Consider the following 72,089-nt stretch of genomic DNA (forward strand, 5'->3'; position numbering starts at 1 on the left):
AATTAGACAGACTTTTCTAATTAAATCTCTTACTGTACACTCTCAGCATGCCTAATCTTCTCTAGGACATGACCATTGACTGGGGCAGAGTATTCTTCCTTCGTTTTATTGTTCTTTAAATTTTCACATACGATGGCTGTTTCAGGAGGTGCTAGTTCCATAAACTGCTCTACATTCCATTTAATTCACACCCAAAATTTAATCCATATTAACCTTGGGAACTGCCTTCTCCAAAGAGGACTCAAATTCTGCGGCTACTGCTGGGTTGGCCAGAAGACTCCAAGCAGTAAGTCAAGTCGCTTTTCCACACCCAACAGTAATGCATTATTTACACGGGATGCAAAATGTAATAGCATGTGAAAAGACCTGCAGGATCACCTTTGCAGAAGCGTTAGGAGGCACTGCTCAACAATTTTTCTGTTTCTGGAGCACGTAAAAGGAGTTTCTTAGCTCCAGCTGAAATGCTTATCCCAGTGCTTAACTCGCATTCGCCGAGTATGGGAAAGCAGCGCTGGAACGGCAATGGCAAACGCGGGGCTGCCACCGCGGCCGTGCGCGCCGCTGCAGCGCTGGGAGCACCGGGCACCGGCCGGGAGCCGCGCCAGCCCCGAGCCCGCTGCCCGCCCCGCCGCGGGCCGAGGCGGCGCCCGGCGGCGGGTTCAGCCGGGGGGCATCCCCCTGTGCACCAGCGTGGGTGCGGGACCCAACCCAAGGGCTTGGCTCGGCGCCCGCATCCTGCCTGACCTCAAATGCCGGGGCGGCGCGCGGCTTCCCCGATGGCTGCCAGAGCCCACCCGGGCAGGGCCGGACACCCCCGCCCCGCTCCCGGGGCTCGGCCGGGATCGCCCGTCCCGGCCACCGGCAGAGTCGCGGCTCCGGGCGGGAGGAGCCCCGTGCCCGCAGCCCCCCGGGGCCGGCACCCAGCGCCCCCCGCCCCGCTGCCCACACCCCTGCGTCTGCTCATCCCCGCCCGCCCGCGGCCCCGCTCCCCTCCGGCTCTGGCGAGGGGCAGGCTCGGCTTGTTCCTGCCTCCAACTTGCCCCAAGTTAACTCGGGTTTCCCCCGCCCCGCAGGGTCTGCCTGGGCTCCCGGTCCTCCGGGAGGGCGGGAGGGAGGAGAAAGGCGTGTCCTGCCTGGGCTGCCGCCGCCGCCGCTGCTGGAGGCAGATCGGAGATATAAAAGACCTGGCCGGGGGCCGGCGGTGGCTTCAGAGAGCGCGGACGCTCAGGCCGTGGGGCGGGGGCGCAGCGGGCGCGCGGAGCGGCGGCGGGACGGGCGGAGGCAGCGCGGGGCTCGCCGTGGGCAACCCCAATGCGTGGACTATCGGCTGCTGCATTATGCTGGAGCTACAGTTCCGCTGAAGGGAGTTTGCACACGGCCGGCTGGGCTGGACTGCAGCGCTGCCGTTCCTTATGAAGAAGGCACAAGTGAGTGCGGCCGGGCGGCGGCGGGGGGCACCCACCTGCCCGCGGGCGGCGCTGCCCCGCGGCTGCCGGCGGAGCGGGGCCGGGCCGGGGCGGCCGCCGGGCGGGGAGTGCGCGGCCGCGGCTCCCGGGCTGTCCGACGGGCGGGGGGTCCCCGCCGGGGGTGGGAGCCGCTGCCGCCGGGGAACGGGTTGGGGAAGAGAGGTGAAGGGGAGAAAAAAAAATTATCGCCCGGTCTTGCCCTCGGCGTTCGGCAGCCCGTGGAAAAGTTGCAGCGAGCGGCCGGACCGGCGGCCGAGCCGTGGGAGATCTCAGAAGGCAGTGGGAAAAATTGCCGTAGTAAATCAGTTGTCTGCGTTGCCCTGATGGGTGCGAGAACATGAAATACTCGGGGGCAGCAGCGCAGTGGCTGCGGTTCCCGCTGTCTCCCCGCACGCCGTTCCAGCCGGGCGGTGCTGTGGGAACCCGGCATTTCGCCCTTCGTCCTCCCGCATCCCGCCGGGGAGTGCCGCTCAGTGCCGCTGCGGGGAATGCCATTATTTCTGCAGGTTCTGTAGGGGTTGCGGCCACTATGCCGTGCGTTTTTTAGAAGGAAGCGAGGGACAGACATGAGTGGAAAACTGTAACAAGAAGCGGTTCAAGGAAGCTCTAACGGGAGAAAGTTTAAGGCTGGACTTCGCAACGTGCCGATACCCTCTGTCCTGGCAGACCCCAGCGAGTGCCCGGACTGCTCCGGGAGAGAACAATGCATGGACACGCACACCGCTGCCTCTGCGCTGGGGGCTTTTCCCTTCTCCTACATTTCTGGGTTAGAAGCGAGATACTTTTTGCCTTGTCTGTTTCTTGGCAATTGCTGGGTCACCTACACACTGGTGAAGACACTTCAGAATACAGTCACTGGAAAAGACATAAAACATATCAAAAAAATTAATTAAAAGACCTTACCAAAATATTTTGGGTAGTTAAACAATTTTTCAAGGGATGAGAGGAATTAGAAATACTCACTTCCCAAAATATTTAAATTTCACCTGGCTAAAGCACTGGAGAATGTACCCATGCTTAAGAACTTAAAACCTGGAGACTTAATTTTTGTGATGCTGAAATACACTGGGGTTTTATCTTAAATTATCAGCTCTGAATTTTAGCAATGTATATCCATTGCTGTTATTCACATTAGATTACTGTAGATGCCTGAACAAAGATGTCTCAGACCCTGTATAGACAATTATTTAAATGTGCTGGACAGATTATTAATTGTGAAGGGTCTCTTGAAGTCTGAGTGCCGTGTTTATGCGTTTACGAATGAGGATTTATGAGTGGAAGCAGTCAAGCATTTTATTACATTTGAACTGTAAACTTGCAAAAATCAACAGACTACTTTTGCGAATTCAGAGCAAAGCAGGAACAATCCTTCTCTACCAGTAAACTGGGAAAGACAGGCAGTCTTGGCATTCAGGACCATATGGCTTGACTCAGGGACTCACAAGCTGTAGCCTGTGGAACAGCTTCTTGTCATGGTGGTGAAGCATCTGTCAGCCTTCAAGCAGTTATGCTTCCTGCTCTTTGGAGGCACTGACAGACTCCTAGTTCTCCAAAGGATTGTTTCCTATATTTTAAGGAGTAGCAAACAAATGTGATACCAAGCCATTAATCATTTCAAGGGGAGCAGAGCAGGAGATACTTTCAAGAGGACTTGTTATTAAAACCCTGAAGACCCTGTGCAAAGAGAGAGAGAGCAAAAGTGGGTACAAGAAAGAGGACTTAAGCACATGGGGGCACTCGACACATTAAAGTAAATCTATATGCTCTCCTGTGGCTACTTCTGTCATGATCTAGGCTGGTAACTGTCATGGGGAAAAGAACAAGATTGGAAAGCCAGGAAAGAAGTTAATATTTCTTAAAATAAAATATTCTGCTATAGGCATAGTACAGAAAGCAAGAACCACACATTCACTGAGCCTTGCAAACACTTGGTAATGCCTGGATAGTGTTTAAAATAAATCAGGGATTTTGGTTTTTGAGGTGATGTTGCACAGTGGTAATACATAACTAGTGCAGCTGAAGGAGTAGCTGAGTCATACGTCAGTACAACGAAAGTGCTGAAAGAAGAGTTGTGCTGAGCACTAGACTCAGCGTGATCAAGTTGGTCTGTTTATTTAAATCAGTCTTAACCTGAGAGACCACAGGAACTGCAGAAGCACATTCCCCAACTGTGTCAGTCCTAGGAGTGATGTTTATGAAACTCTATGGTTTGATGGGTATATAACCCCCCTTTTCTAAACATACCAACACCTGGATTTTTCTTTTTAAACCATGATTTCTTTAAAGAAGTGATTAAGCATTTAGGGTTCAGTCATACAAATCCTTTTTCAATGGGGCTATTTCCATGGATTAATCTTATTGAAGGATTACTTGGATGAGAGGATTTGTAGGCTTATATACTTAGTAATTAAAACTATTATCAGAAGTGAGTTTATGGCCTTTTGCATACTAACATGACAACAAATAAAATATCATTGATTCCTGGACAGCCTTTTACAATTTGAATAAAACAGGGTGAGTGATGGCAGTGTGATATGATCTTGAAAAAACATATAGCAGTTTTCTGATTTGCTTGTTCTTGGCGTGATTTGAAGACAATCTAAATAGGATTAAGTTACTAAGAAATATGTGGCAAAGAGGGGTCACCTATGGGGTAGCTCCAAAGGCTGATAAATTAAGGTATCACAGATACATGGTTCAGGCACTTGATCTCCTGTGGTGAGTTAGATGCACATCCTCTTAGACACTTCAGTATTAAAAGTGTCGTAGATTTCAGCACAGCTTTCTACCTCTGAACACGTGCATTACTGTTGGAGGTTAAATTAGGATGTTGTCCTATCTGCATGTGTGTGTCACTAAAGTGGAAGCCTCTGTAGAAATTATTTTGGACCAGTATTGGAAAAAGAATTAGTACTCACATTGGCACTTCTAGTCTCATATCAGCAGGCTAAATCAGAAATGCAAATCAGATACCTGATACCTTGGTGTGAGCTTGCTTTTAGGGGAAATAGTGACTTCTGATCATCACTCTTTCTTGCTTAATAGCCAAAAAAATGAATGCTAGGCACTGGAAGACTTTTGGTAGATATAGATCTGCTGCTCATTAAATAGAAAGAATTTGCTGTAGCCAGAAAGATGCTGTGCTAGTAATGTTGAGTAATGGACTAAGGTCTCCTTTGCTCCCCTGGTTTTGACTCTGCTCAAGATTGCAAGTACTGCAGCTGGCAAGAACATCCTGGACTGAAGAGTTGCATGGAGAATAAACAGCAGATGACCTGAAAGATTCAAGGGTCGGGGAGCATTTTGTAAAGCATGTTTAGTGATCTTTTTAGTAATTTCTTTTATTCACCTGCTTTTATTATGCGCCTGCAAGTTTTTATCTCTGTGAACTATTTGGCACTTGGCTTTGTCGTTTAAAGTGAAGCCAGTAACTCAGTCTTCTCCTGACCCAGTTCTGCCATTGCACTGAAATCTAGTTTTTCCCTTTAAGCACTACATGTCAGTCCTTCAGGTACAGTTCTGCAAACTGACAGTGCCATTCTCCAAGTTTTGTTATGTGATTTAATGGTATGCTGGCTCATGTAATCACCATATTGTGTGAAAGTTAAGAGTTGGCAAGATGCAGCCCTTGGCTTCGGATGGGCAATGCTCGGTATGCAGTATGTAAACACAACACCCATTTATTAGAAGCAAGGGAAAGAAAAATCACCCTACGCAATTCCATTTGAGTGTTGTGGGAGCTGACATGAAAACGAAAGTGCTTGTTCTTGCCCTGGTCTTTGGTGTGCCAAACCTGAGATTAGTCAGCCTTATAAACACAGTGTAAAACCGCTTTTTTTTGTTGGTTGTGTTTTTCTCCATGTGTTTGTGGGAAAAGGAGATGGATGAATGTTAAGATGAGTGGCAAGGGGTAGCCTTTCTCTTTAATATTGTTATTTGACCCATGTTTGCAGTGCCTACCCAGTCATATGTAAACTTGCAAAACTGACTTTCCATAAATATTACTGATGCTGAAATAACTGGCTACAGGGAGCACAAGAAATACAGATTTCTTTGCTGTATGGTTTTACTTATTGACAAATGTAAATAGTATCAGATATCTATTATTATGTGAATGAAAAGATGAGAAAACTAAAATGGTGTTAAGTACAGTAATTTCACGAATACAAGCCGCACCAATTTGACTAAGATTTTGCTCCTAAACCGGAAATGCGGCTAATAATCAGGAGCGGCTAATACAACCTCAGAAGTGCCTGCCAGAGTGCTGAGCCGAGCAGCTGCAAAGTCGGCATTTTGCGATTGTTACAAATCGCTACTTTGTTGCACCGCGGGTGGAGCCTGGCTCCCTGTAGGCAGAACGGGGGGCGGGGAGAGAGGCGGGAGAGCTCTCTTTCCTCCTCTGCCACAGCCCAGGGGAGAGACGGGGGGGGGGGCCCGGCGCCGCCATTGCTGCAGCTCGGGGAGGAGAGGGGGGACCCGGGCCGCCCCTACCGCGGCCCGGGGAGGGGGGGGAAGCCGGCGCCGCCATTGCTGCGGCCCGGGGAGGGGGGGGGGAAGCCGGCGCCGCCATTGCTGCGGCCCGGGGAGGGGGGGGAAGCCGGCGCCGCCATTGCTGCGGCCCGGGGAGGGGGGGGGGAAGCCGGCGCCGCCATTGCTGCGGCCCGGGGAGGGGGGGGAAGCCGGCGCCGCCATTGCTGCGGCCCAGGGAGGGGGGGGGAAGCGCGCGCCGCCATTGCTGCGGCCCGGGGAGCCGACGGGAGCCCCGCGCAGCCATTGCCGCGGCTCGGGGAGCCGACGGGGTGCTTTGTCCCCGCCCGCCGCCGCCGCGGCAGGAGCGGGGAAACTCCGTCCCTGCCCGCCGCCGGCGCCACGGGCGCGGGAAAGCTCCGTCCCCGCCCGCCGCCGCTGCCGTAGGAGCAGGGGAAGCTCTGTCCCTGCCTGCCACCGCAGGGCAGCGCCGACCCGGGGTGACCGAGCCCAGGGGCAGCGGCGGCCGGCCCCGAGCTGCAGCACCGTGCTGGACCACCTGGCCCCGTCAGCGGCCCCTAGCGGGCCGAGCCTGCACAGCCTTAGCTCAGCCAGTAAACCCCGCCCTCCCGCCGTTCTGTTAATAATTGCACGCGGGTCCTCGCTGCGAACGACAGAGCGGCTTATATTCGTGTGCGGCTTATCTATGGACAAAAACCAAAATATTTGCCAACACCCAGAGATGCGGCTTATAGTCAGTGCGGCTTGTATTCGTGAATTTACTGTATTTTATTTTATTAAAGCTGGTAGCATGTATAATATCAGAGGTCATTGATAGTATGTCTGAATAAAAGCCAGTTTAGGAGTTCAGATTAATGAATCGGATCATATTAGTATAGGAAATAATTGTCATCTAATTTCCTACACTTATCTAATAACCACTGGGTGAATGATTGCTTGCTGTTTCTGTTTAAACCATGTTTAAATTATACAAGGTAGATGGATACAGTAATGATTTTAAATCTCATTAGGAATTTTCTGCTTTATATGTATTTTGCCAGTATTGTTGCTGTGTTGCGCAGACCTAATTTTGGGTGCAAGGTGGAAATAGCATCATGTCTAAGATATCACTGCACGTATTGCCTGAAGAAGTCCCCTATGGTTCTCATGGCTTTGCAGCCATGCTATGGAGCACTGTTTTGCAAAGTGTGGAGGTAAATCCTTAGCTTTGAGCTATTTCATCACCACTTGAAACAACAGTAAAAGTGAGACCATGTGGTGCAGCCTTGGGAAACCGAGTGAAGGCTCCTGTGTTGCAGGGCCAGTAGCTGACTGCTGCTTCACAGTGGTCAGTGCTCCTGGAAGGATGTCTCAAGCAGGTCTTCTCAAAGGTCACCTTTCACTTACCTCCCAACTCTAAACTTTGCTGCTGAAGAACACTTGTAAGCATTCAGAGCCTGCAGTATTTGATTATTTTTTCTTTTTCTTCACATTTGCTGCAAAACTTGCTCAATGGAGAAGATCAAATTAAGACCCTCATGATCACATTTAGCACCAGGCCACAAGAGTCACCCTTTCTCCCACCTGTGATTTGGCACCTGTATAACAGTCATTCACAAGTATTTGTTAATGTTCCAGTGAATAATTTCTGGGAGTCCATCTGGGTATGTCAGTCCTCTTCTACCTTCACTGGCTTCTCACTGGTTTTGAGCAGCAGAACTGGGAAGTCAGGGAGGAGTGTTGTGTCCTGGACCCTTGGAGTTGGGCCAGGCAGTGGGCTACACTCTTCAGCTTAGACTGATGCTCTGCAATGTCTATAGGTTTAGTTTGAGCTGTCACAAAAGGATGCATGAATGGTCTATAGCCATTATCTCTGGGTTTGCAAGCAACCTTGATTCAATCCAAATTGAAAACTAATCCAGAAAAATTTATGTGAATATATGCACTAGATGGAGAAATACATTTTTATATATTTTCTTGGGTAGCATCCTAGGTGTGTGGGAAGGTTCTGACTATCTATTTGAAGTTTGACTATAATATTGAAGCTGTCCTGTTGAAGGTTTATTTGTTCAATCTTGAGGGTGGCTTACACATGAGCTAAGAATGTAGGGGAGACTTTTATTCCAGACCACAAGTCCTAATTCACAGATTGTGAATCATGCCACCTTCCGAACCTTCATTCAGAAAGATTTAAGAATTTTTAAGTCAGAGTCTGAAAATATCAGTCATATCTGTTCTTCTACCTTGGCCAAACCCATGTGACTGAACCTGGCTTCAATCATGTTAACTTGTCTTAGTGACAATAAACCCTTATCCAGTGTCTTATTTAGCAGGCCTTCTGCCTTTCATTTTTTCTGCTACCATCAGCTCCAGGGACATCAATTCACTGACAGTTAAGGCCAATGCTAGATTTAGTCCAATTTGCTCTGTCATCTCTTCTTTATATATACTTTTACAAGGTTTTAGAAGCACCCTGAGAACAGCTTTAGAGATATGTTAAGTGTACATGGTGTGTTTATTGTGGACCTGGATTCTGCATTTGCTATGGCTGGAGTCTCTGTACTTGATGTAGTCAGGATGACTTGTACTGATAACTTTCCAGTGTCTTTCCTCCTAAATGAATTACACTGTTTTGTAACTTTTCTCATTAGCATGTGCTTACTTTGTAGCAGAAGACCAAGGTATGTCTTCCTTTTATGTTTGCAGCGTGATACATCATTGCTGGATGGATTCTTTGGTCTGTTTAGTAACACATGACCTCTAATTACTTCTGGAAAAAAGTTATTCTGGCAGTATAAGTCAGACTGTAAAACCAAGTCGTGCATGTCCTGGCAATCTATCTCTGTTTCAAACACAAAATGAACTCTGTGCAAAGCATACAGCAACTCTTTTAGTAAAGGACAAAAGAATGAACTTGATGATGTGTATATAACAAATTCTGAAAATGTGGTGTAATACACTGATATAAAAATTTTATTTGAAAGAAAATATAGTTAACCTTTAAATATGATATTAATATATAATACTGATATAAAATAATATATAATGTTTAATGTTGTAAAGTGCCTGTAAACGTAGAGGGTTTAAACTGTGTAGGAAAGTTTCTTCCTCCATTTCATGTTGGTCCAAAATAATTCCTGTCTCTTTATGGAGATTTCATAATTGTATAAAATGGGAGTATGATACCAAGGTGTTGGCTTTTGTGGTCTAACTGAAGTAAGACACCAAGGAGTCAGGCATGATACATTTAAATTAATAATATGCTGTATATATGCAAAATAATTCACTAAATGAAAAGTGCTTAGAAATTTAGGGAGGTTGAAATATAAACATGCTAATAGTCTATTGTAAAAAAGTCCTAAGTTCCAACCCTCTAATTTCCACCCTCCATTTGCTCATTATTAAGTGAACTCAGCAAAATTTGTCTTTTGCATTAAATAGGAAGCAGACAACGTTTTGCATTATGTCTTTAAACTGATACAGATCTGAATGTCAGTTCTTCCTGAGATTTGTTTTTCTTTTTCTACTTTGAAGCATGCAGGAATAGGAACATTAGTCAGCCAAATGAATTTAGGAAGCTTGTATAACGCTGCTTGGCACCCTCTTTCGTTTGGATTAAAAAACATGTTCCTGAATAAACAGAGCTTTTTGGTGGTTATTTTAAAAAGGAGGGAAAAAATATATTTCCAGTATTGATAATTGGTGTCTTTTTCAAGTTACTGTGGTTCAGGAATGTGTGGATTGCATTTTTATTCTAACAGCAAAACTACAAGTGCTCTATTTGACACTGGTTTAAATTATTCTGATGAGCGTTGCTTTATTTTCTAGGAAATGCAAACCTTTCTTATAAACTGTAAATTTAAATACTGTCATTGAAGGTACTTTGATCTTCTGTATTATAATACCTAGCAAAGAATGTGCCCTAGATTTGCCATGCGCTCACTAAAAATTCTGGCCATAATTGTAGTCTGTTTAGATATATTTCTTCAGTGTTTGTTCCATTAATAGTGTAATAATGTTTCACTCTACTAAAATCAGTGAAAATCTTACTGTTTTTAAAAAATTACTCCAATCTCAAGTCAGATGGTTTTCATAATACTCCATCCATTTTCTTCTGGAACTTTTTTCCTATCACCATAGCTCAAGGTCACATCTGAAAATGACTGCAAGTTTCTCTCCTCTTCCCCTTAAGACAGAAAACTACCTTAATTTCTTTGAGCACCTTTCCTGGGTTCTGCTCTGTTTAAGTCGGTGTTCTCATCTCTGACAACAGATCTTCTGCACTTCTAGTATCCACAGTGCTGAAGATGTGTCTATCAGCGTCCTGTTTGCTCCCATACAGCTTAAGCTTCATCTCCACTGTATGTTCTCTACATTTTTAATGGAATTTTTATTTCTCATTACTTTTGGGGCCCACTTCAAATATTAGTCCTCTGAATAACCTGTTGCTACTGTATTTTGTATCATCTGTAGAAACAAAGTCTCTCTTTGGACAGAATTAGAATGAATCCATTGTACTGTAGAATATCTTTAGTTTTTTGTTTTACAACACTTGCAATCTATTATTACAGTCCTATGAAATACTGGTCTGCCATTTCTAGAAGTGGCAATACCTTTTTTCTCGCCAAAGTCAGTAATTTTCTTAATATATTAAGAAAATTCTTGTTTGGTTGGGGTATTTTTTAAAGTTGTTTTTTTTGTAGGGTTTTTTTTTTAATTTTATTTTAATGGTCAGATACTTATTGAGACCAAAGGAAATCTTTTTAGAAGTAGTTGTTGCTGCTTTCTCCTGTACCTCTCAGCTCTTTCACCTAACCAAGTGAGAAATTTGGTGCTTTCATTTTACTTTTAAAAAGTTCTGGTCTAATAAGTTCCTTAAATAATTGAAGTGAATTTCTACCTTCTCATTCTTCTTAGTGCATTAAAAAAAATCTCTTTTCACATGCAGGTTTTAGGGATCAGCTAAACATTTGCCAGTAATGGTCAGATTCTCTAGAGTACTCTTGGTCATTTTCCACTGTAACAGAATGTTGTTGACATTTGCAAATGGCCTGAGACATATGTGAAGTTAATCTGCTTTCAGCCTACTAAAATCTGGTTTATTTCAATTGAAACAAATCCATTGCATCCAAGAACATTATTTCAGTTACTGTTGAATTAGTACCTGTTCAAAGTGCTATTTGTCAAACAGTTATGTTCTTTTTGGCTTTATTCACTATGATGGAGTTGTCCTCTTAACATACATCTCTATTACTTATTTCAAAGTAAACGGCACGATTCCTACAAAACTGGGAAGATTTTTTTTTCTGTAAAAATTGATAAGCATCACTCAAGTAAACTTGCTAAAAATTGAACCAATTATGAAAATGCATAACTGATCATTGGAATTTTAGAGTGTAGACATTGAAAAACATGCTCTGAGGAGATTTACACTAATCTTCTCAACAATGGGTTATGTTTTCTGTGAGATTAATTATGAAAGCCAAAGCCATTTCATAATAGGCCAAGCAAATTAATGTGTCTTCTTTAATAAGAATGATCCTAGGAAGCATTTGAGAGCTAGATGCAAAAATAATCCAAGAAATCTTATTATATTGTGTTAATATTTGTATGAGTTTTTCTATCAGCACATCTGTAACAAGGATGCTGTTGAGCATATACCAGGATAATTTCACTACTGACAGGTGCCATTCTTTTTAATTCACATGAATACTTTTGACCAAATGCACAGCTCTGTATCACACTGCATGTGATTTACAATTCAATTTCTTAATGAGTAACGCCTGTGAAAGTTATCAGGAAAAGTAAGGTATAATAGCTGTTTTTCAGTGTGTTATGTTCTGTTGTATTGGTTCAGATGCTGTAAGAATACGTGATATTTCATATCAGTTATTTAACTACTGTGTAACTGATATAAGAGTAATGTTTTATAGGCATCTGTATGTAATAGGCATTTATATTCAAAATTTCACAGACTAAAGGAGCTGTTTTTCTCAGATTTTTTTTTGTCCAGTTATGTGTGCATTTCCATAGTCATACCAAACTGTATGCTGAATTACTTCTTTGTGGAATTTTTGGCCCACAATTTCTGTGTGTTTTTATGGAAAGCCACAAGTGGAGCTTCAGGTTTAAGATTATTTACAGTTCTCTCTAGTTAGCATAAGTGAAACAAAAACATTGAGATATCATGTGAATGACATTCACTTCAATTCTGTGGTCACAATTCCATGATGATGAAGTTCGCTGGGATTTATCCCATGTCTCTTAACTGTAAGCTGAGACCACCTGCACGGTGGTGTATATCACACTAACGTGCCTGTTCTTCCTGGACATGCAGGAGAGTTTTGGGAAACACTGGAATACCAGAAACACTTTGATGGAGTCTGTAGTTGTTTGTCTATACAAATCCCAATCAAAACCAAAACCAAACAAAAAACCCCACCAAAAAAACCTCTAAACCCACCCACAAACCACCAGGATATTAAAAATACAGTTTGTTTGAACAGATGTGAAGTTAAGGGCAGGATATAAATTGTAGGTCGGGTTAATTTTACAGTAAAGACAAGATGATTATAACTTCATAGAAATAGGTGGACATGGTGTTTTTTTCATTTTCTTAAATATATAGTACCTCTAAACACATTAACTCTTAATTCTTGTCTTTAGAATTAATGAATATGTCCAGAGGTGAAAAGAATTTTTCTTACCCGCTTGCCTCTATTGTTGCATTGCTAGCAGATCTTGCTGGATTTCATTTGCTTGGTAGAAGGCAGATGGGAACTCATTATTAATAGAGTTTAATGAAAAGAATAGAAAAGCTCAGTTCTTGTAAAAGAGATGCATTCAATGAACTAAATATAGTTGTGTTTCAAAATGGATGAATAAGGAGAAAGAATGGAAATTACGTACTTATTTAGATTCTTAAAAAATAAAGACCTAAGAAAATACCTAAGTAGCCCCATAGTGTATCTCTCTTATCATAACAGTTTGAGGAAAAAAATATTTAGGACAGAAAGCAAAGTTTAGGAACAGGTTATTAATTTGTAGCATGGCAAAAACCTAAAAGGTAACGTTCTCTAATTGTCAGTAACCTCATATAGTTCAATCTGGTAATAGGGTTCACAGATTGATAACAACATGTGCAAGCTACATAAATTACTCAGGTTAATTGAAACTAAAAGAGATTCTGAGGAACTTTGTAAAGGTTTAGAGGAGATGGGAGAACAGATGGCATGATGGCAAGTGGAGTTAGTTGCATTGAAGAGCAAGGGGGATGCATTTTGAAAGGAATGTTCTGAACTAATTGTAACTGAATTAATAACAGCAGTTTCAATTACTTCTAAAAGCTACTTACAAGCTCTTGTTTATGTTCTTGTAGCAATGCTTGGTCGGGAAAATGAATGAAAAATTCTTATATTGCTCCCACAGTAGAAAAAATCAGACAGCATATTGGGATGCAGTGGGAGCAGAAAGAGAAATTTGAAAGGGGAGTACTTTTATAATAGTGATCATCAGCCATCCTGAAAAAGTTCTGGTTGTCCCACTGAAAAAAAGAGTGTAACAGAAATAAGGATCTTAAGATAGGCAAAAGCATTGTAAGGGAGCAATTTGCATATGAAGAGAGACTGAAAGTTAATTGCAAGAAACTACTGAATGATATGCAGGAAAGTCGTAGAGGGAATGATTGCTGGACACTGCTGATCCTTTCTTCATACAAGAATAAATAAATAAATATTTAACAGAGGAGGCTAAAACAGACAATGCTGCCTTAAGACAAAATTACCAGTCTGGAAAGGTTTTTGACACTAGATGTAATATGGCTTGAAATGCAGCTTGATGTATGTTAGAGTGAGCCCAAGAGGTCAAATCCAGAAAGGGGTAGTCCTAGTCTTCTTATCCTTGCACATCTCATCTCCTCCTCTGCTCATTCCTCAGGGATTACTTTTTGTCTCTGAGCTGAATTGGCTAGTCACTGTCTTCGAATGTACTGGCTTGCTTAGGGGTCGGGTGAATGTCAGAGGGAGGGAAGCTGTGGAGAAGGAGCCCTCTCTCAGCAGCAGGGAGGTGTTAGATGGCTTCAGAACATCCCATTAGCCACAACTGAAGAAAAAGGGATTATACACTTAAGTAGGTAAAACGCCATGGTTATTTTAGTTTACACTCTGTGCATGAAATGGGTCTTATCTTCCAATTCATGCAATTCAGAAGAAATTTTAATGTAAGCAATATATTCTGTAAATCTGAATGATCAATTTTCTTCAGTTTTTGGTGGGCACCAGACCAATCATGTACTGATCTGACACTTCTATTTTCCAAATCTTCATTGCCTTAATTGTTCAAGTCAGGTTTGGCCTAATTATAAACTCAGTTTCATATACAACCATCTGCCAAAATTACCATCTGTAACAATTCAGCCTCTAGCTTAGAGGAAAGGAAAACACTTTAAGATATATTGGAGCTGAACTTCAATTACATGTGACAATAATGACAAGATACTGAAAGATCGTTCTTTTAGCAGTCATGTGACTATCAATGGTAAGAAGTCAGAATTTTACATAAAGCTGTTGCACAGCTCTAACCATTGAAAACCAGTTGAGTTTCCATGCACCATCCCTGAAAGGTACTCTTGTGCAGCACTTCAGTGTTAGCAGGAAAAAGCACTTGAAAGTGTGTCCACTTTTAGAGGCTCATAGGAATTAAAAATATGCTTGAGTTTCTGATGCAGTAATGCAGTTGCTGGATTTTTGTGTTAAAGGAAGCATTTTAATCAGTCCCACCCCATTTTTGCCATCTTAAACTTACATTTCCCTGGAAAAACCTTACACATGGGTTGAAATTCTTAAAATGACCATTCTGACAATTTGCTTTCTTAAAAGAAAAAAAAAAAACAAACAACCACCGACATAAATCTCAGGAAATAATTTCAGAAAGAATTTTTAACATTAACAAGGACATAATGCATTTTAGTACATCTTGAAAAAGGAATTGATGCTTGTTTTCTACTGTAAAAATTTGCAGTTAGAATAATAATAACAACTAAAGTATTTTTGGCATATGAAAATGCTTTCAGTTTAGATAAAAAACCTGAAAAAAATGGAGTTGATTTTTTCTTACAGATATACTAATGTAATTACTTTAAGACAAGGCATAATGTGTTTGTAATTCCAGCTTGCTGAGGTAAATGGCTTATTGGCTGCCCAGTGCTTACATTGTCTTGCAAGCATACTTAAATGTTTTGAAGATTAGTTTCTAATTTGATGTGGCTCTTACCTGATTTGTCTGCAGTCTCTCAAGATTCAAGGCATTGGAGAATAGTCTAATCCATTGCTTTGGATAAATATTTTTTTCACAAAAAAATTATTAATCCATTCTTAATGTACTTATATTTTAATAACAGTGTAAATATAATGTATCCTTGTACAAATCATTACCTTAAAGCAAAATTGTTTGCTTTGGTTTTGTGTATGTGTAGGAAGACATGCAATTCAAATTATGTAGGAAATAAAATTTTTTCTGACATATGAGAGAACTGAGTTAAAATCAGGATCTGGAAAAAAGTTATGGCAGTTTGTGGGACTTTTTTTCCCCAGTCATAAAGTGTTTTAAACCTGATTTTGTCTTACTACGTGGTGTTTGGAAACAGCTGAGATAAACTTGCACAATTCTCACAAATGTTTCTTGGAACCCTACTAGTATTTGCAGCTCAGCTTCTCAGGTAAACGATAAGAAGTACATATTCAAGATTTAGTGAAACTTCAGAAATGTATAGTTTTATGGGAAGTGGAAGCCTAGTAGTGTTTTTGTGATCAGCTCATTGGAACTTCGGTTATTGACAAATACGGCTCCAAGTTTTTAAATGGTAAGGTTTAAACATTTCCCAGGGAAATACCTTGACAGACGTCATGCTGGTTAATGGTCAGGTAACTATTCTACTGATAAATACTCTGTATAAAGAACAGAATTTTTGTGGTGACAAAGATGTTTAACATGTTGAATTTCCTCAATGTTTCCCTTGTATCTCTTGATGAAGGAAGATGAAAACGTAACACCAAGGACAGAAGTTGCAGGTTTCATTTTTCACTTTTTTCATTTTTTAGTATGCTGTCTCTTAATAAGCTCACCTATAGATGCTTTTAATCTTTTCCTCTGACAAAGTATCTTACCAAAACCTTTGGCAATTTTGTAAAAATTGACTATGGATAATGGTTCAAATGTCTGCCTGGGCTGTTTCTGGGACCAGAAGCTAACTTCATTGTCTGACATGTTTTGCTCGAAACAGAAGATGATGTAGAAAGGGTTATGTATTTTATTTAAAGCTCATACTATTTCCAGCAAACAAGACACTGTTTTGTTGATTTTTTCTCATTCATTCTCTTATAGCACAGTGTACAAGGTGCTTGTGAAACACAGCATTCAATCTGTAAAGTCATGTTTCTAAATCATGAATGGCACATCATTAATAGACATTATATGGGATATAGTAAATTTTGCAACAAAAAATAGTGAAAAGGAGGATAAATACAGGCTTCACTATGGAAGACCATAACCTTGCCCTATTTCTGCTGCTGAGTTGTGTAATGGCACTCCCTCGTGCTATAGGAAGTCAGTGTGTTCAAAATATTTTTCATCCTTGATACATGCCCCAAGGTAATAATTTAGGTTTAGAACAATGCTTATAAAAACATCTTTTGAATTCTGAAAGAATGAATAATATAGAAATAAGTTTTTATTACTTGTGTTTAAAATTTTAGGTGTCACTACTGATGATAGAAGGAAACCTAAAATATCTCTTATTTATTTCCCAAAAGATCCAAGATTTAATGCAGCTGTAGAGCAGAATGACCTTCTTTCATCAGTGTTGTAGTTGATGTTGAAAACTTTCACCACAGGCCTAGCTAACTATCTAATTGGTTTGTTGTTTTATTTCTTTAAATCTCTTTGTCCTGGTTTGAGCAGGGATAGAGTTAATTTTCTTCCTAATAGCTGGTATAGTGTTGTGTTTTGGATTTAGTATGAGAATAATGTTGATGACATGCTGATGTTTTTAGTTGTTGCTAAGTAGAACTTGCCCTAAGTCAAGGACTTCTCATCTTCTCATACCCTGCCAGTGAGAAGGCTGGATGAGCATAAGAATCTGGGAGGGGACATGGCCAGGGCAGGTGACCCAAACTGGCCAGAGGGACATTCCATAGCATATGGCATCACAGTCACCAAATAAACTGGGGGGAAAGCTGGCTGAGGGCCACTGCTTCTTGGGAACTGGCAGGTCAGTGGGTGGTGAGCACTTGCATTGTGCATCACTAGTTTTGTGTATTCTAATTATTTTATTATTATTGTTGCCCTCATTATTTACTTCTATTTATGTCCCCTTAAACTGTGTTGATGTCAACCTGTGGGTTTTCTCACTTTTACTCTTCCGAGCCTCTCCCAGATCGCACTGGGGAGGAAGAGTGAAGGAGCAGCTGTGTGGTGCTTAGTTGCCATCTGGGGTTAAACCACAACACTCTTCAAAATACAAAATCACTTTCCTCACCAACATACATGTTACATCATCATTTGAAAAGTTCTCAGCTGGGGTTTCTAGGGGATCAAAGTGAAAACTTTTTATTTCCTGTTTCAAACCATTTTAAGCCTATGCAGGTGCTGCTGTCTGGAATATATCCAAAGCAGCTAGCTTTTGTGAAAAGTAAATTTGGAATACTTTTTATGTCAACAGTTATTATCAATGGGAGAAACAGTTCTGACTAATAAGGAGGGATCCCATTTAAACATTGCGTGACTTAGTGTTGATTTGCTTGTCTTCACTTCAGAAGCAACCACCTGGGTGGATACTGCACCCATTGTGACTGTTGTAACAATACTTAGAGTTAGGTCAATCCTGTATTTACACTCTTGGAGAGGAGAGTCTGTGAATCTAAGGTAACTGTAGAAAGCAAATAAATAAAATTTGTAATCTGACTAGAGGTAAGAGAGAAAATTTTGTTTATTTCCATGAGGTTTGGGGGAAGTTTGTGTTGCTTTTTTGTCATCAAACAATGAAAGTCAAATGGACTTTATAATTATTCATAGCAAAGACTCCAGTAGTAGGGTTGATTTTCACAAGTGCATGAAGAAAACACAGCAGAAAGATGGGAGTATAAATGCACAAGCAAAGGAGCAGCGCTGCCATGAGAATGGATTGATACAAACCACTGTCACTTGCACTGGACAGGCTTTTAACTGTCAGAGCAATGAAGATTTGGGATAATTTCCCAAGATTCACTTCAGATCTTCTGTTAAGTCCTGAATACCTCACTACAAGGAAGACACTCAGGTGCTGAATATGCTGGCATCTAGTTTCAGTCTGTGTTCAGCAATTGCCTTTTTGTAACGAGGTCTCAAGTCAAGCAGGTCAGAGAAATTAGTTCTGGATTTATATCTATGTAAAGATACAGTACCTATCATGGATGTTATAAAAAAAAATCAGAGTCCAGAAACACAACAGTGTCTTTCTGAGAACATGTCTTTGGTTTAAAACCAAGTTGACGATTCTGTGATTTATATTTCAGAAATCGTCCCCTGCTTATACAGAAAAAGTATAAAAGGATTGAAAAGAAAAGGAAAAAAAAAAAAGAAAAAGAAAACGACCTAAACTTTTAATTTTGTATAAGGACTTTTTTCATGATGTTTGCTTTCCATAGGCTTGAGCATGAACTGAAAACTCTTCCGATTTATAATGTAGTTTATTTTCTAGCAAAGTTTCTATGAAAGAGTAAGAATCTACTTAACATCTTTTGCTTCATATTGAGAATGATATACAAGGGAGGACATTTTCATCATGTACATGGTTTTTAGTGTATGCCAAGTATCAAAATAGCCGTTGTTTTCACTTTTCTAGATGATTTTATTTATTTTAATTTATTTTGCCAGAGTAATAGTTTTTCCAACCCAAACACCATATAATTTGTAGCAGATGGTAAGAATTAAAGATCCAGTACAGAATTTCTGTAACAAGTCTTATTTCCTTTCCTTTACTGGTACTTGAATGTCCAAGATTAAAGAAGATTGCTTGGTATATATTTTAATTATAATTCAAAAGAATATTCAATATAGTGGATTTTTTTAGCATTAACTTGGCAAACAAGCAAGACCTCTGAAATAGATCGTTAGAAAAAATCTTTAATTAAATATTTTATCTAAGAAAATGTCTTTTCATTCCCTGAGGAAGTCAGATCATCCACCTCCATGCAATGTGAAGAGCTTGTCCTCCCTGCAAAAATAATCTTGTATTTTATGTTGTCTTCTCCTTTAAATTAATTAAAAATGCCTTTGGATCTATGCTAGAAAATTCTTCCATAAGTTTCCAGGGGAAAGGCTTTTTTGAGTCAACTGAAGTCTGGTCTTTTGATTATTTCTGTTTTGATTGTGCATGTAGTTGGACTTCAGTGCCTTCGTTACAAAACAAGAAAGTATTGGCCTTTATCACTGTATAGACAGAAAAATGAAAAATTTCAGTATCAATGCTGGATGTTTGCTATGGAATTTTACAAAAAGTGGAAAAGAAAATCTCTCTTGCCAGTACACATGTCCTAAAAAGACTGCTAAGTGCAGGACCTCTGGAGATCCTCATAATCTCTGATTATGATTTAATAGGAAGAATTCTTTCAAAATATAGAAGTTCTTAAAATTCTTGTTCTTTCTTCCAACTGAAACACTTTTGTCCTTTAAGTCTCCTGGCTCTTTTACAGAACTAGAATGCCACCTGATGGATTATTATCAGTAAATATTTATTCAGACGCTTTTAACACGAGTTCCAGAGGCAACATGTATAATTACCTGTCTCTTGGTAACTTCACTTCCCAGTACTTGGTAACTAAACAAACTGGCTGTCATCCAGGACAAGTTTAGGATGCATGGAAACTGCCTGAATCCCTGATTGTCAAGTGAGATTAAGGAGTGGACAAAATTTATTATGGATCAGATAACATTCTTAAAGAACCAGAACTTATATTTTTAGAATAGCCAAGTATTTCGTAATGGTATCCTTATAGAGATTGAAAATAGATACGTTAATTTATGCATTAAAAAGACTTTTTTGTAGTTTACTGATAGCTGAATTGCATTGATTTGCAAGGCAAACTCTGTATCAATTTACACTTCTTGCTTATCACATTAATCTTGGTTTCAGCTGAAACACACAAACCAAACTCAGCAGGAGTTTGGGTGCTCCTCACCAAGTAGCAGAGTAGCACATTGGCTGAGCAACATCTGTCAAGAAGAGCTGCAAGGGGTAGAGGATAATAACAATTGGCCTGAGGTTGTATTAAATGAGGTTGGCATATAGTCTTAAGCAGCTTCCCAGTTTTCCCAAGGTCTGGATGGTGGGAAAGAATGATGTGACTCATCATTTTCTCAGCACTGTTAAGACTGCGTATCTTAAATTTGTCTGATTCAGGCAATAGATGTGCATTACTTGGCAGAACTAGAGAATGGTTTCTCCTTCCAACTGAAAAGGAAACATACTGGAGAAAAAGTAGTTCTGCATTAGCACCGGTTTGGGGCTACTTTTTGTCCATTGACCTGAATATAATTATTTCCAGTTCATTAAGAGTGTACCTTTAGAAGGGAACTGGCCTATAAGCATCAGAATACAATAGACTTTGCTTTTGCACATACGGCTGGTGGAGTCTAGCAAGTGCCACTTTAATATTCTGCCACCAAATGAACAGTTAGATGAAAACTCCCATTCTTGTCATTCTAGGGGTCCCCTGTGGATACACAAGTGAGTGCAAAGGCATTCTAGGAGTCCCCTGTGGATACACAAGTGAGTGCAAAGGTGTGGGAGAAGAGGTTCTAGGGTTGGGAAGGGCAAATACAGTACGGTCACAAAAAGGTAAAACAACTGTGAAGGCAGGTTGTCTGTTGAACTCATTTGAATGTAGGTAGCAATGGCACCTCTCCCTGTTTATATATGTCGAACAAACTTGTTAATTACCTTCCCCTTAACCCCTTGAAGTACCCTCATATTATGCATTTTAGGTATTATATGCAGAACTGAGTAGAAAATGTACTGTGTTTCGTAAATATCCAAATGTATATTCAAATACTTTGTGTCCAAAACATTCTAAAACTTTCTCTGAAAAAGAGTGACTAGTATTTCTATAGTCTGTGTTTAAGTAAAAATGCAGAAAAATTATTCTGATACTCTCTGTTGCTTACTTTTATCATCATACTCCTTACTACACATCATTGTTAAAAAAAATGAAGAGTGGTATCAGTCACTAGAAAAGTATGCATCTGGATTTTGTAATCATAACAAAGCATGGAGGGCGTGATCCAGAGATTTTTAGGTGTCTTACCCCTGCACAGTGACTCACTGAGCTGGAGTTATGCATTTTGTTCATTGGACTGCCAAAAGATTGTTCAAGAAAACTCACATGTTGACTGGGGAGCTTTGCAAAAGTTAGGGTGCCCAGATGGAGGTGCATGTGTGAGACAAGGATACACACAAACATTCTGATCCCTGTTCAGAGAACACGTCTGGTTTTCTACATACTGGCTTGAAAATGTAAAAGGCATAAATGTTATGAAAAATAAGGGTCAGGAGTACCAGTGTGCCCCTTGTCTGCCCCTTTAAGCCAGGAACCTGTAAACACACAGGAAATCAACTCCAGTGGTATATGTGTAGGTATGGCACTTAGGGACATGGTCTTCTGGTGGATTTGACAGTGCTGGGTTTATGGTTGGACTTGATGATCTTAGAGGTCTTTTCCAAGCTAAATGGTTCCATGATTCCATGGTAATTACAAGGTAGATATATCAGAGTGTCACAACTCCCACAAGTTAGAGTTACCTTGGTTACAGGAGATGTAGCCCAGGTCTGTCACTTGGAGAGCACCCTAGTTGATAGGCTGCTGTATTTGGTGGGACTAGTGCCAGTTTTGATGGACAGGAGCTGTACACCAGACTTAATACTTATCTATGCATTTTTCAGAGTTAACACAGTGCTTCCTTCTGCTACTCTGAAGTAATTTCCTGGGTACTTGACAGTGTGCAGGTGACATTGCCAGTTCCAAATGTGCTTGCCAAGTACTTCATTGTTTCCAGAGCTAGGTGGTAGTGAGTGACTGACTTCTTTTTCCACAATTAACTCACTTTTTTGGGGGCTTGAGCAATGTTTAGCCCTTAAGCAGCATTTAGGCACAGCCATGTGGGGTATTAAAGTTTGCACTGCCATTTGCAGGGATGAAAGTGTCAGTGAATACCATGAAAATAGTAATTGGATTACATTCTGTATAAATGCTCTTCTTTCATTTAAAGATTTTTCTATGCTGTCAGTTAATTTCTTAATTCGTTTAAGCAGTTCTTCCATGACTTTAATATTTGATCTCTATCACAGCTAAATAACTAAATACACATAGGAAGGAATGCTATGTTTCTATGCACCTGGATGCTTTGTGGTTTAAAAAAAAAAAAAAAAAAAAAGCAAAAAGCAAGAAATATATTTTCCTGCTATTTACATTTTCTCTAAATCTTCTTTCAAAAGGCTTTTTGAGGCGTAAGTATGAACATTAAGTTAGCTGTCCATGACTGACCAACCAGTGTTGTCTGTGGCAGAAGTTCACAAGCTGTGTCTCAGCAAAGCAGCATGTAAACACTGTCTGAGGGGCCAATATTGCAAGATGTTCCTACTCCAACATTAAGAGAAGTAAAAAATAAATTTGGGAAGCCTTGTCCAGGGTGGATATTATTCCACACCGTCAGCTGACCTACTTTATCTGTGGCTTGGTTGTGATTAATTGGAGGATTTGCTCAGGAAATTTTTCAGGGGCTGAAAAATTCCATGGCTAATATGATTTGAATAAAAGAAATTTTAAAATGGAGAACCCATTCATCTGTGTAGTTACTGCCTCTCGCTGCGCTTAATGATTTTTTTGTGGTTTGTTATTTGCCCTTTTTAAATGACTTCTCCCTACTTGTGATTAGAACTATTATCAGGACAAAGTAGATATTTGGAAATGTCCAGACTTTCCAAAGTTTAGTTTATTTAGCAATGTGGTATTCCCCTTGCTGCTGTCCATGCAAGGAATTTGCTGAACATTGACATGATTATCTTTCATAGCATACTGTGAAAGAGATGCTAAACCACTCACTCAGCAGCCTTTGTCAACACTTCAGATTGTAAAGGAAGAACATAAATGAAAAGGATGTTGACCTAAAACTGAAAGGATGGTCTTTAGCCTATTGGATCACTAGCTAAGTTTCTAAAATGCTGTTTACTGAAATTCTCAATTATGCCTTACAAGCAAATAGTGCAAATCATTTGCAGAATAAACAAAGTGTAGACTTGAAATCTTTAGTTTTAATTATCCTTTTGAGTCTAATAATATTTTTCCCCCTTGCACAAACTTAGATATTCAGTATTTAAGAGACTTAATTCAGTATTTAAGAGATTTCAGAACCTAAAGACAACTGAATAATTTTTGAGCCAAAAATAGGAAGAGGCGCTTTGATGTACAGGTCTGCCTCCTGTCTGCTATATATCTTCAATTTAATGCTAATAGATGATGTGTGATTAAATTGTGACGCCGGTTTTGAGAAATCCCATGTTAACTAAGGGGTAATTAAATATGGAAATCTGTTATGAGTGCTTTGTAGGTAACTTTTATTTATGCTTAGTAAAGTATAAAATGGGCATCTCTGTTTATAAAGCTATTGTTTAAGGTTCCCTTTTGTTCTGTCCTTGATTTAATTCAGTCTATTCAAGTTTTGCTCAAACAGCAGGTTTGGTCATTAGTAAATAACACAAAAATAGCTCAACTCTTTGATCTCTACAGTCCTTACATATAATGTGCTTGAAGGCATGCATAATATAAATATTTTGTAAGTGCAAATAATTAAAAGATTTTGTATAATAGACATGTTGAAACTAGCAGTATTTTAAAGATTTTCAGTTCCTGTTGGATGACACAGGGAGAAAATAAGCAAGAAAACTCTTTAAAAATCTTTAAAAATCTCAGAATTTACAAATAATTTGGTTTTAATAGCAGTTATAAAATTATTATGCTTTTAAATACTGTTATTTACATAGGAAAAATATTCTTACTTATTTACAAAATTATAAAATATATAGTGATTTTAAGCTTCATGTATGAACTGTCTTTATATTCAGAAGTACAAAAATTGATAAGGTGCATCAAAGTTCTGGTTTTATTTGGAGTGTGCTACTATGTTTATTGATATTACTTAGTTGATCTGCAGGAAAAGTATTTCTAATTAAAGAATTTTGTTACTTTTTTGATTGTTAGGCTGTTAGGTTGAACATCATCCTATCACTGTGACATAGTTCAGTGAACAAATTCCATCTTTACACACTAATCAATATTGAGGAGTCCAATAAAGAAATGGTCAGGTCCTGGTGTGAACTCCATCTCCAACAAACACGTTAGGGAAAAGTCTCTACCAGTGTAACTGCTAAGGCACTGTTTTATTCCACAGGTTGAACTACTCAGTTTTCGTTCTTGAAAGCAGTATAGTTATTTCATTTTGGAGATAATTGTCATTAATTTCTTGCCCTTTTTACAGCAGTTTATTTCCCAAAATCGTGAATGAGGAGGTAGCATGTTAACTTGAGTAGCTTTTGTTTCCTCTGTGATTCTGGAGCATATGTAGGAAAGAGAGACGAAATTTCTCTTGGTCACTTAAAACCAGTTCTCAAAGAGCTTTGACCTCTAATGTACTGCAAGGAGTTCTCAGAGGTCCTTTCTTAAACTAGCAGCATCTTTGCATTTCTCCTGAGCTCAAATTGTTCATATATATAACTGCAAAGCTTTCTGTAGCATAAAATACAAAGATGAACTGTTAATTATTCTCAGTCCTTCACATTGGTAATTATGCTCAGTAATTATTTGTACAAATATTAAAATAAAAGTATTTCTATATGCTAGTTTTGTTGAAGCAAGAGACATTCTCAAAAGACATTGCTTATTGCAAATGCACTTTGCTTAGAATACTTTTGATTTCTTTCTCTGTGGTGTCTGAGGGTACAGTTTAGGAAAAGTGCAGGCTCCACTGAAATCAGCAGTCCTGGCTTGTCTCATCTTTGACAGAGCATTTCAGCTCTGTCAGTTACTTGGATCAGAAAGCTGAAAAATACTACCGGAAAACAAAAGTGGAAGTTTTCTGCCTGGTACAACTAAACCATCAGTGCCAGTGCAAGAGGTAGGGAGAGGAAGCTGGATTACCTTTTCTACCTGCAGCCCACACTATTTTTTCTTAAATGTGTCAGGAAACTGTATTTTAAGAAAACAAATCACCAGTTTTACTTGTAGGATGGATACAAGATTTAAGGGATAAAAAATACAAGAAAAAGATTACTCTTGTCACTTAACAGCTCTTGTAGGTAAAGTGCCTGGCACTGTTCTGTCAAGTTTATGAAGCTCCTGAGCAATCTATTATTATTCTTTCTTAGGCCCTCTAGATAACTATAATGATACCTCATTTTTTTAACCTGTTATTTTTCTCTTGTTTTCCTAGAGAATTGTGTCGCTGTTGTTTCATTTGCTTTGGTCTTAAATTGAAAGGTTGAAGAGCATATGAGGGAAAGGGTGGAGGCTGGAGTTCTCTACCTGTCATACAGAACAGACGGAGCTGAGCTGTATCTTAGTTTGTGTAAAAGCAAATTCTGATCTCTGTCCTGCCCTTATGGAGGCTGAGGAGCCTGCACAGGCAAATTCCGTACTTGCCGTAAATGTACATCATCATTGGCTTTTGCTGACAGCTTCAGTCAGCTGGCACAAGAAGCTTCACAACCCGAGGCAACTTTTGATTATCCATAACTTAAATGCTTTAACATTCTGGAAATAAAGATCTGCAGCTTAAACTTGGCACAGGGCTCTATGGGAAACCAGTGAAGCACAAGGAACAACAGAAGGCGAGGAAGTTCAGGCAGTGTAGCCAAGGAGACACCCAGGTGCATAGCAGCTAGTTATCTGGTTCTTTTCTGTGTGAGTCTCACAAGCATGTGTAAGTACATTGCACTGCTGTTTCCAATAGGATTTAGGAGGGGAATGTAGTGCCAAAGCCAAGCTGGCACTTCTGAGAGGCCAGAGCACGTCACTTGGAGAAGTACTGTATTGCTGCTTGAGATGTCAGTGTTTGGGTAGAATCCAGTTGTGGGTTTGCTTGGAGTTTTAAGTACTCAAATGAAATGGCTGTGATTCTGAACTTTCTCCTTTTGTCTTGATGTAGTCTGGTATAATTTTGTTCTTTACCATTTATCACATTAGAGCCACAGATCTATCAGGTGAATGAGAAGTATATAATCAACTGTATTTTGATGATAAAGAATATTGCAAAGATTTTATCTTTCTCTTCTTTGCTATCTGTAAACTTTGCAAAAACCCAGCTAGGCATGATCCTGTGCAAGTAACCTGATGGATCAATACTGGGTTTTCCATTAATGCTCTATAGATATTTGCTTTGATCTTTGAAAAGATCAATTAAGTGCATTTTTGTGGATTCCTGCCATGAAGATGGTACTGTAATGGTACAAGTATGCCTTCATGAAGAACAAAGAGTATTGTTGTCTCTGGACTTCACATATGAAAAACATTACTATGATCTCTTATTACTTCATATTTGGTGTTTGCTTACTTGGGGTTTCTTGTTTCTTTTTTCTCTTTTACTAAACAGACTTGGATTATCACTTGCTTTTGTCTTCAACTACTCCTACTTAATCCTCTTGTCAAAGCCCAGAGTTCCTGCGGGAATCCAATCACTGATGATGTGAATGACATTGCAAAATTGGTAAGTACCTTTTATTTTACATCATTCTGTATGTTAAAAAATAGTCGGTGTCTAAGGGCACTTACATTTTTAAGCAAAGTTTGTAAATCTGTATTAGAGCTAGGGGAATATTAAAAGAGAATCCATCAACATCTGTCATTTGACCAAAACCTTTTTTTTGCAGTGAGAATAGTTCTAGTATTAATTGAAGATATTAACTTGACCAAAATGGACTGCATCTACATATGTAATTTACTGAATCCAAACTTCAATAAAAATTGTCAAAAATCTTTATTTCTTCAAACATTCTTTCAGAGCAGATTGTTCCCCATGCAGATGAAAGATTATTGTATTTGTGTTACTGACTTGCATGGACCAGACTAGAAGCAAACACAGCTGAATTGAAGCAGAAGTCTTTACCTCGGGTATATGAAAGACAAGTGCCATATATAAAAATAGTATGATATTAGACATCGTTGCAGCAATCAAAGCAATAACAACTGAACAGGTTTTGCAGTCTTTGGATGTGAGTGGCTTACACAGATTGTGTGTTTCTCTACTTGCTGTACCTAGAAGTTTAAGTCTGAAAGACTCACAGCTTCATAAAAAAACTAAATTCATTTAAGGAAGTTTTAACTGTTACTTAATTGACCACTGCATTAACCTGAAAAACTGCATCTGCTTGTGAAGTCAATTGGTGTTTAGCTTCACTGAAGTTAATAATTATACTATTTTGCAGTAGTGCAGGATATAATGCCGAAGTTTTTAAGAAAGAATATACACTGAACACTTAAGCATATCTTCATCTGCACATTGCATCTAGCTGAAAATTGTGGTTTCATTGTGGGAAAACTGTTGCAACATCAGTGTTATTATTATCAACACTTAAATTGAAGCCCCTGGCATTTTCTGCCTGTGCAGTGTTCTTGTTTTCTTTGGTCCTTTTTATATACATTGGTACATAGTGTGAATCTCTTAAGAGTACTCTGCAGTCCTACTTAAATGTTTAGTGCTTCAAATTAGTCCCTTCAGGCAGAATTTTGAAGTATTGGCATATTTATTCCAGATAATATTTCAGATCTTGGGAGAGTATTAAGCTTTGATGTAAACCTGTTGAAAGCATGAAAGAACAACAGAATTCCTGTGAGGGCTGGCGAAATTGTGTAGTGCAGGGATAGTAATAACTTTTTGTCAGTTATGTGTCCTGAGAACAAATGCTTTAACTTTCCCTTTAGTACAATTAAAACTTCAAGATCATATAAATGCAGATTACAAAAAGTTTGCAAGCTTGAATAATCACACTGTCCAGGTTACACTGTTCTTCTGCTCCTGCCAAGCTTGAGTAGAGTGGGGCTGGGCTGAGCTTCTTTGCACACTCCTCCATGAGGATGCTGTATGGTCATTCTCCTGACTTAGATCCATATCTTTCAGATCACCCTACAAATGCCAAGTTGAGGTCAACTTACCAAGCAAGGTCAAAGATACTTTGGGTTGGATAAATAACAGAGAGATGCAGAAATTACAAAGCCCCAGACACATAGATTCTCTCTGTTTTGAGTTGCATGACTTGTTCTGGGAATGTTTTGAAGAAAGTCTGTCTCCCTGTTTTGTCTGTGTTAATATTTGCAGAAATAATTTCAATAAATTCACTTGAGAATTAACAAGATAAGATGAAAATAAGTTTAGCATTCTCAATTTAGGACAAGAACCCTTTGTTTCAATTAGTGTGACTATACTGCATGTTGATCATTCTCTTTTGAAATTCTACAACATGGCAACTAGACATTGAGAACAAAATTTTAAAAATACATAATAAGATTTAAAGTATTTTTAAAGTAAAACTTCATTAGCTGACAGTGTGACTATGAGATGGGAGAAGCCTACAGAGAATACTAACTGATCATACTACTTTGTAGCACATACAGGTTTTTTATACTCTATGAACTATATCCTTAGTACATGTGAAAAGGACTCCAACATGATATTACTTGAACATATGGTTCAGGACACCCTAAAACTCTTGCAGATTGAAGCAAAACTTTTGTACCATTTCTTCTTCTTGAAACACAATATAATCATTGTGAGTATATGAATGAATGATATTCTGATGACGTGTATCTTCAAAATTCAACCCAATACCTCAACCACTCCTGATATGACTCACTGTTTAGAACCCTCCCCATCTTTGCTGCCCTTTGTTGTTCCTCTTGCAGTGAGACACCCAGAATTGGACAAAAGACTTGAACTGTGGCCTCACCAGTCCCTGCTGCTGCTGGCCACACTATTGCTGATACAGGCCAGGATACCAATGGCCTTCCTGGCCACCTGGACACATGTTGGATCATGTTCAACCAGCTCTCAACCACCACCCCCAGGTCCTTTTCCTCCAGGCAGCCACTGTTCCCCCTGGCCTGTAGCACAGGGCAGAGTTGCTGTGACAAGTACAGGACCTGGCACTTCACTTTATTGAACCTCATACAGCTTGTACCAGTTGACTGATAGAGCCTGTCCAGTTTCCTCTGCAGAGCCCTCCTACATTCCAGCAGATCAACTCTGCCACCAGCTTAGTGACTGAGACTGTTCTTGGTTGCCTTGTCCAGAGCATCAACAAAGATAATAAACCGATACTGGCTGGTCCCAATAAGGAGCTCTGGGGAACACTAATTAGCACCTGGTTCTGGCACCATTCACCGTCTGGGCCCAGCCATCCAGACAGTTTTTACCCAGTGAAAGGTGCACTTGTCCAAAGCACAAGCTGCCAGCTTCTCCAGGAGAATGCTATGGGAGACAGTACCTTTACTGAAATCCAGGTAGACAACATCCACAGCCTTCCCGTTTGTCTAGACATCCTATTGGCCTTTAAGTAAAAGTTTTATTTCTTTGCTAAAAGAATGTGTGCTAGTAGGACATAGGGTTTTTAATAAATATCCTTCCCTTTCATACTGAGAAAAAGTTGTAGCCCAGAGGATTTCATTGAAGTGTTATGTATACAGTTGTTGGTCATAGTTATTATGTTATTCACAAACTCTGTCACATTTGAACATGGTGATATGCTAGTTATTCATAAATGCTTTCCTCTCAGCCAGACTGTCATATTTTTTAACCCTTTTTGTCCACAGTCATGACTATACTCCCATCTCTGAGTGCAATAAACTATCTGTTCAGTGGTAGTGCACAAATCCCATCACTTAAGGATATTGGCCTCTCTTCCTCCTATCTCATCACAAATTATCAGACATAACTAGTCTAGAGCCTAGGTTCACTTTGGCATGAGTCCTCCTTGGAGGCAGAGTATGATTTCTTTCATTTCCCCAAAATGTAAGCCTTTCCTGGGCCTCACTGTAAAGTTTCATCACCATCTCTTCCCTACCGTTCAAGTCTTCAACAAAGGTGTCTGATTTGGCTCTTGATGCTTCACAGACCCTTCAAAGCTGACTTTTAAAACCTTCATTGTTTTTCTTGTCATAGTGGGAGAAATTTTTTTTGTAGTTCTCTGGACAAACAAGTGTATTTTTCTTCCAAATTCTTGGTGGATAAAAATCTACTCTATGAGAAATCTTTTTCTAGCTTCAGCTTGTGTAGTTTTGCTCTTCAGTCTGTTCACATGCTGCTGCTCTGACCCTTTATCTTCTACTTATTTCCTTCAAGCTGTTCCTCCTTTTTTTTCCACTATCAATGGCAAGCTTCTTGGGTTTATCTTTAAAGGTACTATTAACACTGCCTTATTGTCATAACACATGCTGAGTTTGCCCTCAGCTTCTCCTCATTATTTCCATGGTATCTGTTACACTGTTTGTGGCCACAGGAAAGATGCTCCTTGATGAACTCCAGGCAAATTCCCATCCTCTTCCTATTTCATGCTAGAATAATTCGCAGTATGAATCCATATCCCTCATTTGGCTTTTTCTCCAGTATGTTTCCCCCCCCACCCACTCACACACACACATATACTTCTACTGCAGTGCGCCTGCAGCTTGCTGAACAGTGTCACAATTCCCTACCTAGTCTTTGTTTATTAGGTACTGGGCTGGCTCCAAGTACTGTAAACCCTCTGCACCAATTGTAGAAAACTCCTGAGCATGGCTGTGGCTCTGCTCAACTTTATTGTACTGTAGGGATATGAGAACATGCCTCAGTCAAGACCCTCTGTGAATATAGACGTGAGATGTCTACTAAGCTTAAGCTGTTGGAGAATAAGCAAGGCATGCTGTGCAGTGCCTGAAAATGTGGGTCACTTGACTAATCAACTTTGTTTTGAGTAATCAACTGAGGACAGATGTGTGGCGTAACTTGTTTTCAGTGGTCTTAATCTTTTCACTAGCATCATGCTAGTCTTGCACCAGAAGAAAGGATTGGAGAGAAAGGAATTCAATAACCATAAGGTTTCTGAGCATTAATCGATGTAAAACCAAATCAGACTGGTATCACTTCATTAAAAAAAAAAAAAAAAAAAAAAGACTTGTATATTCTGAAAGATTAAATTTATTCACATCTGGGTAATATAATTTTGTCACATGAAGAATATAGCCTAAGTAAAATGGTCTTAAGAAGCAAAGAACAATTGAACAATCATTTTTGTTTTTTAATGGTGAGAATTTTAAAAGTCCATAATTTCATACCTATAGAGAATGAAAGTATTTAGAGACTATTCATTTTGCCCTCCTCATCACATGACCTCCTGCTTCTTTTGTAATGAAGATGTCTGGAGGGAAGTACATTACTTGATGAGCAAATGCTCTGTATTATGAAACTGTAATTGCAGCACCTGTCAATAAAGTCTGTCCCCATTGTTCTTTTCAGCACAGTAAGTCAGCAGAAAGCTGCATCGATGTAATTGTGCATTTGATTTTGCATAAGAATTAGGAATCAGTTGTATATATGTTTGTTAAATATGAACATCAAGACCTACATATAAATAGAATTTTCACTGAGCTATGCACAGAATACCTACATATTTTTGTTTTGTCTGTTAACAAAATCTAAGATACCTCTTCTTGCCTGAACTACTTCTGTAAAGCATTTTTCTTTTTTTGATTGTTGGAAGCCCAAACAATAGTCAGGATTTACTGACCAGTTCCTTGTTTGAGACATGCTATCAAGTACTTTGCTTTCACATTACATCTTTGCTGTAAATATGTACTTTACACTCTCTGCCACATTTGATTTTTATTTTTAAATGGATCTAACTCTCCTGAGTGAAGGGGTTATAAAAAATTATCCAGAGTTGTTATGCTGCAAATAATCTGCCACTATGACTGTAAAAAGTGTGAACGGAAATTGTTAGCATGTTGTCTTAAGCCAAATGATGAAGATTTTATTAACTGTTTCATTAGCAGATGAGATAGAGTAGATTGCAGAGATGAAGGACAGACAGTAGAAGCTCCTGCAGGAAAAGCAGAGAAGCAGTGAGAAAGAGCTGGAGAGGGATTTTTGACAAGGGCATGTAGCAGGACATGGGGGTATGGCTGTAAACTGAAAGAGGAGAAATTGAGATTAGATATAAGCAAGAAATCCTTTACCGTGAGGTTGGTGAGGCGCTGGAGCAGGTTGCCCAGAGAAATGGTGGGTGGCCCTTCCCTGGAAAGGTGTCAGGACCAAATTCAGTGGGGATCTCAGCAACCTGGTGCAGTGAAAGATGTCCCTGTCCATAGTAGGGGGTTGGAACCAGATGATCTGTAAGGTCCCTTCCAACCCAAACCATTCTATTATTCTATGAAAAGAACAGGAAAATGGAAACAAATACAGACAAATTTAAGATAGAAATTATATCCAAAAGGAAAGTATGTTTTTCCCATCATATGCTTTAGAGTAAAAAAGAAAACACTGGCAATGGAAAATGGTAATTTTTACTTTATTAATATGCTTTATATTTTATATGTATATAAAAAATTATATCTATGCTTGTTTCCTTATAATTTTCACAACAATTGCAATAAAGGGAATTTTCAAGAGCAGTAGCCCTCATTTCAAAGCATGTACAGATAGGTCATCTCTCATGTCTGCTGTTGCGATTAAAGAGTAGTTTAGGAACCCAAATCTCTTTTACATCCTTTTGTCATCTCCCCATCTATTTGACTGTGAGTATTTTTAAAAACATGTTTGGTTTATGCAATATTAACAGTGCTGTATTAAATATTCACACCTCTCTATGTCAAAAGTAATCTTACATTCCCCAGTTTGAGGTTTTGTTACAACTGGGAATATAACACTTATTTTTGGTTTTGTATGAATTTAAACACATAAGTATAGATTCCCTGCTCCTCAGCTTTTCTCATCCTGTGAGGATATCTGCAATCACACATATCCACTAAATCAGAGAAAAGTTTTGTGACATTTTAATTGCAATTCAATGCTTTTTAGTTCTATGCATTCCTTTGCAAGATTATCAGTTGACATTCTCCATAGTAATCAAGACTGTTACTTCTGTTTAAACCAAGGTAAGTCATGCAGGCAGGTGTTTTGTGGCCCCCCAGATTTGTCACTGTACTCATGAAGTTGAGTGGAGGAACAATAAAAAAGTCATTCTAGGACTTAGGTGATTTCAAGGTTCCTTTCCAAACACCTTTGCTCAGGCAGGTCAGAGCTGCCTTGCCATCTGCCTCTTGCTGGAAGCCACAGCAATCAGGCACCCTGCATAGAGTGGGTGTGCAGAGTCCATTCATTCCTTTCAGGATCATTTCAGCAGATGAAAATCAAGTGATTGGATTTGGATGATATGTTTCAGCAAAGCAAGAGAGTACAGACCTACAAAACGCAGACCTAATATAGACATATCTTTCTCTTACATCAGGGGCTTTACCCTATTTTCTGTGTGTGAGTTGGGAAGTCCAAGTGAGACATAAATTTAACTCCCTCGCTTTAACTGAGATTCATCGTTTACCAGCACAGCATCTGACATGTGGACTTCAGTCAACAAAACTTTAACAAGTTTGGTCTTGAGGCAATGCATGTATTTTGTCTTTGACACCCTCCTCCCAGTGATCTTCATTTTTAGTAGTAAATTCAAAAATATCTGATTCACAGTCTGTCAAGGAGAGAAATATCTGAGGCTGAGCTGTATGCTCCAGCTCTGATTGAGAAGGTGTAAGAGCTCTTGGGCACTTAGATTTTTTTAACTGTGCGTGAAAAGTGCTGGAGAGGCTCTGATGGCAGGAAAGTCGATTGTATACATAATGCATATAAATTCTTGTAGTGGTCATTGATATGGAACAAATTTAATCTTCCAGTGACCTTTTTTAAAGAACAGTGGTTTTGCTGGCACTGCTAAGTGTGGAATCCCTCTAGAGTAAGTATGGGAAACTTGGCACATAGAGTAGCATCTTCACTATCTATGCTGCTAGAAGTGCTGCTAGTCCTACCTCTCCAGGCACGCAAAGGAAGCTAGGAAAAAAAAAATGGAATAATGAAAATAGTATGCTGCAATGCCATGTTGTTTTAAATATAGGACTAATAGACAAAATTTCGATGAGGATTTAAAATAAATCTGGTGCTCTAAAGAAAGAACAAATGCATTGAAATATTTTTCAGTATTTATAGCATCTTGAATCAACTCCCCAAAATGCCAGGTAAATAGAAATTAATATAGAGAATATTAGTGGTGCTTCTGCTTTGGAAATGTGTGGGTATAAAAATGAAAGAAGAATAAAAGTAGAAACAACTGATTTATGTGAGGGAATTTTTAAGGATCATTTATATAGTAACTGTTCCAAAGCTGTGGGAGAAAGATAGATGCCATTGAGCTGAAAAATTGTAGCTTAGCCCACATAAATTAAAACAACTTGGAATTCTCTTGTGTTTTGCTATGTATAAGTATTGTCCTTGACCATTTCTAGAACCATAATGTTTTGAAATAACTGGTTTAATTTTTAATTGGAACCAAATTTTAAATAAAAAATAAAACACTCTATTTTGCCAAACCAAATACTACCTAAAAACTGCTCAGGGGGAAGAGAAATCCCTGTGCTGGTTGCTATAGCAGCAGAATCAAAAGCAGCCATAACAGAATGATCTTTAACCTGAAGTAGAAATGCTTTTACACCAAAGGAGCTACATCTGTGCATGTTGTTTCTGACTACATGAATTTCAAACTAGGATGAGAAATATCAGTTGATGCTTTCATTGATAGAAAATAGGTTTACTGTATCATTAAGCATCATATTATGGCTAAACCTTTTGAAAAAATACTTCAAAAGACTCTGGATTTGTGGCAGTCCAGTGACTGTTTGACTGTTCATCTCCCAACTGAGCACATACCCCAGATGTTCAACCATGTCTCACAGTAGTGCTGGATGCCAAGTGTGGCAGATTGTACAGTATAATTCCTTGTCTTTGCTGCAGCACATTTCACATTCGCCCATACCTGCAAAGCTGATGCTTAGTGTGTGAAAGCTCTCCTTTGCCCCAGGACATTGTTATGATATAATGATATTGCTCATCATTAGTAAAAAGCTCAACTCCCAAATTAAAGTTGTGCTCTGGTGTTGTTCTGACCTGGTCCATACTAAGCACAGGGCGGGCAAGTATTTATGTTCAGATGCGTGTTGAAATTGAATGTTATTTGAAGAAAAAAGGACTAGATACTTCTGCGTGATCTATTGTCTGCAGTAGAAGTTGCCATGTAAAGACTTCAAGGCTTTAAAATACAGAAGGGCAGCGGAGTTTCTGCAGTAATGAAAAACATCAGATCACTTCTTCTCAACCCCTTGTTGACTTTAATTCCGCTTGGAAGCAGTAGCATTAAACATAGTCAGATCAGATCAGATCTGGGCATATTAGAGAGCTCTGGAAAGATGGTTCACTTGTGACCAAATAAGCATCAATAGCAGTTCCACAGGAAAGTGAGTATGTAAGTAACTGTTTTTGCCTATACCTGGTAAATTACTGCAAGTTGCGTGTTGAATATTTGGTAGAATTTGTTGAATGCAGTAATGGAAATGAAGTCTTACTTTGTGTAGTAAGTTATAACATTTTTATTATCTGTTTATTGTAGGTTGGAAATCTCCCAAATGATTATATGATAACCCTTAAATATGTCCCGAAGATGGATAGTCTGGTATGTACCACCACTTCAAGTTAATTCCAATAATAACTGAAACCAGTGATGGCTGTGACATTTTATACCTAGTCCTATGTCTTAGCAAGTTGCAGTTAAATAATGTTTATTTCACTTTTCATATGGTTCCCAAGTATTTATTTAAAAGAAATATTGAGAAGCCCTTACAGGAATTCTAGGAAAATGTTTCTTCATATTAATTTTTTTAGCATTTTTTTCTGGAAAAGTCAAATTTTCATTGTATTATTATTTCATCAGTATTATTTCATCTTGTCAATTGAAAGATACTGCTTTCTTAAAGAAATAGGTTCTCTGTAATTGGACTTTGGAACATACTGTAGAAGTCCTTCTTGTTTTAGCTAGTGGAAATGCCATTAGAGAACAACAAATACTAAGTAACTAGTAAAGAGAACCCCAAGTTCAGCAAATGGTAGTGTCAGTAACTAAAAAATCCAATAGGATTTCAAACATGGTTTGTGTTATTCTTTCTCTACAATCCCATATTTAATTCATAGTTGTACTTTCAAATAAGCATTATCTATGCACTTTAAAATTTTACAATATTTTTATTTAAAAATCATATTATTTTATTGCTCAATCTACTAAATGTTTTTTTGTTTTCACCAATTTAACAAAAAAAGTTTTGAAATTATGTATTGAAAACTTGGTTGATGCATGGATTGTGATAGAATGGAGAAAAGGAAACAAGGTGAAAGCACAAATTATGCTGAATGCTCTATTGTTTTAAGGCAAGGAAAAAAGTAAGAAAATCAGGATTGTGTCAGTTAAACTGAACAATACTATGCCCGTCTTAAGAATTAATCCTTGTATACCTACATCAGTAGCTGAAAATTATTTGCTAGATGTAAGAAGCTGGTTTTGTGTCTGTACAAAGTTTTCACTATAAAAACCCAATTTGTATATTATACACATAAAAAATGCATCCTACCCAACAGCAGTGTGGCAAATCTAGCAATATTCCCTACTGATATTGGAAAATTATGCCAGAAGCATAATTTTGTCCTGCATAACAAGAAGATGGGAGGAGGAAAAGGAGGCTGCAGGATAGTGAAGGGCTCTGAGTTTTGAGGGTGTGAAGGGTTATATCAGGTATAGAAGTGTTTATAAGAGTTTTGCTAGAAGGTTGAGGCTTTTGCTAAAACTTTGAGTACTTTGGAAAACCCAGTTTAAATTGGTTCTTTAGACAGGAAAACTCTGGAGAACAAATGCTATGGAAGTCAGGTACTAACTAGATCCTATATAAATAAAACCAATGGAAAATTCTTAAAATAACAAATGTTTAGAGAAAAAGAAAGGAAGACTGGCTGTCACCATCCCCTGACTGCTGGGCTTTTTGAAATTCACTGATCTTGGTGTCTGGTGTGATGCTATTCACATCTGTGGAGGACAGCTGTAGCCTGAGTGCTGTTCCCCAGCTTCCAGCCCATTAGCTATTGGGCTGGATTGAGTCTGGGGATGTTGTCCGATGAAGAAGGACAGGGAACATGCTTGAGCAGTGAGTCCTGGTTGTTCTCACTCTTGCCTCTCATCATGGTTCAGTTTTGACTGCCAGTACACAGATTCTTTTCCATTCTTTTCAGTGCTGTTGATGCATCATATCCAGAAATTTATATCCAGTTTACATTGACAATAGGCAGCCAAGAAACAAAAACGAAGAAGAGAAGTTCAGAGCTGAGATTTCCATGTTCCCTTTGCACATGCTTTCAGTCATAGTAATGGCAGGTGCAACTCTTGGCCACATGCCTTCACAGGAGGAAGTAGTCAGCGGTATTCAGATCCCACTTTGCCAAATTCCTCTCTGGTAATTTCAGGTTGTGTTATGCATACCACAGTAAGGCTTGCTGAATAAATAGGCTTTGTTCTGGTCCATGCAATCTGGGAAACCCAGGGCTTTGCCTAAAGTAAATGCCCTTTGCTCAACTCTGAAGGGATTGAAATGGTGCTCTGCAATTTTTTTTCAATAGATTTCAGTCTTCAGTGCGTGCATAAAGTGGGAAGTGTACCCAAGGTAGCCAGTCCCAAATGTAGATGACTAAAGGTAGGAAGGCAGGGTGAATGCAAAGCAGATGGGAAGCCAGTGTAGTGCATGTAACAGGAACAGACTGACCCATCCATTAAACAGAAGGGTTGTTGCATTATGCACTAGCTCAAGGCGACTGAGTGGCTTTAAAAGTAGTCTTGTATAGAGTGAACTGTGTAGTCAAACCTGAAGGTTAAAAGGCAGAGATGACAGCAAAGGGCTGAATTCAGAAGAGGAGATAACATTCAAACTTTTACATAGATGTAGAAAGTAAAAGCCAAATGAGAGCTACCCAGAAGTACAAGGGAAATCACATTTGCAATTGCCCTGAAATATAAATCTTGGTCAAAGTTTACACAAAATATCAGAGTTAAACCTCCATTTCTGCTTGCAAATAATGTCATATTTTTCAATAAGAGCAGTTTTATCTCTGTGTTTGGTAGGTATTGGCACAGCAAGTGATTGCACAGCTTCACGTTACTGACAAGGGAACTTAGAGCTTTTGTAAAATACAGCTTTGTAGGTCAGCACAGTTCAATTGGAGGAGACTCCCACACGCATGCTAAACCACGGGAGCAACAAAATAGACTCCCTGCTGGAATTGCCAAATGCTCACTAGGAGAAACAGCAAGCTTATGCTAGTCTCTGCCAGAGGAGAATGCTCACCCACAAAACCTCAAAGGAAAAGGCTTTTGAGGTTTCCAGTTCAGGGAAGCACAGTAGTTCTGTATCAGTGCTCCTACTCCAAGGCAGAGGAAAGAAAATGCATTGCCTGTCTCATGGGAGCACTGGGACATGGTACATGGTTCGCTCATACAACAAATGGAATATGTTTCAACAAGCTTCCTCTGATTTATTTGCTTCTGCCTGCCCCCTCACCTTGTCCTCAAAGGAAAAAAGGGAAGCAGACTTAAGCCAAAGGCTATTCATTTTGCTTTCTGTTTCTTTCTTTTTAAAGTGATTGTTGAAATAATTGCAAAAGGTTGTATCACTGACTTGCCACAGGTTATCATTGTGTGAGAAAGTTGTACAAAGAAGTGGAAATTCAGGTGGAGCTGACCAATGTATTTACATTTGGTTCTCTAAGCCTGGAAGCCTAATAGTCTGATTAGTCTTCAGAAATGTGAAGTGTATTTTTTCATGTCAGAAACATCTACACATCAAAGCAGAGCAACACCTGTGGATTTTTTTTAATAAAGAATTTGTATGTAGGTTTATTGAAGAAATTTAGTAAAATGAGATAAAACCTAGAAGTTGCCAAACATTTGCTGTGTGTTGCAGAAGGTAGATTCAGTGGGTGCTGCCTATCCACTGGACAGCAATTGGAAAGTGGTTTAGTGATACTAAGAGTACTTAGGGTTTGTTGGGCCAATATCTTTGTTTCTGGAAGGTTTTAATGCGACATTTTCAATATTGGAAAAATAATGTCATATATGGAATAAATTCTCATAACATTTGCCATTAAAAATTTAGCTTTTATTGGGAAGATATTTACAAGTACAACTTGCAATCATGACTGTTAACTGCATTTACCTGTATTTTTGCTGATCATACCGAGTTAGGGATTTTCTTGGACTGAGTGACTTTTTTCTCTATTTAACTACTGTTATATTTGTATATATAAGTAGAAGAAGTTAATGACTTCCTCTAAGATAGCAAGATGAATTACCAGGTTTCAGTCATGTGAACAGCTGAACAAACTTTGTCTGCAAACTAATTGCATAGGTGTTAGTGTACAGTGACAGGCTGTGCAGAATTCTTTTGTTGTCAAAGACTCAGGAAGAAGAAAGGGTTTTAGATCTAGAAACTGTTCCCAGTAATGGCATTTAGTAAAAAAAGCTGAAGAGAAGGAATTAACACAGCTAACTTGTTTAAAGGTGGATAAAAGCACACAGGGATTTCATGCAAAATTTTTATGGAAACCCTCCTGATAAATTTAAATCAAGGATCTTTGGGGTTAATTGAGTCATGTAAGGTAACAACAATGAATGAAAACTGATATTTAAAGAATTTTAAGGCAGTCAGAATTGAAAAGAAAATTAATAGGTTACTGAAAACATGGACTGGGGTTCATAGTAACATGTTCCAAAGCTCAAACACTCAACTGACACTTGGCAGTCACTGAGAATTCAATGAAGGGATGACATTTAACAGACAACCATAAATATGTCAGTATCAGTGAGAATAGAAATATTACCAAAAGGTCCGAAGAGAAAATTTGCCACAGTAAAGAATAATTGTAAGCTATACTTTTGAGAAATTTTAAATTGGAAAGAACAGTCTAATTTACTTTTGCACATTGAGATGTTTAAGCAGTTTTTACAAATGTCTGATATTTAATTTACATCTGTTTCTTTTTTTATCCCCTGACAGCCTAATCACTGTTGGTTGCGTTTGATGGTGCCTGAATTTTCAAAGAGTCTACTTAATCTTCTTCATAAATTTTCAGATATTCCAGATATGTCAGATGTTTTAAGCAACTATTCAATCATCAATAATCTCACAAGGATAATTAATGATCTTATGGCATGCCTTTTTTTTGATAAAAACAAGGTAATCTTATACAGATTTTCGGCTTTTGTACTGGGTATTTATTTTTTACTTTCTGTCGCACAATATTCAGTAATAGTTTAGAAATATCCAAGACTTTATTAGATTTGTTTTAATTTCTATTCCTGCACATCTGAAATCCTACTTTGTTTAGAAATGCACTGAGCATTGTGCAAACATTGGCTAATTGTTATCTCCAGTTTCAAAGAAAAATGGCTTACAAGGAATTACAGCATATGCAATGAGCTGCATGCAGTTATTTAAAGTCAGAAATGCAGTGATCTTCTTTAAGACCTCATTCTGGTCTTTTTGAAATTAGCAGAAATCTTCCTTGTGTATCCATCTTAAATTATGTATTTTGCTAGTGATCTTAATGTAAATTTAAAGATGATGTGGTTAAAGTTATTAATATACTTAGTATGTATCACACTTTGTGAAGGTCTGAAAGCTTCTACATGGTTTAATTTACTTTTTTATGCAAAGGCCAGAGGATATTGGTCCATTTCCATGTATTTGTGGATTCTGACAACAGCTGGAAGGATTCTTGCTCAAGAGATGTCTCATTCTCTGTGCAGGCAGGGAAGGAGGGAAGAAATTAATTTTCTTGTCTGTTATCCAGATCTGACCAGACTATCAGTAATTAAAAATAAATTCTGTAGTTGAAGATTTTGTCCCACTGAATAAAACAGGTAAACTCCACCATGTAGAGCAAGCATTTTATCTTCTGTATAGTTATTTTTATCAGCTAAGTCATCAGCTGTTGTAATCGAACCTTTTCAACACCCATAATGAATCAAATTAACTAAAACATTTGGGTGCCTTTAGAGTGGAATAACCTTGTAAGCTTGCCATGTGTTTGCATTGCATTGCTGAGTATTTAGATATTCCCTACTTTTCCATTTCAAACTGAATTATCTCCAATCTTCAGTGTATATATATTTTTTCTTTTCTATTTATGTCCTGATGATTCAAAGCTCTGATCTGGGATGTGGTTGGGGAAGAGGAATTGTATTTTGTAGAATGGAAAAGTAAATATCCTGTAATTCAGGAAAACAACTAGCTATTGATTTCCTTGGAGAATAATGATCTTAAGTCTAGTACTTTCAGCATCAAACATAAAATAACTTTGGAGCCAAAACCAGGAGATTTTCTGCAGGACGTACTTAGACCACTGTCCTCCTTCTTGGGAGTACAGAGTAATCCCAGGCCAAACTTGACTTGTTGACATTAAAAAAAAAAATAAAGAAAACTGTCTATCATCAACATGGATCTCAATCATGTTGTTTAGTCTGGCATAAAAAACTTGTCTGTTAGACCTCAGAGTGACTGGGCTTCCTTGTTTATAGTCACTCTTATTTTTAGATATGTTATCAGGGATCTCAGCCTGTTTCTGAGCAGTGGTGTATCCCAGCTATTGTATTCTGTTCCCCATTCTCTTAATGACAATACTAATGATTGTTGTGTTCATGTGTTCAGATGAAAAGACTCAAGTGAAACTTAGTAAAGTAGTGTGAAATCAAGGGGGTTTTTTAATGAGGGGAATTTTAAAAGTCTGTTGGGTTTCAGTGTAGGATGGGAGACAGTCATTCCTTAGCAATTTTGCCACACTGTATTAATAAATAATTTCTATTTGCAAAGCTAATTTGAAATCCCAGATCAGAAGGCCTGTATGTTTTATGAAGATTGTATACAGCTAATCTGGTGGTCTGCAGGTTAAAAATTTAAACGATTTTGTATCATCTTTGGGTATTTTTATCATTTGTTGAGGTGTTGAAATGAGTATCTCTCTTGACCTTCTTTGAAGCTGAATTCTATATTTTACTCTAGGATTTTGTAAAAGAAAATGTTCACCTTTATGAAGAAGGTCACTTCATTCCTGAGGATTTTTTTAGGCACTTTAATAGTACCATTGAGGTGTACAAAGAGTCTGCAGACAGATTGGATCAAAATGACTGCATTCTGCCTTCAACAGTAGCAACACCAGAGAATGGTAAGAGGGGTCTCCTTTTGAAGAGCAGAATTTATAGGCAGATATAAATGTGCGATTTTCCTTGGATTTTAGAGATGCTAAGGATCTGATACCATGCCTCCGTGTCACCCTTTTACTGCAAATGAAAGTAACTACTGACACTGAAGGTTGTGTTTCTCTTCAAAGTCAATTTCTAGTGCCATCACTCCTAGATACATCATTTCTCAGTGTAATCAAAATAATCTCACATTATGCTGCTCTGTTTCTATTCATCCAAAATTTATCCTGAATTGTCTTTTTTACATTGTTCTTCATGTCTTCTCTTAATGCTCTATTAAGTTTTACAAGGTGGTAAAAGAGCCTAAGATTGCCCAACTGAAAGCAGAGGAAGCTAGGACAGGCTGTAAATTGCAGCAGCCTCGAGTCACCTTCAATTTCATCCCACTTTTCCTGAACAGGGCAATGTTTACATCACTTAAAAATTTTAACAAGCTGAGGTCAAGCTCCTGCAGCTCTTATCCTTCCAGTAAATGGAGGGTTTGTATCACCTTTTCTTTTGCTCTCTCTAGTGACAGATATTAGCTTTTTAATTAGGGCAATGTGTCCAGTTGTACAGTTACATTAGTAGTAACTAGAAGCAGATCAGTGCCATAACCTAAGAACTTGTAAGCAGCAACTGCTTTTCCAGATTAGCTATTCAGCAGCAGCTGAGCATGTAGACACTTCTGTCTCTTAATAAAACTGCCTTTTTTGGCTTAATCCACTTTATGAACAGTCCTACAGGCAGCTTTTAAAACAGCCCTATAGCCACATCAGAGTAGCCCAGTAGCACATTGTCTTATATAGAGGGAACTGCATTTTAAGTTTCATATTTCTGACACATTCATTTTCTATTTAGATTCCAGAGTCGCTGTCACAAAAACATTTTTGTTTCCTCCTGTTGCTGCCAGCTCTCTTAGGAATGACAGCATTGGCAGTAGCTCTAGCAGTAACAGTAAGTACGAGTGATTGAATATATGTCTCCATTTTGTTCTGGTAGCTGGTTGTGAGAGCTCAGAGGAAAAGAATGTCATTAATTGTGCAAATTAATGGGAAGTTACATGTTCCTGATGGTGTACCATGTGTTTCTCAGCTGTCATACTGAAATGCAATGAACTTATCTAATCAAAATGTAGAGATGCTATCGAGTTACAATTATGTGACAGCTCTCTACAATTTGGAGAGGGCAGGCCTCTTCGTTTTGGCTGTCATGAGGTCTCACTAGTCATATGGCCTCAGCAAATTTGGCCAGACACCTCATTTTAACTCCCAGAAAAGGAAATTGCTCCAAATCAACAGAATAGCTATCCTAAATCAGACAAGGGTACTCACGTGAACAAAAAGGATACCTGTACATTGCATTTTGAGAGTACTGTCAATCCCAAGCTTTACACCAGCCCTGAGGACAGTCCCCATGTTTGTTTGGTGTAGTTGCAGCCAGCATGCTTTTGCTTGGGGTCAATGACAAAGTCACTACCTTTCTGGCAGGCTGTAATCTTCTCTCTGGCAGGCTCATGTCCATCTCTCTTATCTGTCTTGCTCACCGTGTTACATGGCAGCTCCCTGATAAGAGTCCAGAATGGTTGCTGTAAGAGCCTCAGCATTACCTATCATGAGGTCACAAAGGGTATAGGAATCTGAGGTGGAAGGAAACAGTGAAGTTTCAGGGGCTTTTAGTGACATCATGTACAACGAGGTGAGCACTGTCTAAAGCTTCCCTCGTGAACAAGAGGGGATTTTCCTTAGGGGTTCCTGAAATGGTGATCAAAGTTTACCCTTGTTGTTTCCTTGTTCCTGTTTCCCAGACACATCAAGATGACAATGTGTATCTAGCTGTCTTTACAATTTCCCCTTTTCACTTCACAAACATCTATGTTGCCTGAATGTGTGATGATGAAGTATGTGACTGGTACTCCCTGTGCTTAAGGAAACGTGCAGAGGGGCAGCCTGATGTAGTCTAGTGGGCACAATGGTAGCTCCTGATGGTGACACAGGAGCTACTAAGGCCTGAATTTTTTCTCATGCTCCTTCTCTTTGGAACGTGTAATCTAGTTATCCTCTGGGCTTTTAGCACTGTGCGTGCTACCTTGTAGTTGGCTCACAGCTGCTATCAGATTTGAAGCCCTTCTTGATTGCTTTCTAATTAAGAGTAGGTCTTAAGTCATCATAGCCCAGAAGCGTCAGAGTAGAAGGAATTAAAAACCCCCTCCACTCCTGGCTGCCAGCCTGAGTCTTTGGAAAAGAGAAGACTCACTACTGTAGATTCCTTGCCAGGAGGCCACAGAGCTGTCTGCAAATAACCTGATGAGCCCAGGGCCAGCTCTGAGGCACTAGGAAGGGGTTAAAGAATGCATACCTGTCTCTCTCTCAGGTCTGAACATGTGATAATTTTTGCTGTCATTGCTAGAGGAAAAATATTCAGCCACAGCCTGAAGCAATGGGAATGGATCAAGAAGCCGAAAGACAGATTACAGGAACAGTTCAGAGGAAAAGAGTTCAACCCAGCAGAGTAACAGGAGGGATGCTGGGCAGTGCAGTGGAGTGTGGCACCTGTGTCTGAACTGTGGAGGAGAGTGGAGAAGCAGCATTATTAATCTTGTTTTTTAATTGGAACTGATAATCAAGTAGGAAAAAAAGCCTAATTAAAGTAATGCAGTAAATTGCTTGGCTACCATATGCTGTACAGGTGTGTTTTAACTGATTATCATTCTCTTAAGCAATTTATTGGAAAATTGGATATCAGTTAACAGCCTTATGTAGAAATGACATGAGGACTGCATGTCTGGCTGGGTCTGGAGACAGTTTGAACTCATAATCAGATTAAATTACATTAATTTGGATACTGACTGGTTACACTGTAGTTACTCATTTCGAGGTTTTATTGTAGGGAGGGTGCTGTGGAATCGTTATTTGACATCACTGTTTTATTCCCTGAAATGGCCTTTAGTGCCAGTCTTAGTTTTGTATTGATTTTCTTGCTGAGGAAATTCTGGTTTTAGTTAATCCTTACCTTCTTGGAAAGGAATAACAGTGAATAAGCCTTAGCACTTCCCCTGTGAAAACTCCCCAGCATAGCATTCCCCTGGCATCAGTACTGTTTTCAGAAAAGCACCACTAGATTCAAATCTCAAAAAGGAAAACATTGAAAAGAGGGCAAGCCTGAAAAAAAGCATCTTCAGACACAAACTACAGCAATTTTTTAAAATTAACTGTTTAATTTTAAACAGTTTTAAGTTATTTTTCAGTTTAATAGTTTCTAGTGCATTTAGAACCTTTCAGTGTTTGCAAAAGAACACCTCCAGATTAAGATGTTTTGAATCTATTAATAAAGTCTGTGGTGTCAGATGACTTGAATTGTCCCAATTCTAAATTTAACTTAGACAAACCTGAAGTGCATCATTCAGTAAAATAATTTGTGAAATATTTATCAAAGAAATTTTATATAAATTAGCTAAGTTATAGATTTTTATTTTTACTGCTTTTGTTGTGTCATATTTCATGACTCCATTGTTCTTACACAACTAGAAAACTAAACTACAATAATAGAGTAGAATCTTAACTAAATAGACACAAAAATCTTAGCCCAGCTAAATGAAAAATAGAACAATTATGCTATTCTAATTGTTTTTTGAATGGTAATAGTACTTTTTTCATTCTTTCAGTATCGAATGTAGATTTGTACCATGTTCCCACTTCATCTTTTCCCCCATAAAATTCGCAAAAGAGCACGGCCACATCCCAAATTTATTTAGAATGGTTTGTTTTGTCCTCTTTGTTGCCTGACTGTAGTCCATTGAAGTTCCAGTTAGCTGTTAATGTTCCACTCTTGCTCATGTTTCTCTGGATGATTACAGCACACATGGTCTAGAGAACGTAGATGAAATGGTTTCTATGCAAAGGAGAAGTATCAGGATAAGAAGCCTTGAGTCCTAATCTCTTCTTTCAGTGTTTTAACCCATCAGATGAATTTCAGATTGCTCTGATCAAAGCTTGAACTTAGTAGCTGTGACTAAAATTCCTCCCTCAGTTGCATGCCATAACGTTCTTTATAATTTCATCAAGAGTTCAGTGTTGCCTCCTTTCATTTTTGTCTGTAATTTCCTCACAATAATTTAGCCCTATTATTTAGTACTGAGTAGCTCAAAGAACATGTAAACACAGAGATCTCTGTAACTGTTTTTAGGAAGAAGGTCTTCATTTTAAATTAAGCAAAAAATAGTATAATTTAATTCAGTAATTGCACAACAATTTGAAAATGTTCACCCATGGCTTAATGCAATTGGTGCTGCCTTCTGTGCCTTTGTTCCTTTGTTCCAACTTAATAGTTAATGGAAAACCCTAATGAACAGGTGAGAGCTGCTGTGCATTTTTCCAGATAAGATCTTGTGGTAATTGTGTTGGAACTGAGCAGAGGTAAACTGAAAATTCCTTTGAGATATATATGGCAAAAAAAAATGAAACCAGTGCTTTCAATCATAGTCACACATGGCTCAAGGTAAGAAGCAGCTCAATAGCTTCATTGTGTAGCTGAGTGGCTTTTAATGTAAATACATTTTGTTTACGGCTTAGCATCCCAATGTCCATGAAGACTATATGTAAATCAGCATCAAATGGGCTCACTTCCTTAGGGAATCTTCCACAAGATGCAGAATGAGAGCTCTGAGAGATGCTGGCCTGCATCCACTCCCCTTTTTCATGCTGCTGGACAGAGCCAACAGTTCCTCTGGCATTGCCCAAAGAGTTCATAAAGTTATTGGCACACCTAGCTCCTGCTGTTCCTTCTGCTCTGCCTTTAGAACTGATGGGAATCAGAATCTTTCTGTGCAGAGCTCCAGTGTTTCAGATCCCTGTGGTAGCCAGCTTTCTTTCCTTCTCTCCCTTTTCTTCATTAAGACACAAGTCTCTGGGAGGTTCTCCAGACTGAAAATTCTTCAGCCTGTTCTGTTTTAAATTTTAATATAAATAAAAGGCACATGAAGAAACCTGCAATGATTCATTTCATTCTCCCCAGATCTTTTAGGAGAACTTTTTCTGAACTTGAAAGTGAAATTAAATAATCTGTTGTTGCTTGCTTTTTAAGATAGTTATGGGTTACTTAACTTTCAAATTAATTCCTACACTGTCAGGTTGTGGAAAAAAAATCTGTTGTCATTTTTAAAAGGTAGGCTAAGAAGAGTGTTACAATGGGACTGTATTTAGGCCCAATCCCTGTATTGCATGTCGCTACATGGAAAGTTAATTGTAAATTCTTTTCAGTTTTCCATAGATTATGGAGAAATCATCTGCATTGGAGATAACTTCAGAAATTAGATTTTTCCAGTTTTAGATACCTCATTGTAAAGGGGTCTCTTTTGTTGTCTTAAATTTCATTGTTTGTGAAAAATACTGTTAAAAAACAAGGTACAAAATTATCACTGATTACCCTGCATGCAGAACATTTCTCTAGTAGTTCATAGAGAAAAACCAGCATGCTTGCCATGACACGCTGCCCAGCACTGTGGGTAGGGAGGGGGTTTTTGAGGTTATAATATGCTTTCATACACATTATGCTCTACATGACCTGAAGAGTCTTTCCTTTGATTTTTGTTTCACTTTTTAATTTTTTTCTGAAGTTTGTGGGGTGGAATCCAGAAAACATGGCCATCCTCATATGTTTTACATAATTTAGTTGTAAAACTCAGCAATCTCTCACTGAGAAGGAGGGCATTAGGCAAATGAGGATTGCTTTTTACATGCCTAGAGCACAAGAACAATATCAGAATTTTCTTCTGAGAATACAATTCAGATAAACAACAGGAGAGCATTTTTGGAGTTGTTCAGGCTGGCTCCACCCACTTGAGTTTGCCCAGTTTTCTTGAAGATGAGTTCTGCAAGCAAACATCCTCTATGCCTAATCTGGGACAGAAAGTTAGAAAGGTTCTGTCTCCCCAGTTAATGTCTGCTCTTGGCCTTAATGTCTGAGCAGACAGAGGCAGACTAATCAATAGCCTCTCTTTTTCAGCTGATGTTCCCTTCTGTAGAACTTTGCCTGTTCTCTTTCCCTTCTGTAGACAGATTTCTTTCACTGTAAGCTAGCATCAGTTCTGCTTGACTGATGTTTCCATTTAGTGTGCCGAATCTATCAGATATAAGTGAAACTCAAGCCCCTACAGTCAGAACCTAGACTTTGTAAACAGTATATAAGACACAGAGATATATGTAGTAAATGAATATATAAGATACACACTTTATGTTGTCTTTTTATTTCTATCTACATTGAGCCTAGAAAATACAGCTGAATTTCAGAGATAAAAAGAATATTTGTCTAAAACTTGGAAAATGTCAACAAGAAAATCTGAGAATTAAAAATGAACTACTAGTTAATTATAAGAACACTCCTTTCTAAACTAAAGTATTTTCTTGGAGGCTGTTTAATAATGTACTAAACACATGTTGTTTGACCCAATATATCATAGTGTGTGTGCTTAAACATTTGCTGTTTGCATGAGTCACACAAATTTTGAGTGTTGTCAGCTCATTTTCATTTCTATGTATCCAATCACTTACACTTTTCCAGAGCTTACAGTTTGTTTCTTTTCCTGTAATCTGTCAACACACCCACCATTTGAGCTGCAGATACCGAATTTTAAATGAACTAAACCTGGGTGGACAATGTCTAAAATATCAGTCCCCTGAGTGTCACTTTGCATTTCAGAAGGAGGGTCCCCAGGTGACTCTGTTGGACTTTCCACATCCTGCTCTTGATGAAATAACTGAAGGGCCAAATTTTTGTCTCAGTATGCGTGGAGCTCCCACTGAGGGGAATAGAATTGTTTGCGTGCATAAAATAATAGGATTGGTGGTCTTCTGTACAAAATGTTAAAAGCGATCAGGAAGTGGTTATAACCAAATAATACACAGTTAAACTGCCAGGTACAAGGGTTTGATCTTGCAGAAATCAGTAGTACCTTTCCAGGAAGATCTAGAAGTGATCAGACTTATTCTGTTAAATTAACTTCCCTTGAGAGCTCTCATGTTGGTCATTGATTAATGTCAAGGCAAAGTGCCTGCAGTCAGTGGGAGCTGTCTGATGGAACTAATGCCAATGCATGAATTGACATCTATTCTTTTCCAAAAAATTGCTTTGTGTTTCAAAGTAAGACCTTCAAAAATTAAGAAACCTGAAACTTGGTAATGTGGGGAAGAGATAATTCTCTACAATAGGCAAAAAGAGAATTGGTCTTGGTAGTTTCAACACTGTTGTTTCAGAAGTGGGTGGAGCATCTTTGTGGTCAAAAATTTCCTGTAAGATTTTGTATTAAGTGCATCTCATGTACAATGCACTTTGAAGTATCTGTTCTGCTATTTAAGAGGCTGTTATGTAGGTGGTGCATGAAAGTGCTCTTGTAATAGTGTTGCCCTGAAGACAGTTTTCTGCTATAAATCTGTCTTCACTAATGAGAGTATCTTTAATTACAGAAGAAGCACTTGGCTTCATTAGCAGCTCCAGCCTGCAAGGGATCAGCATAGCACTGACATCATTGCTGTCTCTCCTTATTGGCTTTATTTTGGGAGCCATATACTGGAAGGTAAGAGATACTACATAAAATTGTTTACTTAGTGACACTACATTTCTTAGCTGTGGGGAGGTGGGAATAAGAGAACCATTCTGTATTTGAAAGCAAGATATACCTCTTTTGATCTTCACTTAACTGTGACTTGCAGATGTAAATCTGTGTGTCAAATTCTTGAATTCCAGCATCAAAGTGCAAATCCTGTCTTATCAGTATGATCGCTCTCTAATTGGAAACAAAATTGTAGGATTCACCCAATTGCCCATTTCTCCTATTGTATATTGAGAAAGGAATTTATTTGCTTTTGGCCCCTATGCCCGTGTCTACAATACAAAAACTTCAATAGTAAAATTTATGTCAGTAGTAGATGTATATTAGAGGACAGGAATTGGCCTACATTTTGCAAGATGACTTTGATATTGAACATCTGACGAAAATTGAAACATACAATTGTTTAGTTACTAAAGAATATTTAGAATATTTATAGCTTTAGAGTATTCATATTAGTGCATTTTCTTCCTAGAAAACACATCCCAAATCCAGACCAGAAAGTGATGAAACCACACAGTGTCATGACTATCAAGAGGAAAATGAGATAAGGTATATTGTTTCGCTTAAAATTTGTATTTACTGATGTAGTTTTATCTCTGAGGACAACTTCCTGTTTACCTCTGTGACAAGCACAAAAAAAACCCCAAACACAAGGTCTTGCTGCAGAGGTAAAATATGTGCTTAGAAAAAACTTTCTGGTTTAAACACAGAAATTGATATGGACGACAGTTCTGCATACAGCATTTTATTATGGGGACATTATTTTGTCTGCCTTTATTCCCACTGTGAAAAAGGATTGCTGAAACCTAGAGGGAAAGCAACAAAATAAAGTAAATGTTGTTATTTGCTGTGGGGTGTAAAGCTAGGTCAAAGTTATGGAAATAAATAGAGAGCAGTGTCCTTTTGGTTGTGCTCCTAAACCCTTTGAAATACCTTTTACAATAACATCTTTTATGCATTTTCATGTTTTTATCCAGGGTAATATGCTTTCTGGGTTTTTGTTTTGTTTTGTTTTGTTTTTTTAATATTTATGGAAAGTTAATCAGAACTCATTCAAATGCTAATAACTTCCTAAGGTCATCCTGAAATGATTCGCGTCTCTCTTCCTACTTATACACTGCTTTATCTGTTTTTAAAAACAAAAAGTTCCCAGCCAATCAAACATGCCTTAGAAACAACAGTTCAAGGCTTTGAAGTTCCTTAGACATGACTTGGGCAAGGAATTCTGTGAAATCCAGGAAAGGACTTAGGGACATTTTAAGTAGGAATAGTCCATGCTAAAGCATTTTGAGAGTATTTCTTAACTTCATATTTCATGATGTTTGGTCAGATTTTAACTATGAATTATTTAGGGGAAAATATGATGCAGGTGGCAGAAGGACATGTCCTGTAGTGTTCTTAGACTGTGTGAAATGCCTGGTGCTGCCCATTGGTGAAGGGACAAATAGGCAAGGTTCTGATGTAGCAATTTGGTCACATGAGCTGAAATGGTCAGTGTTTAAACTTGCTCAAGTAATAAATTCTTAAAAAAAAATTTCTTCATATACAGTATATGGAATGGAAGATTGTGTACTCCTTTCACCAAGCATATTAGTTGCTACAAATAGCTCATTCTACATGTCATTTTTGTAGGTGTTAAAACATGTGAAATGGAACATACATCTTCTTTTTGACTTCAAAGAAAATACCAAACATTTTTTATATGAAGAAAAGATGGAACAGTTAAATGCAGGAGAGGGCCTTTCCAGGAACTTGAAACAGATTGCATTCTCTACTAAATGTCTTTTTAAATATATGGCATGTGTTTTGGCATATATGGCATAGATGACTATTACAAATTTCTCCTCCCTGAGAAATTAGGAATATTCATCTATAAATAGGAAGAACTAATATCAAATATAAATTATGATTCTTTATGTTCCCTTTTTAAAGTTTTAACTAATTTAAAAACCCTTCCATTCTATTTCCCTGAATGACTATTACTGTAGTAATAAAGGACCTTTTTTTTCCAGTATGTTGCAGCAAAAAGAAAAGGAACATCTACAAGTGTAGCTGTTGCTTTTTCTCCCTCAACACTGTTACTGTTTCGTGTACTGGTAAGTTGATTATGGTGAGAGTTTTACCATAGACTTCACTACCTTCAGCTGCTACAATATAGGGATATTTCAGTCCATTTTCAGGAAAAAAAGAAATCTTGCTATTAGTAGGATTAATTTGTGTATAAGATCTTTAGCAGCTAATTTAATTAATCCTGTATCATTAATTTTAATGCTTCAAAATGAAATTTACAAGAATTCCAGAATAAAGGACAGCTACTGCTTCTTCTTTTTGGTGTTAGAGCTGATGCAGAGAAGCCTTCAGCTGTTACACTACAGCTGTTTCAAAGCAAGGTGAACAAAAAACCACCATCTGGTAAAATCAGCAGGTGAGTGTAGGAGAAGAGGCCAAGCAGAGCTGAGCTTTTATATAATCGTAGCTTAGTCAGCAAAAATTTCTGTAGTCACTGTAGCCTTATCAGACATATCAGTCTTGTTTTAGTATGTAAGAGTGAACAGCAAAGGTGAGCGAGGTTTCTCAGTCCCAGCTGTGCTCTGCTGAACAGCACTTCTCTGGCAAGAGGCTTCTTACCACAGAAACTGTGCTATATTTAACCCATGGCATCTATGTAAGTGTCTGGAAAATTCAGAAAATGTTGAACTGTTCATTTTCTATCATGAGTGCAAAGAGCAGTGTAAGAGTATAACAATCTCAGCTTTGCAGTTCGTCCTGTAGCAGCTACTCTCAGGTGTTCTATATGATTGAGTTAGCTACAACTTGAGAAGTTTTTCATTCTCCTTAGATACTTTGTTCTACCATAAGTTCATGGAGAAGGATAGTCACTGCATTGGAGAAGTTGTTCCATTTTTCCAAAGATGTAAACTCAGTTTGGTTTGTCCGGATGACTTGAAAGGGAAGTTTGCTACTAGAGATTACCAGTACCAAAATGCCCAAACATAACAGTTTCTGTAAAACCATGAGAGTTGTTCCATTACCTCATTACATCAATGAACTTTTGCAGGCAAGTGTGTTCTTGCATCAGGAAAGTATATCTTACAACTTTTTTCTTTCTAAGAAATCTGTATGCAAGTGTCATTAAATTTATTTCCAAAATTTTAAGAAAAAAATGTCTATGTTGTACGTCTGTGAGAAGGTCTACTGTTTAGTTAAATATAGAAAGAAAAACCAATCAGCAAAATGAGAATTTCTGTTTTTCTCTTCAGGCAGGTAACAGTTCCACGTTCGCTTCATAAATGAAGCAGCTTTAAGCACATTCGTATTCCTTCTGGAGTGACAGACTGAGTCTGCATCTGTTGTTGCTGCCCATGACTCCATAGACATGATACAGAAATGAGGACAATTTATGTTTGTTACTGTGAAATCAACACTGAATTGAACAATGACAAGAAGAGTGTGCACTTAGCAGGACTGTATCGTACATGAATATCTACCTTGTGTGACATTTGAGGGTTTTTTATTGCATTAATACTTTCAGCTGACTCTGGCAAACAAAGTATGGCCTGAACAAAAAAGCAACTTTCAAATGCCTCCAACTGTGTGTAATCATTGCAAGTCATAAATACCTTTGCATCCTTAATTTAAATTCTGTGTCCTCTACCTTAAATTGATGTCTTCAGATGAAGGTCTCTGAACTGACAGAAAATGCAGAAATGGATACAGATTACATACTCTTCAACACTGTATATAAAACTTGAAAGCAAAGTCATGCCATGAGCTCGTGTTCTAGACTTAGACTTATAAGGAGCTGTGTTTATGCCTGTCAAAGGCTGTGTGGACAGCAACATGTGGTCTCTATCGGGTGCCAGGTGGCTGGTTGCCCACCCCAGAAAGCCTCAAGAATTCATCAGCGTTGGTGGTCTCTGTTCAGGAGAAGCAAATACTGGATGAAGACAAAGTAAACGGGAGGTCAATGTACCTCATGGAGCTTCGAAGAATTAAGAGTAACTGCTGGGTATGTGAACACTGGTGAAATTTGCAGTCATGCTAAGGCAAAGTAAAGAGTCTGAATTGCATTCAAACATCACAATAAAGACAAACCCATGAAATGCATTTTAAATTCTGAAGATGCATGCCATTGATACCTTGTCTTTAAATGTATAGCATAGCAAATCTGAAAGATCCTGAGAGTGTATTTAGCTTTTACTTACATCAGCTGTAATTAATGTTTGCATTGTGTTTTAAGTGATTAGTAAGCTTTAATATCCTGGCATTCTCCACTCTTGAAAGTTAATTCTTTTGAAACAAAAGAGAAAGGCTTTGTTTCCCACCTGTCTTCTTCATCTATTACTGTTACAGAATCCATATGAACAGGACTGATGTACAGATATGCATTTTCAAGTAAATCCTAAAAATACCATGGTAAAAGTTACAAGTGTAGTTGTGCATCTTTTCATCTTGTCTCTTCCCAGATAATGAGTATGAATTATTTACCTGTATTAGGTGGTGTAATTCAGAAGAGTAAAGGGTAAAGGCTGACATGAAGTGACAAAATGTCTTCTGTCGTGATATTGACCAGGTCAGCAAGAGTTTTAGTTTAAGTAACTTGTAAACTTTAAAAAAAAAAGAACAAAAGAAAATCCAAACAACCTTTTTTAAGTTTAGCATAAATTTGGAGTTCTCCTTAAAATCTGTAGTTACTAAATTTTTTAAGAGTTCTTGTGGAAGTTTTAATCTTCTGCTCAACTTTCTGAGAACGATGTATAAAAAGAGTATGTCATACATATAATAAATATACCTGTATTTGTGTGCACGTATGCGTGTGTGTGTGTGTGTGTGTGTGTGTGTGTGTGTGTGTGTGTGTGTGTGTGTGTGTGTGTGTGTGTGTGTATTTTTGGTAAAACTGTCTTTCATACTTACAAAAAAAAAAAAATCTCAGAATCTTACCATACTTGATGATGTGGCATGTAGCCACACTGCATGGAATTTTGACCCTACTGCAATCAATGTTGAAATTTCTCCTGAATTCACTGCTGGAAGGATTTGATCATGTGGAATTTTTATTTATACTCAGGCCCTTTTTGCACTTTCTGTTTGTCAGAAAAGGGTCCTCAAGTCCTACCCAGCTGGTATAAATTAGCATCCATTAAGGATAACAGAACTTCAGGGTTTCCATCACCTGAGGAACTTCTCTTAGACTAGATCCAAATAAGCTTAATGTCAGAATTCGGCCTTCATGTTTATTCTGGAGATGCTGGAGTACTCACCAATTAATAACCAGAGTTGCTCATCACTTCTCAGAAGCAAGTGAATTCCTCAAACAATGGAATTCCCCATCTAAAGCTGAGTCTCCTTTGACTCTGTGTAGTTCTTTACTCACAAGGCCCTCCAACTTTTGAGTTTCAAACTTATTTAAGAGTTACCCAAAAAGAAACGTCAGCACGACCTAACTGATGGAAATTTGCACCTTATTGGTAATGCAGAGAATAACTGTGTATTGGTTTTGACTGAATGGAAAAGTATCCACAATAAATGAAAATGGAATTATCCTTACACATTGTACAAAAACCTTAAATACTTAATACAATATGCTGTTGAGACTAGCTTATGCATTTGAGGGTTTGGGGTTTTTTCTTAGATTCAGTAGAACAAAAATCTTGTATTTATTAATGTTCTTTGTTGCTAAAAAAAGTTAATTTTTCTAAATGCATTCTTTCCAAAAAATCAAATACTCAACACATAATTGGGTCACATTGGTGTGCCCCAAATTACTCTTTGATATTCAAAAGCACTGTATTTTAGGCTTCTTAATCTTCAATACTATAGGAAATGTCAGTTATGAATTGAAACATACTAGAAAACAAAACTTGACTGTGACAAACTGTTCACTTTCCAAGAGCAACATCTTAAAGTAAGTCGCTCTCAAATAATGTTAGACACTTTAATCTCTTCTGTGGAGCAAGGTAAATTTTAAATTATAAGAGAACAGAAAGAAAACTCATGTATAAACTTTTGACCTTCACATCACAAACATTGTTCTTTCAATGTGCATGAAAGTCATATCACACCTGGAGTAGCTGAACTGTTGTTGGACCACATGGTTTTCCCATTCTTTGCCGTCATTTTGAGAGATCTGAACACAAGATCTGATTGGGTGTTCTCAGTTCTTCTGCAAAGCAGAAGGAGACTTCTGGACATTCGTGGATACACTAGATGGCATGGCACTTTGAAGTGGGTTCGTGAATTTACTGGAAACTTTCTGTGCCTGTTGAGGAGATCTTTCCTTTGGACGTAGTGAGATTATGAAAGACTACTGACTTGTGAGACATCTTTGAAATCAATGGAAAAGAATAAGGTACTCTTCAGTTGAAGATGGAGTGGCAGAAATACACCTTTAATTACTTTTTAACTTCTAAGGAAGTTTAACTTCTAAAGAGTGATCAGTTTTCAGTCTTCTTTTTTGGGTGGACAGAGCCCATGCATTAACACAGTTGGAAAATCAACACCCTCCCTCTTAAAATAAAATTGGGGAAAAAAGGGATGTCTTTTTTTTCTTTTTTAATATATATAAAAGTCCACCAAATTTGGCTTTTGGATATCTGTGGTTTGGTGAGAAACGTAACATTTTTAGGTTTCCTTTGAAATAGTTCAACTTCGCATGCAATTACTTGTGACCTTGTGAGAATAAAAAAGCAGGATAGTCTTATACTGCGTAACTGTTCTACTTTAGATGTGTGTTTACTTGAATGAATTAATGGTACTGATTTCATCACGAGGTCATTTTATAAGCAAGCTTTACTATGTGCTTTACTATGGAGTATGTGTACAACCTGCACATTTTTTAGATTCTCATCTGCAGCAGCTCTGTTTTCTCTGTTGCTCTACGTAATATGCTGAAACTGTTTAGTACACAAAAATAGAGTTATTCAATTGAAAATCTAACTGTACACATAAAATACAGATATTTTGAGTTAGATTTGCTTTTAAGAATTATCCAACATTTTTCAATTCAGGAATCTGAATCAACTGTCTTAAATGCAGATTTACAGTAATGGTGGCATGTTGCTGTTTTGTTATTAAATTGATGAAATGTGGAAACTTCAGACTCTTTGGTGATAGAGACACAGATGTTTGCTGGTTGCATTATAGGGAAATTCATTTATTTCAATGTAAATATCACCACAATTTTGCATAGTTACATTCTGACTGAAGGTAATCAAAGTTTATAAAATGTGATGTGTATGTACATATGTGTCCTCTTAAAGATAGATGTTTTCCGAGATCCCTTTTTATACCAGTTCAGATTTGGAATTAACATTATATACATATGCTTTATTGTTCTAAATAAAGATATTATGCACTGTCAAATAATTACTATATTGCATTGTGTCAGTCCCAATTAAGACATTTTTAAGTCCTGTCTTCATCTAAAAGAATTACCTTTAAGAACATATACTACTTGATGCAGACTCCTTCACTTGATGCAGACATTTCATGTTGATGTCCTTTTGTAGTCAGTGGCTTTTACCAGGATCTTTCAGTAGAAAACAGGGCTTATCCTGTAAGGATGACATCCTTTTTTAAGTTTTCAGCAGTTTATTGTGGCTTTTCTGTAAGAAGTCTGGGATGGGATGAGTTGGGGAAGAAAAAAACTGAGCTGCTCAGGGAGCTCTGTCCATTCCTGAGAGAGAATGAAAAGATGCTAAAGAGGAAGAGATAAAACTGCTGAGACTTTCAACCTGCCTCAGACAGCATTAATGAGCCTTGGAAGAAAAAGGGGAAGTTGCAGTAGGCAGATACAAAGGAATCTGTAAATAAGAATAAACTACAGACAGGGCTGATGAGGAAGAGTAGAGGAGGATTAATGCACTGGGACACAGCAGAACAGAATTTGGGCATGCCAGAATTTGGGGTGTGGATTTGAATGAAAGCTGAGGCTGCTGATCTGGACACAGCCAGGAGCTCAGAGTTGATGGCTTGAAGAAGGCTATGTAAGAGCCCTCACTGATGGTGTAGCAGGAGTCATGCCCTGAGCAGCAGCACTGGTGGCTCAGGTGGGTCAGTGGTAGGATGGCACTCAATTCAGCTAAGGCTGCATGAGCACCATGTAATTGCAGAGTTGGAAATGAGTATACTTCATGAGGAAGCTGCATTAATGCAACAAAACTCCAGTTTAACCTGGAATTTCAGGAAGGCAGAAGTAAGAGTAGGGTACCTAGAAATGAGATGTGAGCACTCTTAGCTAACAAAACAACTCTTGCTGAAGTCAGGAGCTGGTAACTCATAATCTGTTTCAATGTCCAGATGGAGATCGGTGATGAGGGGTGTCCTTCCAAGGTCTATATTGGGAAGGGTAGTGTTTAATATCTTCACTGTCACAGACAATGGGATCAAGTGCTCCCTCACCATGTTTACAGAGAGCACCAAGCTGAGTGGTCCCAAACGTATCTTGAGCTGCATAAACAGACAGGGTTGAGGGAGGTGACTGACCCTCTGCTCTGCTTCAGTGGGATGAAATATGTTCCTATGAGAGAGTTGGGGCTATTTGGCTTGGAGAAAACAAGGCCTGGGGAGACCTTATGGCCTTCCAGTACTTAGATGGGGCTTAGAAGAAAGATGGTGACTTTTTAGTAGGAACTGTTGCAATAGGACAAAAGGCAATGGTTTTAAACCAAAAGAGGACAGATTCAGACTAGATATAAAGAAAGAATTTTCTACAGTGAGAAAGGTGAAATACTGGAACAGTTTGTCTGGTGAGCTCCCTGGAAGAACTGAAGGTCAGGTTGAATAGAGCTCAGAGCAATCAGATCTAGCTGAAGATATTCCTGCTCATTTCAGGGGGGCTGTTCTAGATTTTCTTTAAAGGACTTCTCCAGTTCAAACTAATGTATGATTCTATGAATTGTAACATATGCAGATGGAGTAAAAGGCCAGAAGGAAAGTCTTAGAAAATGTGCAGATCTTCAGCCAAAGTGACACCTCTATAATATTTTTGGTAGTCTGTTTTACAATGTTTGGTGCCTTACATAATGCTGACTAACTGCACACCACCACTGCTGCTTAATCTGAACCCTGCAGACTTAAATGTGCTAAAGGATTGAGAGAAATATTTACCTTCAGTTTTCCAATTTTAGTTTCTCTAAAACAATGAATATAAATATCTCATTTAGTAGATGGAAACAAAGGCTATCTTTGTCCAAATCACGGACAGGATTAATAATGACATTTTCCTACTTCTGTCATGCAGGAAAAACAATGCTTATTATAATAAACAACTGTTTCTTGATAGCAATACATTTTAACAGTTTAACACTTCCATGAAACGACTGTATTTTAGATGAGCTGGATATATGCCCACTTCACATACACTCCATGTTACACTCCAGTGTAATTTTATTCATGCTAACAAATTTGTGTTACTAAAAATTTTTTTGCCCAAAGCTTCTGAATGATAATACATAATATGTTTTCATCGTGACAGGATGGGTTGTTTCAGGATTTTACACTACATTAACAGCTTATAGAACCACTTCCTTACTACTCCTCATGTAGCTGTTGGATGATAAATTTTCTCCCAAAGTTCAAACGTTTTTAAAATGGATTAAGTTTCCCAATGGTTACAAAGAAGCATGTGCTAACACAATCAAGTTGTGTGTCATTACGTACTTAAAAGGAATTATTATGTGCTGGTGCATAGTGGAAAATATGGTTAAATTAAAGCAGACTGCCAAAACTGTGAAGTGTGGAAAGGAAGTTTAGCCCTCTTTTTGCCTCGCCGTATCCCAAGGTAAGTTATTTCACGTAACAGGAAAAATCCCAAATGCAACTATAGTTCCTCTGACTTGTGGCCCCTTCTGCAAAATCCTACCATAAGCAAGCAGGAACTAAAAATACAGATGAGACTTTTTCCAGGCAGACATGAGCCTTAGGCTTCTGGCCAGTCACAAAATGTGAGGACAATTTTCATTTTCTTTTGGAAAGATATTTTCTTGAGCTCATGGAAAAATACTCAGCTGAGATCACAAAAGCCTCTTTGTTTGTCACCAGTTCTGCTCTGCAGGATAATAGCATGATAGCAAAATTGGCCCAATTAGAGTAAAGAAGCTGCAGAGCAGAATGTATAGCTTTTGTCATTTTAAGACTACCACAAGTGACAAAATGTCATCTTAGAAATTTCCCCTTGTCATCTCCTACATTGTGAATGATGATTATTAGGACCCCCCAGGTTATTTAATCTGTCATGTTCTTAAAGTCAAATATTTTAGACCTTCCTTTTCTCAGCAGTGCTGTCATCATTAACAAAACACAGAACAGCCTTCACCTTTAGAAATGACAAAATGGGGATGTACCTCAAAACCAATTAATAGCATCAGTGAAGGCAGAGGCATAGCATCTAAATCTTTTAAATATCATCCCCAAGAATAAAGCAATGAGTTCTTAGAGGCAATTACTCCTTTGCCAGAAGTTGAGAAGAAAGTATCTCATTGACATGGTGGTACCACTTGGCAGTTTGTTGTTATGTCTTGTTTCATATTGTTCCAGAGGAATCCAATTGCCTCAGTCAGTAAGCACTGTGTTTTCTGGATGATATTTTAAATGCTCTAACCTTTGGTACGAGCAAAAAGATGTGGGAATGAAGAATGCTATTAAGTGCTATAATTGGGTACTCACTGCATTTCAGATAGAATCAGGGCTACACAGTGAAGTTTAAGTGGGCATCCTAATGTACCTGTAATGTAGTGTGCACGTGTGTGGGATGAGGGGTGCTGGTGGGGGTGGAGGAGGAGGTGGTGCTTGAATTTAGCAAATTTTTTTAGCAAACCATGTAACTGCCATGAACTTCAATCATATACCCTGAAGGAATGGCCGCATATCACAGAATCTCTTCACAAATCCAGCCCTTGGCGAGAACGAGCCTCAGGATTGCCAAGTTCCATGCACTGATCAAAAGGTTCAGTGGGCATCCCACGCTGTGCTGTGCTCCCCAGCCATTGGCAGCTCAGCACCATCGCCCTTCCTGCTCCATGGTTGCCTGTGCCAGAACCACACACACCTACCATGTTCCCCGCGGCTTCAGGTAATGAATCCATCTCTATTTCCATATAGGCCACCAACGTTATTTCATTGAGAGCCAAAAATCTGACTCTGGGTTGCATAACTGGTCTTCTGTATTTCAACCTGGGCTGTAACTGGAAACTCAGCCAAGCCCCAGATTTTCTCTTTTGCATATACACACCTTTGTGTCCTGTTATTATCCGGCCTCTCCTTCAGCCCCCACCCAGACTCCTAGTGTTCTCCAGTAGAGTCATACTCTGCAATTAAAGCATCGTGTATCCTGCTTGCAGTTAGCAGCCCTACCATTAGCAGTTTTTATGTAGACAGTAATTGAGTTAGTATTTAGGAAGAAAACACTTCAAAATGTTTAGCAAAAGATTAGACTTCTGGGGTCAGCTATAACCAGGGTACTGCTAGTCTGACTGCAAACTGCACTGCACAGCAGTATGCGTGCCAGCTGCAAGCACGAAAATTCCCACAGAGTTTTCCTCAGAGGAACAAACAGTTTATGCTGAATAAATATGTCAACCCTGTTTTCCTCTAAAAATATTTGCCCATCAGATTTAAGATAGCAAGAGCTAGTCAATTTAATCAGATGCTTCTTCATGCAGCTCATGGGGTTCCTGCTGATAAAACTTCCTGAACAGACTGACTTTAAGTCTAACCTTTCCTTCTGGTGTCCTTCTTGTTGATCTTACTCAGACTGACTATAGCCTGCAGCCATTTGGCAGGTTTCATCTTGCTGCATCCCTACCACCTCCTGTGGCCCTTGCCTATCCAACCATGGGTCAAATCAAATCTCTGCTCTTCCCACCCAAAACTCCATGCCCATTACCAAAACTTGCTGTGTTGACCAAGACTGAGGAGTAGCACGTTTCCAGGCCAAAGACAGGCAATCAACCCATTCCAGCACCTTCTGCACCTTCTTATGGCCATCTAGGCCAGGCTTGCATGTTCTGACCAATCAGACACAAAGGCAGATGTCCTTGGAGGAAAACACAGTCCACTGCCTCTTCCCAACACAACAGCAGGGCTGCTCCACAGACTGTGGGAAGCCATGCAGTGCCAGTCTTTGGCTTCCATCTGCCCTGGTCTTGGGAGTACTGCACTGTACAGTGTTTTGCACAGCAACCCAGATCCAAAGGGAGAGAGAAGCATGTCCATGCACCCAGCTTGGTGAGCAGGGGATTGAGAAGCCCTTTATTTCATTTTCCCTCCTTCACGGACAAATGCTTTAGGGATTTAGCTATTGAGTAATAGGAGGAATATATTCTCCTTGTGTGCAATGATGGGGCTTGGGTGGGATGGGGAGTAGGTCCCTCATGCCCAATATTAAAAATAAAAGCAGCAAAATAAAAGCACCATTTCTAAAGAAAATGTAAAGATAAGCAACATTGTAGGAAGTCAGTATGACAACGCAGTCCAAGATTATTGTCAAATTCCCTGATGGTTTTGTAAGTATCATATCTAAATATCATTACAGTGGCTTAAAAATAAACTGGAAACTTTAACTTTTCTACATTTTTAAAATTAGGAAAATGTAATAGCTCTGAGAAACTGAACATCAGAAAAAAAAAAAAAAAGTAGCCCTTACAAAAATTGTAATGTTTTAAATTCCACTAAGTCTGCCTAGCTCTGTAAATAGTGACAGAAAGCAACCCAAAAACTTAAAAAACAACATCCAATAAACAAGTCATACACAGCAGCTATATACTCAAAAGATTTCAGAGATGCAAATGTCATTTATTTTTTGGACAAAATTACTTCCAGGTTCTAGAATTCTGTGACTTCCTTGGAGGGCAGAATAAGCAAAAAAGGAGATCATAGCAAATTATCAATTCATATTTACCAGTTAGTTATATAAATCTCTTGCATATAAACCATGTAATTTCACACAGGGACTCCTGAACTAAATCTGCTAATTTATAATGGACATTTTACATTGCAAATAACAATTTAATGTGAATTGAAAGCGATAAGTAAGTAATTTAACTATGCAGAGAAGTATTAACTGTCATTATGTAAAAAAAATATAATTTCCACTTCAAACTTTTCTATGTGGTTCTATTAAGTGATAAGAGTGCTCTATTAAGGGCAAGGTTCAACTGCAGGACACAGAAGGAAGCATCATTTGATTTTGGCAATTAAATAAAGCATTTGAAATATCAGAACATGCCATCTACTTGATAAGATGTTGCTTTTCATGGAAATGTAAAAATCTGTTTGAGGAAGAAGCAGCAAAAGAACGTAAGTGTTTTTGCTTTGAAGACTGCAAGATATCTTTTCTGTTGACGACCGTTTTCATGACCTTAAATAATTCTCTGCTCTATCAGTAAGGTCAGCAACTTGCCTTCACAGCCACCAAACACATTTCTGAACTGAACTCCACTGCAACTGTTTTTTCCTGAATTGTTTCCAGTCTCATTACAAGATTCTTTCTGTTTCAACACGTTTTAATCTTAGCACTTTGGAAATCAACCAAAGCTACGGTTCTAGCGCAAACTTATCTGCAGAGAAGTCTCTAGTATGTTACAGTTTCCCACCATTTATCACAGCTCCTCTGCCTGAGGTTACTGCTTTCAGAGCAAAGCTGGCAGAACGGCTCAGGTAAGCCTTTCTCACTGTTTCAATACCAAATCAGCCAGGAAAACTTGAAACACTTTAAAAACTGCTGCTATTTTATGAATGAAGCTGAGGTAGGCGATAGAAGCACTACAAGGGTTGAGGACCTCTCTGATCCTACATTCTTCCAGTTCTGGAGGGAGAGGCAACATCCAGCAAAGGACTGATAATCAACACCTGAAAATGGGAAGAAATCACACCACAACCAATAGCAATTGTCTGTCTGCAGCCTGCTACTAAAAATAAACACACAAACATGCTGACAGAGTGGGCTGGCAAATCAGCCATCCCGAGAAAAAACTGAGCATAGCAACACAAAAGCTGATACTTGGTTGTGCTATAAGATCTTCAGGAACATCAGAGGACGAGCTCCAGTTTTGAAGTTATTCCCTAGAAACTAGATTTACAATTATCAAGAAGATTAAACTTTCCTTTCTTGCCTAGTTTCCTGTTATTTGAGTCACACTTTGCTTATTCCAGACAGTTTCTCAATGACAGGTAGGACTTCAGAGCACCAGTGGGGCAAAAAAAACAAACCTACTGGCTCTTGCATCTGGAAAGACATATGGAATGGAAATGAATTTTTAAGTGCTTTTTCTAAAACATTACATCTCTGGGTTCAAGAAAAGCTCTTGGGTCACTTGGGTTGTTTGCTGCAAGCACTGATGCGCAGATTTTGCTTCCTGCAGTAACCTTGAGGATAAAGACTCAGTTTTTGCCCTAGAAAATAACATCAGTTATATTTTATCCATCTACTGGGAATATTTACTTTACCATGTCCAAAATTACTGTCTACAAATTAGAATTCAGCAAAGCATAGTATCTGCATTGTTTATTCCAAGGACTAGTATACTTTTCTTCTTTACTTTTTTTTTCCTTCTTCACAATAGTTTAAAATATTTTTCTCCTAAATTTAACCCACTTTTGGTTGTGTGTGTCTTCAAATTTTGTTTGACATTGTCTGCCTACCTCTAGAATGAAAAACTAGAATAAGTGAAAATGTTAAAAAAAATTAAAGCATTTTCAGTTGAAACAAATCAACCTATTGGTATTTAATATTATGTGAATCTAACTCAGGCTTGGAATGATAAGGTGGGTCTAGATAAACCTCATTACATTAAGTAGGTAGCATAACAAAGACACAGATATTAATAAGCCTCAAAGTAATAAAAGACAGACATTTCAGGTTTTGACACACCACCTTCTCCTCTTCCCTCTGCTTGTAACTACTTCTAAGTTCTCCTCTCCCACATGTCTAGAAGTATAAAATGAAATATCCTGTCAAAAGTTCTTGCTATGTTGTAAAGCTTTAAAATTGCTCAGTTTCTTACTTTAGTGTTTTAGGAAAACAGGCTAGAAGAATAACCCATCCTCTATCCAGTATGAAGCCAGTGTTATCTTCATCAATTCTGAAATAAACAATTTTTACTTGCCAGTGCTAAAGAGCTCATCATTTGTCTGTGTCTACTCAAATAACAGCAGTCTTTATTCTTAAAATAATGTCCTTTAGTGTGTCACTTACTGCTCTCTTGCTGCATTGTGTTACTTGCTTTCCTAAAGCACAGAAAAAAGACTACTACCTTTATCTCTTCAGGAGCCTTCTAGACATTTAAAATCTATTAAATTGGGTTAAAAACTTTTTTGTTGTTGTTTTAATTTAAACAGTGCTTGGATAGGAATTAATTTTGCAGCATTTCTGGTGCAATAAAAATGCCAAAAATGGAAAAGTATCAAAAATCCTCTAGATCAAAGCTGGAAAACACACACTGTTGTGGAAAACAACAGTCTGGTAATAATTCACCCAAGATATCAATATATTTAGAATTTTAAAAAATGTTGGTATATTTTATTTCACTGCCTTCAGTAAGTGCGCATTATATAAGTTACACAGCAACTATGTCTTCTGTTCAATTAGGTCAAAATGCTCTGAACTTTTGAACTCCAATTTTTACAGCGATCCTAAGTCATTAGCTTCTATATTTTTGGGCAGATTAATCAAAGCAAAGAAGAGTTCTCTCAGCCATACCAGAATGAGATCAGCTGGCTCTGACATTTCAGCAGCAAACTGAAGTAAAACCTCTGGTTTTGGACATGGGTTTTACATTCAGTTTTTCTCTTGCTTAGATGAAGAGTCACTCACTATCAATATAGCACCCTTTAGAGTTCTAACTTATTTGAAGTATATTAGAATTGTCTGTAATTGTCTTGTATTATCAGTGGACATACATATGATAAGGTTTGCTTTTCAGATAAAACCTCTGGATCTGTAGTGAATTCTGTCTCACAAGATAAAAGCATAAAAGAAGCTCCTTTTGAGCAGAATTTAAATCACATCAAAGTGTAATTGCATGAATTTGTATGATTTATTTGAATGGTCTCCTTTTCTCTGGGAAGAAACTTAAGTTCAGGGAAGGGAATTAATGTTTCAGACTGATTTGTATTTGCTTTTCCACCATCAGGAACCTGAAACCAATTAAAAACACGGGTGGGAGCAGTGTGGCAAGATACACTTTACAAACAGCCTGGTGACCTCTCTAGCTGTATGAAGACCTTCACTGCTGGTCATGAGAGTTGAACACCCTGCTTGTCCACCAGAGACTATGAAAAACTGCTACCGAGCACAGACACTGAGCAGGTCTGAAATTTCTTCTTTCCTATGACTTCTCCTCAAGAGTCTTGATAGTCTCTTTTTGTTGTTATTGTTGTTGTTGTTTGTTAATTTTTTGTTTTGGTGTTTGTTTGTTTGTTTGTTTGTTTAGGGGTTTTTTGGGGGTTTGTTTTTTTTCTTTTTCATTTTTGGTTTTTTGTCCCCATAAGTGTACACATTTTTGCCAGGAAAGATTGAGAAATGAGTAAACACATCAAATTATGAAATCCAGGGAAGCAGCTTTGTTCATCCCCTTCACCTATTGATGAGGGTCTCTTGTAAGGGCATCCCCAGTGGTGATATATTTGGACTTGCGCATGGTAGGTACATTGTGGGAGGAACAGTTCATCCTTCCTAGCAACACATTAAACCCAGCTTCCTCTGAATTCATTTGCAGCTTGGTCTATCTGTTGCTTTTTCATCTCACCTAGCAAGGAGCAGCTATCTAGCTGCTAGCAGTGACATGAGAACAATACTTTATGTAAATAACTAGCAAGTGGAAGTAGTCATTAATGCAGACAGTTCTGAAGACAAATGAAACAGCGTTTGGCAGAAAGCACCATTAATAACACTGTTGCTTAGTATTGCTGTCAGAACATGCCTTTCTGACTTCCCTATTTTTCACTGTATTTCCAGGAATAGAGCTCCCCAAATGGACTTTCTGCTGTTGCAGAGCAGATTTTTTGGGAAGCTGCTCATCTGCTCCTGCCTGAGCAGGACAAATACATGAGCGCAGCAGAGCACACTGCAGCGTGCGTATTTCATCTGAACATGCACAGCCCCATGAAACATTCTTGTGCACATGCCAGCTCCCAATGCCTGGACACAGCAGACTGGTCTCAACCAAAGGCAAGCAAAAGCAGCACTGACTGTCTCAAGTAAAGAGTTTTAGGGAAGGGTGAAAGGACAAGTTCTCCATTGTTAGCAGAAATACTGAGAGCGCTTGGGGATGTGAATTGTTTTGCTCTCAATTTTTTTTCCTATAGCACATTAAGAAAGCTCTTAAAGAAAGATTAGCAGGGAAGCAAGTGAATATCTGTTTTCTCAGGCATGTGTTATCATATATAAAAAAACCTCAGAGCCAGTAATAGACCCATAAAAGGGACAGTTCAGTCCCCAAAGTGGAAGAATTGATGAATACATGTTTATACGTGCATGGTTAAATCACAGTATCTGACCAAAAAACTACAGGATGAGAATGTAGGTTGGAAGGGCTGCATGGAGATTGTCTGGTCCATAGCTTGCCAACATTTAGCATACTTTTTGAAGGGTACAATACCCACACTGAGTGGATTTTTAGGAACAGTTGCTCTCTGCCTCATATTGTGTGTCTCTGTCCCTTTCATTAAAGGCAGGTTGATGAAATACACTCAGTGATTACATTCCTTCTGTTTAATAAGAAATTCGTTGGAATACAAAGCACTACATAAATCACCCTTCAGACAAATAGCTGTTAGACTCAGACCCAGTGCACAATCTGCTTTACACTCAATTAAGATTTCTGTGAAGTTTTTCTCTTTTTTTTGGTTTTGCATAGGCACCAAGACATTAAATAATTTCATGCATTAACTAGGGAGGCTGAGAAGAGAAAGACCTTTCAACTTTTTAAAAGAGTGAGTTTACACTGCATTGTGATAAAGTGTTGTGCTGTGTGTATGACAAGTGAATGAATCAGAAACCTGAGCCTGGACACTGTAGTTGTTTACTGTTACTGCCTCTATTTTCCCAAGAAGAAAGCATTCCTTTCTGGCCCATGACAGTGTAAAAAGCATAGAAAAGTTTAACTCTGTTTCCTTACAGCAAAAATCTGTATTCTGCCTCACTTCAAAACTACTCATATACTATGCTTTCAATTACTTTAATCTCTGTGAAACTCAGTTTCCACTCCTTATTAGTTACTGGACAGTGAAAAAAACTAAACCAGAACTACAAACCCACTTGACAATTGAAAACAAATATATGTTAGGTGATGTGGAAGAAAAAGGAAGAGCTAAGTGAAATTATTTACTGATTTCTCATTTCAAGAAAGATTAAAAATTACCTGGACTGGGTAATCCTCAATGAAGAAAAAAAGAGAAAATATTTAGCATATTACATGTGAATTTTTCCTTGAATAATGATTAAAACATCATCTTTTCTATACCACCATCTTTTCTATTCCATATATTTCATATACAAGTGAATGTTCTGCCTCTTCATTGGAAAATACTCAGGTTACCAATATTCAGAGAGACTTTATACAAAGATTTCTACAATAAAAATGCTCAAAGACAACCACCACGGAAGAACTCATACCAAAGATTATATCCTGATCAATTTTACTGTCTTACCAAGATTCAGAGTAGTATTTCTATGTTTATTTACAACATCTTGTTTTGCAGAAGGGGGCAAGCAGCTGCAGTTTGACTCAAGTTCTTGAACCAAAAGGAACAACTCATACAGCCAGTGACTTTCCCAGCCACACGTCATAAGCTCAACAATAGAACAATTAATCTCTTTTGAATATTAAAACAACAACTAATTTGGAAGGAAATGCCAGAGCACTGAGATGTTAGATACTAACACTCAATGAGGATTTTCATAACTGTCCATTTAGTTCGGAATTCCATCATGTCTGCACAACAAGCCCAGAATAAAATAAGATGCAAATGAAAAGAGTTACTGTTCAAGCACTTCATCATGAGTTTTTTCCAAATCTAATCTAGGATCCAGTGTAGGATTGGCAGTATCAGCACCAACTGTGTGTTTCTGAGAGGGCAAAGGCAGATGGACTTAAAACATGACACCAGGAAGAAGGAAAGAAGTTGAAGCTTTTTCAGCAAAAATCTTACTCAGGTGACATACCTGAATATTGCTGAGCAAGAAAAATGTTTTATTGGTAGTTTTGGCTTATTGGCAATTTTATTTCTCTAATTATGCAAGTAAAACACTGTGATTATATTGTGAATAAAAATTTTGCTAAAAACATAACTGTTTCATACAATAAACTTTTCAACCTAATCGAAAAAAAAAATAGTAGAATTCTATTTTGGCCTATAATAATGTCAGCATCTTTTGAAAAAAATATAAATTCTTAGTATCTAAATATCAGCAAAATTTTCAGATGCAATATTATTTCACAAAATATGTAACTAATCTATTTTATTCGTACTGAAGTGAAATAGAAGTCCATTTGTAGGTATGGTTTATCTCTAGATACACCATAAATTAAAATATCTGGGTTAAATGGTGTTTGCCAGAAATTAACTGCCAAACTTTAGGTACTCAGAACCTCACTTAGCTACTGAGCATCAAAAACAATCGTTGAAGAATGTAGGTAGCTTTCTTCTCCGTAACTTCTGAAAAGCAAACCCTGACATAAAGCCCAGGTTAGAGATTTGGAGCTGCTCCCTCTATTCATATTTCAATGTATTTAAAACCATGTACACAATTTGTCACTTAAAGTTTGAAACTTCTCAGGTAAAAAATTGTTTTTTGTTTGAAATAAAAAAATATGTAATGATCATCTATTGCTAGAAGTCACAACAAGCACTGAGGCAGGGCAAGCTCTGAAACAGCAGCACATTTATGGGTGAGATAGGTGGTAGACCAGGGAATCTACAAATTGGCAATCTGCTTAGTGAGGTAACACCCAAGTAGCAAGAGAAAATCAAGACCTTTCTATAATCCTGCCCTGTCTTCTGCCTTCACTAAGCTTACAGGATCAAAAGTACATTTCAGGGCAGCTTAGCAGTTAGCAGACTTCAAACAGAAAGATATATCCATTCAGCTAATGTTCAGGCTTTCCCTTATCTCAGTGAAAGCTGGGAGCAAATGGAAGCTTTTCACAGCAAGGGTAGAAGAGAGGCAGCACAGCTCTTGGTTTGTGGGGACTCCTGGCAGCATCACAGTTTGCCCCAAGCTCCCAGCATTGCTCCTCCCACAAATACCAGAAGAGTCTCAGAGAGTGGCCAGAAACAGCCATCCTGTGTCCTGTACTCAGTGTGGGCGCTCCCAACCCTCATTCTGTTCTCCTACTGCCCTTAATCATACACATCCTGCACTTGCCAAAATCTCCCCTTGCCCTCTCCTCCTCTGCTCATCCCCACCAAACTGTTCAAGGCACCATGTCTCTATTAAGGCCTTCCACCTAACTCTTCCTAGCTTCCAGAAAGCTTTGTCTCCTCTCATAAAGGAGCAGCTGGGTCAGAATGTGGAAGGGTGAGGGGGACCCAGCACAAAGGCCCTTCCCAGGGAAAACTGGGTGTGAGGACCTGGGAATGAGGAGGAGGGCCTGGTGAGGCAGGAACTGACTTCCATCTGCTCTGGCAGGCTTCAAGATCAACCCAGATGCTAGCAGGCATGCAACTTCAGCCTCGGGGGATGCAAATATAAAGTCTGAGTGTAGGATTCTGCAGTACTTTCTATGGATTGCAAGAGGTATGTGACAGAAACAGGTCAGAGAGAAAAAAAAACACATAAAGATGCATGACAGGCCAGGTGAAAGAGGAATTCCCAGAGCCGTTAACTGAGACCATGACACATAACCTTCTGTTCAAAATCAAACCAAACTCTTTTACAATGGAATTCAAATTTGATTAAGGTTTGACATTAATGCAATAATGACAATTATCTGTAGGAGACTGTTTACATACAGAATTACTTCACTATTTACAAACTCCACACATAAATGTTAAATCTGTATAATTTCACTGGAGAAATACTACAAAATGAATTTTTAAAAACCCCAAAAAACTAAAAACATGACAAAGGTAAAAAGACCTCGAATATATACAATAGTATTTATTCTTCAAAAATTTTACCGTCAAAGACCGATTTTACATTCATTATTTTTCTCATTCTAGTATCTCAGACTGATAGAATTTCTGTCATCTCTCTTTCCTCTCTACCATCCCTTCCTAGGAAACTTCTCTTGGCAAACTTGTCAAAACTGGAGAACCAAATGCTTCTAACTATGATAGAAGATTCTCTGTCTTTTTTAATCCCCTTATTTTTTGATTCCCTCTTGAGGAACCTTATCAAATCTGCTTCCTTCCATATGGAATATTTCTGAAATACTGTAGGAACAGCCAACAGTAGCCACTTAGATATGTTTAGCTTGTTAACTCCTTTCTCCCTTGCTCAAGTCAAGGATTGGGTATGTCAACACAATAGAAGTATTTTTATTTATAAAACTGCAATTTTTCCAGTTTTCATAATCAGATCATTTTAAAACGAACAAAATTATTATCTGAATTCAAAACATGCTAAGCTGGAGGAATCACTACAGATAGAGAGTATAAATATCCTAGTCAGAAAGCCCACAAATAACTAGGGAATTACTACTACACAGTTCCCACCCTCCCTTTCCCATCCCCCCTCAGAAAAATCTATAAAAACTCTTGCGTGAATGAAGCTGCATAAACTTAGATTCAAGGGAAGGCAGACTAAAAATAACTCGACCTCAAATAGAAGCAGATTTTTCTTTTTATTCAGGCATTGCCTGCTAACAAGCTGGATCAGATTAGCTTCACCAGAAGAGTATATTGTGCAGGGTCTTACCTGAATACTAAAAAAATCACCACATCACACTAATTAAAACTGACATCTTTCACTACATGAAACTGCATTGAAACATATAGAAGTGCCATGTGATATGAACACAGCCTGTGAAGTAAGCAGCATTTCAGTCATTGCTTGAGTAATTCTGCATTTCAAAACCAAAATGTACTTCCTGTTAAAGTAGGTTGGCTATTATTTTGAGGATGCCAGATGGAAAAAATTTCCTCATAATCTTGTGAAAACTCAGAACTCTCATCAAGTATTCACATACACATT

General features: G+C 38.4%; 1 protein-coding gene across 2 annotated transcripts; it reads left to right on the top strand.

The window, feature by feature from the left end:
* The first annotated feature begins 1,256 nt into the window (after positions 1-1,256).
* KITLG (KIT ligand) lies at positions 1,257-54,377 on the top strand. 2 transcript variants are annotated; one of them, XM_033058807.1, is made up of 10 exons: positions 1,257-1,427; positions 26,607-26,720; positions 35,689-35,751; positions 40,166-40,345; positions 42,170-42,332; positions 43,210-43,305; positions 49,809-49,918; positions 50,427-50,503; positions 51,967-52,050; positions 53,215-54,377. In XM_033058807.1, exons 1-9 carry the CDS (start codon positions 1,413-1,415, stop codon positions 52,004-52,006), a joined length of 858 nt encoding a protein of 285 aa, XP_032914698.1. In that variant the 5' UTR covers positions 1,257-1,412; the 3' UTR covers positions 52,007-52,050; positions 53,215-54,377. The 2 variants fall into 2 exon arrangements, with proteins under 2 accessions (XP_032914698.1, XP_032914699.1); XM_033058808.1 differs by lacking the exon at positions 43,210-43,305.
* The last annotated feature ends 17,712 nt before the right edge of the window (positions 54,378-72,089 follow it).

This window comes from Catharus ustulatus, chromosome 4 (genome assembly GCF_009819885.2).
Source record: "Catharus ustulatus isolate bCatUst1 chromosome 4, bCatUst1.pri.v2, whole genome shotgun sequence".
In the NCBI taxonomy this organism is placed as follows: Eukaryota; Metazoa; Chordata; class Aves; order Passeriformes; family Turdidae; genus Catharus; species Catharus ustulatus.

Bases quoted from the DNA above. Each gene is read 5' to 3' on its own strand.
- KITLG (XM_033058807.1), top strand. The intron at 26,721-35,688 runs GTAAGTACCTTT...TGTTTATTGTAG, and splicing joins TGAATGACATTGCAAAATTG to GTTGGAAATCTCCCAAATGA. The intron at 35,752-40,165 runs GTATGTACCACC...ATCCCCTGACAG, and splicing joins TCCCGAAGATGGATAGTCTG to CCTAATCACTGTTGGTTGCG.